This window comes from Salvia splendens, chromosome 17, assembly GCF_004379255.2.
Source record: "Salvia splendens isolate huo1 chromosome 17, SspV2, whole genome shotgun sequence".
NCBI lineage: Eukaryota > Viridiplantae > Streptophyta > Magnoliopsida > Lamiales > Lamiaceae > Salvia > Salvia splendens.
The window spans coordinates 15,101,208-15,173,296 of NC_056048.1; the positions used below are offsets into that span (position 1 = coordinate 15,101,208).

Genomic DNA, 72,089 nt, shown 5'->3' on the forward strand with positions numbered 1-72,089 from the left:
CATGGTACATCTTATTCGTATGCATTGCAGTTCACATATTGTGCATTATATAGTCAATTATATGCATTACTCGTGACCATGTGGTGCATTATTCGCAGATACCAAAATGTGGCAGTTACTTTTCCGTCAAATGTCAATAATAACCCTGTAATGCATACAACCACCTTCTATAATGCAACACGGAACCAGTTTTATAGAATCAATCTGATCCGTTGATGCCTTAGATCTAACGCGTAATATTAAGAAGGAAAAAGGATCTAAGATGTGAAAAGGAGAATAACGCTCCCCTATATATATATATATATATATATATATATATAAAGTAAAAGTATAAATTCTTACAAGACTTTTTCGGTTTGATATTGTCATGGTTGATTTGAAAGAAGGTGAAGCAATAGGTTGTGAAGAGGATGCGTCGTCGGTTTCTTAGCTAAATGAACCTATAAAGAAGTGGTTAAATCAAGGATTATTGATATTTTGATTGACAAAGTTGAATTTATTGTAATTACATACCCGGTTGTGTTGGATTTCCTTAGCACATCCCGTAGCATTATACATTTTCACAAAGAAATGATTAGGTGAAATCATATGGAAAGTCAAGAAGTCTCCAACTCTCAAGTTCCGATCCTTGTGGAATTGCTCCCAACCATCGTCCAAGCATATTCTTCCATCTGAAAGTGTTTAGACTTTTGTTTCCCAAATTTTTTGTAGGATTTGTCTTCAAGTGTGCAAATTGGTCCAAGCTTAACTGAATATTGTGTTTGGAAGCTTCTTGGAAAGACCTGTTTTATTATTTAACATAAATGTAATTATTTTTGTGCATCTAGGTGATACAAGGAATTTTATTTGAAATAAAAACTAAAAGTACTAAACAAATTTCAATACAATTGATAATCTTTCTCAAAAGATATTCTTCAGCATATGTTGACGATTAACAAATACATACCACCTTTGATTGTTCTTCAATGGGTAATACTGTGAAGAATTCTGGAGCATCATCCTCATCCATGTAAGAGTAGTATTCTGGAATCACATCCTCCTCCATGTATGAGTTGTCTGTTGATTTAGCCATTTGGTAACAGAGAGAATGTTTGGAAGATGGAATTGGTTTGAGATTTGAGAGAAGATTTGCACGAGTAATTGATTATGTGTAGGTGTAGTGGTTGTTGCCTTTATGGATTGGTAGGTGAAAAGGATTTGAATTCTGTGTAGTGTAGTTAAGAAAATAATTAATGAAGAGTTTAAAATTGTATTGATATAGTGGCTGAGGGAGAATGGATAAGGAAATACAACAGTATCTCCAAATTTTCACAATTATTACGCATAAGATTTTCTTTCATTTGCACTCCGGGTGTATAATTATATATTAAGATTATACGCAATAATGAAGTGCATCTCATATTCTCAATAGGGATAATTTAGATTTTCTATGGACGAAAAACCAAACATAATTATAGGGATACACACAGATATTTAGAGCATCTGCAGCGGTGAGTTTGGCTCGTCCGTCCGTCCGTCCGTGCCAGCCGCACGGCACCCGCTGTCCGCCGCTGTGCTCTCACCGCTGGCATAGCTCTACTCGATACATAGAGCACGTCCGTGCCGCTGAGCAGGGCGACGTGGCACGTTTCTATCGGCCGTTGGCATTTTCTTTTTCTTTTTTAAAAAATATTAAAAAAAAATCGAATTCCCAAAAATATACAGATTTTATTACCATTTTTTTGAAATTTTTTTTGAATTTTTTTAAAAAATATTATATAAATACACACATTCATCATTCATTTGGGTGAAATTCGGCCACAAGTAGTGGGTTTTTTCAATTTTATGAATTTAATTATGTAATTTTTAATTTTTAGGATTTAAATTATGTAATTTTTAATTTTTAAGACTTTAATTATGAAAATTTTAATTTTTAGGATTTTAATTATGTAATTTTTAATTTTTTTGTAATTTATAATATTATTCCGGTTATTTTTAATGTATTTTAATATTATGGAAATGTTTTTATTTAAATTGAATAATAAAATGGTGGGACCCTTGAGCATGTCCTTGCGGAAGAGCACGGATGTAGGCGTTGTGCTCTTGCCTAAGAGCAGGGAGTAAAAGTGGGTCCGGCCCACATCCGTGCTCGTTGGCAAGAGCACGGATGGGGATGCTCTTAAAATTATATTCAATATTTTTATGCATATGTATTCTCCATTGACAACTCAGTAATTAATTACAATTATAATTAGATGAATACGTAATTAACCATATCAATTATATGAAAAGTAATTAACTAATATTATAATTTGATGTATATTTACGAACATCAAAAAAAGAATATAATTACATTCGAAAATCCCTCATTCATTGTCCAAGTATTATTTTGCATTTGAAGTTGTTTGCATTCTCTGTCCTAATTAAGTTGGCACAGAACTTTTGATCACGTAGACACGGAGTATGTAAAATAATTTGCTTTATTCACATCTTGGACGAAGTATAGGATTTGCATGGGTGGAAGCATTGATGTTTGGTTTCTTGATTTTAATTTTATAAATTTCAATTCATGTTTTGTTTAATATTTTACACTAGAATTTTTTGTTGATATGAAAATTTGAATCATTATTAGCTATGCTTTAGTTATTTTCAAATTTTATTTGTTGTTTTTTATATTTATCTTATTTTTCATGTTTGTTAATTTTAATTTTCTCTATTTAACTCAGTAAATATTTATTCTTAAATATTATGCTCTTTGTTCCAACTAAGTTGATACATAAAATTTTTGGGTATGAAGACACGGAGTTTCTAAAATAATTTCCCTTATTCACACGAAGTATAGGATTTAGAGCATCCACTACGCGGCGCGCCGCATTGCAGCATCCGACCCGTCCCGCGTCCCGTGTCGACGAGACACGCGACGGGCCATCTCGCCACGCGCCTATGCGACGTGGCGCGACCCGGCGTCGTGCGTGACACCCACTCGCCGGCCCGCGAGTGGGCGTCGTCAAGTGCTGACGCAATAAATATTTTTAAAAAAAATTGAATTTTTTTTAAAAAATAAAATTTAAAAAATTTTCTAACGGTAATAATACCATTTTATTATTTTTTATTTTTAAATTAATTTTTATACACTATAAATACTCCTACACTCATCCTCATTTCACACACAACTACACATCTATTCTTCTATCATCTCAATTTCCTCTCATCACAAGATGTCCGGCGAAGGCAACTACGGCGGCTCCGGCTCCGGCGGGTGGGATCTCAACGCCTTCGGCGATTGGGAGACCATGATCAACACACTGGGCAGTTCCAGTGCGTCGACGCCAGGGACCCAGGGTTCGGCGACGCCGGAGAGGTACCAACCACCCAAATTTGACGTTGATGCATATGTCTGTCCCTCCGCCCCGCGGTATTCGCAGGGATGATCCCAGATCCGGGAGGATTTTCCCGTTGATCCAACGCCGGGAGTAGGTCGAGGCGGTGGAGGTGGGCGAGGCGGTGGAGGTGGACGAGGCGGTGTACAACCCCAGTCGGGCGAGGACGAGGAGGGGGATGAAGAAGAGGAAGAGGATCTAGGTCGGCATCCGTACAGCAACCACGAAACGCTGGCGGTGTACAACGCCTGAATCACCGTCTCGTACGATCCCATCGTCGGGAATCAACAACCCCGGAAGTGTTTCTGGGAAAAGGTCTGCGAGGTCTACCACCAGATAAAGCCGAAAGGCTCCCGCAAGCGCAAATATAAAATGCTCCGCTCTCACTTTGACCGAGTCGACCGACAGGTCAAAAAATTCTCCGGCCTCTACTCGGCCGAAGCGGCGAGCTACCAAAGCGGCGCCACGACAACTGACATTTTGACGTCCGCTTTGCGCGCCTACTACCAGGACACCCGTCAACAATTCAGATTTGTTGATGTTTGGCAGGCCGTGAGGGACGAGGAACGGTGGGCCGGCGGTTTCCGCTCCAGCTCTGGCTCAAACTCAAAGCGCACGAAGCATACGGCGAGTGGCCAATACTCGTCTGGTGGTGACACCGCTGAGGGCATCAGCCCACATGAGGCTGAATTGCAGGAGTTTGCGGGTACGGTCGGCGATACTGGAGGATCCAGCCGTGGGCGCCGTCGGCCGCAAGGGACGAAGGCGGCGAAAGCGGCTAGAGCGAGGAAGGGCCGAGGCGAATCAAGCCAGGCGGCCTCAGGATCGGGCTCGCGGGGAGGCTCAGACACACTTATGGTGGCGTACATGACCGCCACAATGGCGGACACTTCCCGCTTCTCGCACGCCCAATTCGTTGCCTGGTGGAACGGAATTGTGCATATGGCAGCACAACTTGGCCTTCCGACTCCCCCTCAACCTCGAACGCCTCCGGAGGATGATTAGCCGGCGAAGTAGTTTTTTATTTTCTTTAAATTTGTATTTTAAATTATGTTGTGTGTTTTTAATAAAGTGTGTTTGTTTTAATTGAATTGGGCTGGAAAAAAAAATAAAAAATTAAATTAAATAAATAGTAATTTAAGGGACGGAATAAGGGACGATTAAGGGACGGAGGGTTACAGGTTCCGTCCCTTAGTTAAGGGATGAAGGAATAAAGTACAGTGGAGCCCTCAAATAGTAGTTTAAGGAATAAAGTATGAGAGACCCACGAACCCTCCACCGTGAGGGTGTTAAAAAAATTGTTGTTGGTTGTTACTGTGCTGTTGGGCTATGTTTGTGGTTCCTATTGTGTGTGAAATAGCCACCCCTTGATATGGTTTGGAGGCTTTTCACAATGCCTATGATGACATTTTTCTAAGGTGCTTTCATGATGCTGAATTGTTGCTATAGTTGATGGATTATGTTGTTGGTTGTTGCATTCTCTGTTGGGATATGTTTGTGGTTCCTGCTGTGTGTGAAATAGCCACCCCTTGATATGGTTTGGAGGCTTTTGACACTGCCTTATGATGACATTTTTTTGCTGTGCTTTCATGACGGTGAAATGTTGATATATTTGCTGGAATTTGTTGTTGGCTGTTGCTGTGCTTATGGGGTATGTTTTGTGGTGCTTATTTTATGTGAACTAGCCAACCCCTTGATCTGGTTTGGAGGCTTTTGATGGTGTATTGTTGTTGGTTGTTGCTATGATGTATAAAAGCCACCCCTTGATCTGGTTTGGAGGCTTGAGCCAATGCCCTATGATGAAATTTTTCTGAGGGTCTCATATCATTATCCTGAATATGTGCATTACATTAGGTTTGCACTATGTATGTATACCAAAACACCAAAAACATCAGACCCTAACCCAAAAAATATAGGGGCTGACCAACACACCAAAAAAATCAGACTACCCTATTCCATAAACACTATGGCCTGACCAACATACCAAAAAGATCAGACCACACTATCACATACACATCACTTTGGATGACCTAGAAACCAAATGCATTTGACAGAGGGCTAATATCATACATTGACCCAACATTGTTCTCTGACATTTGTAAGTAGTGCAACACATCTCTCACAACATCCTCCTCCACTTCCAGCACATTGGGGAGTCCCCCATTTCTTTGTAGTCTGTCATTGTTGATGTGTGGGACTTTGTATCCATTTCCACCTCTGCACTGTAGGATTTCAGTGAGGCAAGCCTGCAAGCTTAGGAAAACTCCGTTGAGAGTTTGTGGTGACAACTCTGCAAATGAGCTACACACATTCCCCACAAGTTCATCCACGGTCTTGCATGGTTTCTCATGCTGCAGTGACTGAATTGCTCTAAAAAATCTCAGGTCTAAGATGTTAGTGTCAGGGGAATTAGGTGGTTGACAAATCAGTTGGATTTTAAATCCATCTGAATTGGCAACGGCCTGAAAATCTGCATCATGGCACTTATGCGTGGGGTTGCATTATCTTGCTGAATGTAAATGTCTTTACTTGCCCCAACAGGCCACTTGGCCTTAATTGCAGGTATAATCTGGCATAAAGAACAATAACATAGCTAGATGATGATCTTTTTTGTATTATTATGATCTGATAGAATGAAAAAAGTTGCATACCTTGTGGATAAGGCAGTCCCTCATCACTGCCTTTTGTGACTGAATTGATTGCTTTGGTTTCCATGGTGCCTCTTGCCATGTTCTTTGACTTCCTCTGTGCTGGCAGTACTTCAGTGAAGGGAAATATTCCCACCTTACCATCATAAGTTGCCTGCCCATCCATACCAAACTGTGGTCTACTGACAGCACACATAAACATCAATTTGGTGATGTATCTCTTGGATTTGCATGACCTATATGGCTCATCTTCATTCGGCAAGAGGTAGTACCTGTCTGACACCTTGGTCATATAGAACCAGTTTTCATCTATATGCACTACATTGTGCATGCTTTGAAACTGAACTCTACCTTGAGTAATCTGTGGTTGAAGTTGACTAAGACTCCATCTAGATCTTGCTATCTTATTCATATTGGTGAGGGCAGGTTTGATTGCATTTGTATATGGTCGTAGTTTACCTTGCTTCACCCACTGACCTAATGTGCTCTTGCTCACATTCAATTTTACTGTCATCTTTCTCAGGGAAGATCTTTCAAGAGTAGATAAGTTTCTATCCTTTTCTTGATCAAGTTCTAATATGTCAACATGATGGTAGCCTCTAACTTTTCCTTCCATCATTGCAGGTTCTCCCCTTTGCATCTGCTCCTTGGCTGCCTTCCATAGCCTATATACTGTGTTCCTACTGATGCTAAAAGTTTCTGCTGTCTCCATTACAGCCCCTCTTGCTAGTACTCCATCATGGTTGTGCTTGAGTAGAAACTGCACCGCATTATTCTTCATGCTGCTGCTCAAGTGCAGGGTTTGCCTCTCCCCATTATCCATCCCTATGATGAAATTTTTCTGAGGGAGATGAATTTACTTAATTGTGCAAGAGTTTTTTTGGTAGATTTTCAGATTTGGGGTTGTTGGAGATGGCTTAAATGAGTGTAGTTGATGCATTTATAGTAGCTGTGGAGTTGTACTTGTTGGATTTCAAATTTCCCTCAAACTCTTTGTAGAGGGAAATTTGAAACTTTCACTTCCCTCTTGTATTTTGAGGTGATTTCACCTGGTTTTGATCAATTATGTAATGGAAGGCAGTTTTTTATGTTGAGTGTTATTATGTCCATTTTCAAAATTGGAAGCCTGAAATTAAATTTGAGATTCCATGAACTGAAATGGAAACGTGCTGCATTGTTGTATGCAAACCAAAACCAAAAACAAAAAATTGGGCAGCTTGGTGTATGCACACTAAACAAAAAAGGTTTAAACAATTTAGGTGGATCCCAACTTCCACTATCACACACCATTTATTACACATTCTAAAACTTTCTTAAAACCCGTGCCTTGGAAAAATGAGACTACTATTGCTGGACGGAGGGATCAATTCCATTTAAAGAAATTTTTTTCTTTCTAAAAAGATAAAATCTCAATCTTCATTAAAAATACTTCAATCACTTTTTCTATCCATCTCCCTTACTTAAATAAATGCAGGCAACCCGTGTCATTTCAAAACTTGTCTAGTTTTTAAGGACGACGGAAATATAATACAAATATCGTAACATAGAATTCTCACATAAATATATGCATTTCCTACCGTCGCTAAAAATTAAAATGAGCATAAGTTGGTTAACTTCAAAAATCAAAATATCAAGATTCTAAGTACTGGCTTATTTATATAGTAGTGGAAGGTAAAATTAGAGCACGATAATACAAAAGAAATACGTGCTAGATAATTACACCAGCAAAACAATTCCCAATTAACTAAATAATTCATGTTGTTCCGCAACTTTTGCTTTGCTTTGCGTTGCGTTACGTTGCGTTGCGTAAAAAAGATCATCAAACGAAATGAAATCAATCTATTTATAAGGTTAGATTCTGTATAGTTCACTGAAACCCATTGCTCCATATTCCCAAATGACCATCTTGAGTAAGCAAATCGGGATGAAAATATGGCTTGCCACCAACCGCTCTAGCTAGGCATGTAACCTTAACTGACCATGAGCAGATACGCCGGTATGTATCACGGGCCGCCCATTGTATCAACTGGAGCGGAGATTTCAGCAGCTTCTTCACCGTATCCACTATACTAACGAACGAGGGGCGCTCGGCAGGGTCACTGCAATTATATATCAATAGTCAGTAACCGATACCAAATGTAAGAGATAAAAACAAAGGTAGGGAAGAAGTATTACTCGGCCCAGCAAGCCTCCATCAGAGACACCAAGACTGGGGAGGTGTTTGGTGGGATTGCAAGCCTTCGATTCTGAAAAGCAACTGCTCCAACCACCTGCGAGTTTGAAAAGAGTTGCACGGGTAATTTACCCTAGTTTGATTGACCATGCGTACATACGGTAGATTCTATTTCCGGCCCCAACTTAAACATATCCACCAAAAATAGTCATGTTTTTTCATTTTGGATTGTTCAACATAATTAGTCTCTAAGTTTCTCTACTTCAACAATATTTCTTTATTTCCTACTTAACCAATTTTACATTGAAACTCCTGTCGTCCACTATCAAAACTATTTTTTCGGATTTTTGTTTATGGACGGAGGTAGGACGTAGTAAGTAGTACTCCCTCCATCCTTCTGTAGTAGTGACATTTCTTTTCGGCACGGGATTTAAGAAATATTGTTTTAAATGAGTTAATTAAAAGGAGAATAAAGTAGAAAGGAAAAAGGTAAAAGATGAAGAGAGTGTAAAGTAAAAGACAGTAAAGTACTTTTAGCCAAAAAATGAAATGACTCAGCTACAAGATGAAGAGAGTGTAAAGTAAAAGACAGTAAAGTACTTTTAGCCAAAAAATGAAATGACTCAGCTACAAGATGAAGAGAGTGTAAAGTAAAAGACAGTAAAGTACTTTTAGCCAAAAAATGAAATGACTCAGCTACAGTGGGACAACCCAAAAAGGAATACGACTCACCTACAGAGGGACGGAGGGAGTACTATACAACATGTATTTTATTTCTATAGCTCAGTTTATATTATCGCCTGGGCAGGGCTAAGACCGCTCCAAGGCTGTTGCATTGTGACGAGCTCCCATAAAATTACTCCAAAACTGTAAACATCAGATTTCTCATTGGAGGGCTCTCCGCAAAGAAATTCAGGGGCCATCCATTCAGGCTGAAATGAGAAAAGGAGACCATTAGATGCTGATTGCACTCTACCTAGTTAGCAGCACCCATAGGACAGACAGGGAGATCCGACACGATTGTATGATAGAGAAATATTTACAAAGAGAGAGAGAGGGAGGGAGGGACTTAACAGTTCCAGCAACAGACTTTGATGAAATGAATGTATTTGCTTTGAATCTTGACAAGCCGAAATCACACACCTAAGTCGTGTTATAGATAAATCTTTTAGTTACAAACTATTTTAATAGAAGCTGGGAGAGACATAATAAGGCGTTACCTTAACAGTCCAATTCCGATCAACCAACAGATTTGGTGATTTCAGGTCCCAGTGGACGATAGGTGGGTTAAGACGATGAAGATAATTGATTCCCTTAGCCTACACACAGTTTGAAGTTCAAGAGATGAATAATTTAATGATTTCAACAAGAGATGAATCAGATGAACTATACAAGATTCAAAACGAACCACATCGAGAGCCATGAGTAGAGACTTCCAAGAGATGAATAATTTAATGATTTCAACAAGATATGAATCAGAAGAACTATACAAGATTCAAAACGAACCACATCGAGAGCCATGCGTAGACGCCTCCTCTGATCCAATATCTCCCCAGCAGTTGGTCTGTGTATCAGCCGGAATAGACTGCCTCTGAATCACAAAAAATGAATATTGTAGAGAATAAAAACTATACAGTCTTGCTTTGTACAAAGTTAAGATGGGTGCTACGATTCAGAACACACGACCTCGGCAAGTACTCTGTTACTATAGATAGATGCGGATGTCTTGTAACAGCTCCCATGAACAGCACAACATTAGGATGACGGACACGTTTCATGATGGCAACCTGCGAAAGAGACGAATAGAAAATTAGAGGTTAGGTGATATGGAAGGCACCAAGTGACACTCCCATTAGAATGGCAACCAGTAAATATAGATGCATCAGAAATTGAGACAATTTTATGGAGTACATCGGCACATACACTTGTAGCATGTTAACCTGACTATATCTAGTACTCCCTCCGTCCCACAATAAGAGTCACATTTTACCATTTCGATCCGTCTCACAATAAGAGTCACATTTCACTTTTACCATAAATGGTAAATAGGTCCACATTTCACTAACTCACTTCACTCACATTATATTTCTTAAAACACGTGCCCACACCAAAGGTGACTCCTAATGTAAGACGGAGGGAGTAATATTATTTCTGCCAAAGAGATAACAATCAAATATGCATAAGAAATAAAAATTATCCTGAAGCAAGTCAAATACAAGCGTAGCGATTTCTTATCTGATATACTCCTTCCGTCCCATTAAATATGCAACATTTGCTTTTCGGCACGGGATTTTATGTAGTATTGTTTTGTGAGTTAATGAAAAGAGAATAAAATAAAAGAGAAGAAAAAGTAAAGAGAGTATTGTTTCCATTTTTAGAAATGTTTCATTTTTAATGGGACAAACCATAAAAGAAAACGTTTCATTTTTAATGGGACATGGGAGTACTATAAAACATCCCAATATTATCATAACACAATCATAAACAATTTTAGAGGATAAACAAGTTTATGTAATGGTTTGAGCTAATAGGACATAAATTGAAGCATATATATGCTTATTTTATGAAAATTTGAAAATAGATCTTAGCAGTTTTTAGAATGTATTTTAAAGCATGGGTGTGTAATTTGTGATCTAGATCACAATGATAGTATTAGGTGGTCATGAAGTTGTGGTAAAATGGGATTTTATGAAAGTGTTAATTGACAATATAAAAATTAGATACGTACAATAACAAATATTCATAATTTACTTTTCTTTAAACCAAGGAAAAAGTTCACAAAATCAAAAGCTTCTAAACCTCCATCACTAAGATTCAAAGAGACATTGTAAAATATGCCTAAAGAAAATTGAAAAGTATCTATACCTCCCTTAGAAACTCCTTCAATTGATCATCATGAAAATCCTGGATGGTTAGAACCTTAACTGCTACATCCTGCAGGTATACTAAAATTTCAGCTACACCAAGTCCTAACTACCGAAAAATATCGAGAAGGGAAAACCACAACAAATCAAGGGGAAAAAGCATAGATATCAATAAAACTTAAGAAATCTGTTTCGCACAAAATTCTAACCGATCCATGCCATTCAGCCCGATGAACTGTGCCGAAAGATCCTACCAAGTGAAACAACCAGTGCATCAAAACAACAGTTTGTGAACTAGTTAGCGTCATTTAATACAAGAAACAATCCTACCAGCTCCAACACGTTCTTTGATATGTAACTCATCCCATGCGATCTCAAGCCAATCCATTGCAAGAGAAGGCTCAATGCTTAAATATCTAGGAATCAATGAACCATGATAGTTCAAATTATCATAACATTTGTTCTTAATCTGCTGCTCATCTTTGCTTTCACATAAGGATACTTTTGGTGGTTGTCGACCAGCTTGAGCTAAAACCGCATTTCCTGCTACAACAATCTCCTTTTTATAAGTTTGTTTTATGATAATTCTGTCAGTTCCTGGTTTAGAATGACCATCTTCGGACACTGCAACACCAATATCAAAAACATCCATGCTGCTCTTGTCATTTTCTACTCTTTCCGGACGGGTAACGCCCTTGAGTCCATCTGCGCGGACTGCAAGTAAGTCCTACAGGTAAGTGTGCTAAATTTTTATTTAATTTAATTAAGAATCAAATTGGTCTAATTTTTTATCTTCATTCATGTTTCTGAAAGCTAGTACCTGTGGAATCTGTTTAAACCCATGCCGCAATCTAAATGATCTAGATCTACATTTCTAGGCAGAATATTTAAAATTGTTGAAGATGAGAGTTGCAGATAACTAAAATAAAAATATACCAGGGAGAATATGTTTATAACAATAGTTGCAAACCATATCGAGTCATCAGAAAATGCCTAGCGGCATGTAAAGCCAACCTGAACGCGTAGGATTGTTACTTCCGCACGCGTACTTTGATTTCACCAATTGACAATCAAACTTATTCTTCAAATCTTGCTGAAATTCTTTTATGTGAGATATTTGAAATGGAGAGGGCACAGGGGCAGGCAAATTTCCATTGATTGATGAATCGGGATCATGAATGTGCCCCGGTTGCCCAACTAGATCAACAACATATTCCCTGCTAAAACACTATTCATTAGAATGGATTACTGTACAAAGGTACTTTGTAACTTTCTCATCCTGCGTTTTTTTTCGGAATGATAAAACTTTGGAGTATATTCAAAACAAATATTTTGACATGATATTTCGCATGACTATGCTTCGTAAGTGTTATGAAGGAGTAGCTTGATATGTTTCAAAACTAAATAATCAAATGTATCCTAGATTCGCATCAACCAAATCAAGCTCATAACAATATTATCGCTGAAAGCTATTGTTAATTGAAAAACAGTCATGATCTCATGGAGTTCTGTAGATCAATGAGTTCTGTAGCATATATATGCAAAACAAACAATCCGACACCAAGAACAAAGAGTCCACAAAATAAAGCACTCATAGAGGAAGTGATGACTGATATTAAGAAACACAAATGAAAACAAGATCTAACCTCAGAATCTTCCTTTCATCCTCAATTTTGATGAGGCATGACGATTGATAGTCAGAATCACAATATTTGCAACCTCGATCAATCCGACAAGGCAGACCTACATAAATCCGCTAGTTTCGGAAAAGAGAAGTTTTTTTCTCAAAAAACTAAATTAACGAAGATGATTAGCTATCTCACGAAAAAAAAAAAAAAAAAAAAAGTTTATACAGTACTCCACTTGCTGCCTGCAGAGCACCTCCTTCGTTTTGTATGAGTATTTTATTTACAGATGCTAATAATAAAAATAAGTTGGTTAACCTTCTTCAGCTCATACATTTTAGGATGGAATAACAAGATCGGTTATATGATACAAAAGATCCAACAAAACTAGGATTACATGAAGCCAACTTCACCTTCGACACTGGACTAAATCCAGGATTCATGTTCACTGAAAACATATTGAATAATCTAGCTAGACCACAAACTGTGTGGTAGAAGTAAATGCATTTTATGCCTTTTGAGTATGACAAAATTTTGACTTTTAACCAACTTAAAATCTTATAGTTCAACCAATAGACAAACTTCAAATTTCAGCAGCCATTAACTTGGGAAAATGGAGTTTTCTCTGTATAAAGCACTGATTGTTGAGTTAGTGAAATTTGATGATAAATTATGTACAAGTTAAAATAAGATTAACAGTGAACAGACATATTGACCTTGAAGAGAATAGCGCGGTGCCTACCGATTGGAAGGACGATGCATTTGTACAAATCCTTAAACCTTTGATCGACCAATTTCCATCCGCGGTGAAGGTCGTATATGTATATGAAGTTAATAAGTACCCCAAAGAGAGAGCAACAAGTTTTCCAAGTTCCTCAGCCAAAGTGAGGTTACTCTCAGCAGAGAAATAAATCTCCTGAGCTTTATCCTCAAGCTCCCTGAGCTGCGAGTCACCGCGACGATCCACCAAAATGACCTCCAACCAAGAATCATTGGGTTCGACACTTGACAGAGCAATCAACGACGGCATCCTTGTAGCTTCCTCGACCTCATTGCACATCACCCACATTCACCCCCAATATGTTGTAGAATCCATCCTTTATTTTGTCATTGTATGACAAGCAACCACTCACCTGAAAGTTGAGACCAAATCAATCAGATTCATACAATTTGATTACTATGAAATGAAGAAAGGCCCCGGGCCATACCCAAAGACGATAGGAGACGGTGTCCGCATCGGGGAGGGGAGAAGCAGAGGCTCTGTCACAAGGGCGGCCTGTTGAGTAAGGCGTTTCGCAAACATGAGCTGCAGATAGTACCCTTCTTTATACCTCCGCGCCACCCCATCCGCCTCCTCCTCCGCCTTCCAATTCCCGTCCAAAGAGGTACCGGAAAACAAGCTGCCGGCGTACCTAGTGCTCCCCTCACTCTGCAGGGGCTCAATCTCATTGCTTTGCAGTAGCCGCTCTTCCTCCTCGACAAATCGGGACGCCTTCTCCTTGTGTCTCTTGTCGGAGAGCCACTTAACGAAGGCGGCCAGCTGCTTCCCGTGAATCTTGTCGCCATCAACCACCACCTGCTGCTTATTCTCGTGATCACCCGCCGCCAACTTGCGGTCCGGAAATTGCCGCGGGAAAAAGTAAGTCGTTCGATGCGGCATCTTTTTCTGATGATCACGTGAAGATCAAATCCTCAACAACCTGAAGCTGCACCGAAAACGACAGCGTATCGTCATTCGCCGGCGAACGACATCCAAATCACATTTTCATACACACCAAAAATTATAACAATTCAATTGCAAGGCATCGCATCAATTCAACAACAATTCAACAATTGCAAACTGATAATCAGAGAACAATAAAGAAGATCGGAAACAAACTTGAATATTGGCGGAAAAGAGGAGGAGGAGGAGGAGGAGAAACACACATATCACGCACTAATCAATGAGGAGCATGAAGATAGTAGTATTATAATATTATGTACATGTAGAAGTAGTAGAAAGAGCATTATACATTATGTATTTGGTGGAGAGGTCTCAGACTGTTGGGTTTAAGCCGACTATTTTAAGCGCCAACTTGCGCAAACATGAATATTTTTATGGCCTCGGCTAAACTACGCCTGGGCACTGGATGCGCACCCTGCTTCGCCGTTTGCCACGTACACTTTCCAAAGGACACGTATCTCACTCACTCACTATAGCGTATGTTAGCTAAATCCAGGAGGTCGCAAGGGGGTCATAAACTAACTGGAAAAGCTACTGTTTCGTGGACTAATACGGCTGGATTTTTATCGCATTGGGAATACAAATTATCATCAATTTAATACTAGAACTGGTATCCTCAGCGCCGTTGCGCAGCTAACGACATTCGTAGTAAGGCATCTTCAATGGGGGACGTCCGGTCGGACATCCGCGACGGGCGACCGGGACGTCCGCCATTGTGGTGTGGCAAGTTGGATACGGACGTCCCGTAAGGACGTCGGATGTCCTCGGACGTGCGGGCGACGGGCGGGCGGACGTCCGCCATTGTGGCGTGGGTCGGACGCTCGGTATTTATTTATTTTTATTTTTTTTAAACTCTATATATACGACTCATTGAACTTCATTTCATTCGCACTACTTGTGTTAACAAATTTCTCTCTTCTTTTACTACAAATTTCATTTCTACTAAATGGAGAACGACAGAAACTCCCCCGCCACGAGCGAGTCGCAAACTCCGACGTTTCCCGCCGAACTGGAGGGAAACTCTAGCGGAAATGCGACAACGGTTCCGGCAATGTCGGGGATGGGTGGAATGGGTAGGATGGGTGGTATGGGTGGGATGAGTGGTATGATGTCCCCTTACTGCAATATGTACAATTGGATGGGTGGGATGGGTGGTATGGGTGGTATGATGCCCAGGGCAGCGGGGATGGGGGGCATGACCCCAAATATGATTTGGATGGGGATGGGGGCATGACCCCAAATATGATGGGGATGGGTGGGATGATGCCGGGGATGATGTCGGGGATAATGCCGGGGATGATGCCGGGGATGATGCAGACCATGCCTGAACCACTAGCGGACGATGTCTCTCGGCCGATTATCGATATGTTGTCTACTGATACCCCCTCCAGTTTTGTTCCGCAGACTCAGTTCACCTGCCTGGAAACTTTCTCTTTTGAGGAGTTGGGGCTATCTCCAGTCAGGGAGACTCCCGATGATGTGGGGACAGCGGCAAGGGGCAAGGCCAAGGGCCGTGGCAGGGGCAAGGGCAAGGGGAAAGGCACGGGCTCTTCCTCGCGAACGGTGGCTGAGGAGGGGGATGATGAGGAGACGGGAAAGAGGACGGTCTGGAGCGTGTGGGAAAGCGTCGCGCTTTCGAAGGCTTGGGTTTCAATAGTCGAGGATCCCTATGTCTGTGCTAACCATGTCACGATCGCCCATACTAGGGGTGTTGCAACCGAGGCGATCGTGACCAAGGGACAAACATTAAGAATAACATTTAAGGATAACAGTTCATAAGAAAGGCTCAATTAGCTTAAAAGGAATATATATATCAGAGTGCAAACTCGACTTTAGCTCCAAACAAATGGGAAAAGCTCGAATAAAATCAGAGTGTCTTTTCAACAATCAGCAACTCGAGATAAAATTATCCGAACAACACTTGGCGGAAGCATTCGAGAGTAGAATACTATTATGTATGAAGACATAATATATTCAGAAAGTTTTATTTACAATCTTCTTCACTTTCATGCTCAACACCCACCGCGCTCGTCACCGCTCAACCTGCACATAGAGAAAACATATGCAGGGCTGAGTACTTGGTGTACTCAGTGGACACGTGCCAAAATATATTTTATAAAAACAGATTTTGTCAAGCCACTCTCTGAGTGAACTCGGGATTTTAGGAAAAGTCCGAGAACACTAAACATTTTTCTTTTCCTTTTTCAAAAGCGATCTTTCGATCTATTTTCCTGGAACATATGCCGTATCTGACAAACCCGATTTCACTATCTCTTGTTCATTCATCAGTCCATTCATCGTTCCTTTCATCATTCATCATATCTTAACATTCAAGTGCCGGGGAAGTGGTTACCCCCCACGGTCTCCCATCAATCCATTCCATTCATCGTTGCAGTCAGATAGGCATAGTTCTAAAACAAAATATGGCTTGACATAATCTTTTCAACTTTATTTTCCTCAAAACGTTTTTGAAACATAAATCATTTTTTGTTCCGTCAAGATCGAGCATCATCTCATATCACATCAACAAGTCGAGCAAATCACAAATCACTACAAACACATATATCACATAACATCACTTTCACCTTAATTATTTCACTTTAAGCACATAATCACATCAACATCGAATAAAAATTAATAATACTCGCAATCTCAGTTAAAAGGAATTTCGTCACATAAAATGATGCTCGAATCAAAATATTAAAACTAAAGTTCTTGAAAACACTTTAGTTCGAAAGCCCACGTGAAATACTTTTCGTAAAAACTGTAACTTTAACAGAAAGCCCACGAAAAACATAGTTAGAAAGCCCTACCTCGTTCGTTTAAAGCCTTCACGCCGTGCTCCTCTCTTTCTCCTCTCGGTCGAAGGTAAGGTTGCACTTCCCTCGATCAAAACGCAGCGCCGCCACTGCTGCGGGTCCGCCTCAGCCACCGTCGCCGAGGATCTCCCCCAGCCGCCTACGCTGTTCCCGACAGGTAGGTGGTCGGAAATTCGTTCCTCCATCCCCTCTCTCTTCTCTCTCTCGGATTTCTCAATTCTTTGGTAGTAAAGTAAAGGATTTGAAGTGGAGGGAGGTTGTATTTATAGAAAAGAAAATTTTCATAAAAGACAAAAATTCACGTCTTTTCGTTTCGATGCGACGAGTAATTAATGCGGCCGTCGTTGGAAAACGTGCCTGATGCGACGTGGTTCTTATCCAACTTTTCGTCTTGATGTGATGCGGTTCTTATCCAACTTTTCGTCTTGATTTGTTGTTGAAAGTGTATTTGATACGTGGTTTATTCTTTCGTGTAGGTATCATTTTGGGCTCGTAACAATTGGGTTTCAAATTGGGCTACGAAAGAATAATTGTTTGGCCCCAAACGTGAAATACTTCTCTCGATAAAAGAAACAAGGTCGAAAAATTTTCAAGTGCACAAACGACGGTCCTTTCAAGAACACAATAAAAAGGTAGAAAAAGTCGGGGTGTTACAATCTACCCATCTTACAAAAAAATTTCGTCCCGAAATTTCTTACGTCCTTCGAATGGTTCGCACTTAGCTTGCTTCAAAGTTTCACACAATTCCAAGAAAAGGTTCATGGTCCATCGGCCTCCATTCGCACTCTTGATCTCCTTGCCTCGTCGTGACTTGACAAATTAGGGGTTCACCCCAAACTTTCAGATTCTCGTTCGTTTTCATCGCTCGGAAAAACGATAAATTATCTCAACTTAAAACTACGGTTCGCGCGTATTCAATCTAGCCTACAACATAAGCACTTTATGTTCACAACATACCTCATCATCATAGATCAGCAAATATCACATTTAAAGTCATTCATACTTCAAATAACAAGTATAATACACAACATTTACCTTCCCAAAACACAACCCTTTCACATTTCACATCTACTTTCAAAATAAATATTTTCTTCAAAACTCACACTTTTCTCAAAAATTTCACATAAAAAAATATATTACCTCTTTCTTGGTTGAGCGTGGCGAAGCGGGTTGTTGAGCCTTCCAAATTTAACCTTATTTTAGTCTAGCGAATCGAATCTAGACTAAGAATGAAAAAGACTCTCGGGTCCAGAGCGGAAAGAAAAATTGCTCTGATACCATTCTGTCACGACCGCCCATACTAGGGGTGTTACAAACGAGGCGATCGTGACCAAGGGACAAACATTAAGAATAGCATTTAAGGATAACAGTTCATAAGAAAGGCTCAATTAGCTTAAAAGGAATATATATATATCAGAGTGTATGATACACAGAGTGCAAACTCGACTTTAGCTCCAAACAAATGGGAAAAGCTCGAATAAAATCAGAGTGTCTTTTCAACAATCAGCAACTCGAGATAAAATTATCTGAACAACACTTGGCGGAAGCATTCGAGAGTAGAATACTATTATGTATGAAGACATAATATATTCAGAAAGTTTTATTTACAATCTTCTTCACTTTCAGGCTCAACACCAATCGCGCTCGTCACTGCTCAACCTGCACATAGAGAAAACATATGCAGGGCTGAGTACTTAGTGTACTCAGTGGACACGTGCCAAAATATATTTTATAAAAACAGATTTTGTCAAGCCACTCTTTGAGTGAACTCGGGATTTTAGGAAAAGTCCGAGAACACTAAACATTTTTCATTTCCTTTTTCAAAAGCGATCTTTCGATCTATTTTCCTGGAACATATGTCGTATCTGACAACCCGATTTCACTATCTCTTGCTCATTCATCAGTCCATTCATCATTCATCGTTCCTTTCATCATTCGATATCTGTCACGCCCGCCCACCCCAGGGGTGTTACAATCGAAGCGATCGTGACCAAGGGACAAACATTAAGAATAGCATTTAAGGATAACAGTTCATAAGAAAGGCTCAATTATCTTAAAAGAATAATATATCTCCAAACAAATGGGAAAAGCTCGGATAAAATCAGAGTGTCTTTTCAACAATCAGCAACTCGAGATAAAATTATCTCAACAATACTTGGCGGAAGCATTCGAGAGTAGAATACTATTATGTATGAAGACATAATATATTCAGAAAGTTTTATTTACAATCTTCTTCTCTTTCATGCTCAACACCCACCGCGCTCGTCACCGCTCAACCTGCACATAGAGAAAACATATGCAGGGCTGAGTACTTGGTGTACTCAGTGGACACGTGCCAAAATATATTTTATAAAAACAAATTTTTGTCAAGCGTTTCTTTGAGTGAACTCGGGATTTTAGGAAAAGTCCGAGAACACTAAACATTTTTTCTTTTCCTTTTTCAAAAGCGATCTTTCGATCTATTTTCCTGGAACATATGTTGTATCTGACAAACACGATTTCACTATCTCTTGTTCATTCATCAGTCCATTCATCATTCATCGTTCCTTTCATCATTCATCATATCTTAACATTCATGTGCCGGGGAAGTGGTTACCTCCCACGGTCTCCCATCAATCCATTCCATTCATCGTTGCAGTCAGATAGGCATAGTTCCAAAACAAAATATGGCTTGACATAATCTTTTCAACTTTATTTTCCTCAAAACGTTTTTGAAACATAAATCATTTTTTGTTCCGTCAAGATCGAGCATCATCTCATATCACATCAACAAGTCGAGCAAATCACAAATCACTCGATAAATCAACACATATATCACATAACATCACTTTCACCTTAATTATTTCACTTTAAGCACATAATCACATCAACATCTAATAAAAATTAATAATACTCGCAATCTCAGTTAAAAGGAATTTCGTCACATAAAATGATGCTCGAATCAAAAATATTAAAACTAAAGCTCTTGAAAACACTTTAGTTCGAAAGCCCACGTGAAATACTTTTCGTAAAAACTGTAACTTTAACAGAAAGCCTACGAAAAACTTAGTTAGAAAGCCCTACCTCGTTCGTTTAAAGCCTTCACGCCGTGCTCCTCTCTTTCTCCTCTCGGTCGAAGGTAAGGCTGCACTTCCCTCGATCAAAACGCAGCGCCGCCACCGCTGCGGGTCCGCCGTCGTCGCGGATCCGCCTCAGCCACCGTTGCCGAGGATCTCCCCCAGCCACCGACGCCGTTCTCGACAGGTAGGTGGTCGGAAATTCGTTCCTCTATCCCCTCCCTCTTCTCTCTCGGATTTCTCAATTCTTTGGTAGTGAAGTAAAGGATTTGAAATGGAGGGAGGTTGTATTTATAGAAAAAAAAATTCATAAAAGACAAAAATTCACGTCTTTTTGTTTCAATGCGACGAGTAATTAATGCGGCCGTCATTGGAAAACGTGCCTGATGCGACGTGGTTCTTATCCAACTTTTCGTCTTGATGTGACGCGGTTCTTATCCAACTTTTCATCTTGATTTGTTGTTGAAAGTGTATTTGATACGTGGTCTATTCTTTCGTGTAGGTATCATTTTGGGCTCGTAACAATTGGGTTTCAAATTGGGCTAGGAAAGAATAATTGTTTAGCCCCAAAAGAGAAATACTTCTCTGGATAAAAGAAACAAGGTCGAAAAATTTTCAAGTGCACAAACGACGGTCCTTTCAAGAACACAATAAAAAGGTAGAAAAAGTCGGGGTGTTACAAACCAGCATATTGACAGACTGTGGCATCGCGTCGCTGATGCCTACCTCACACACAAACCGGCTGGGGCGAAGTGTCGCGTTCCCGAACAATGCCGGAAACAGTGGGAGCGGTTGAGGCCTAAGCTTAGTCGATTTGCCGGCCTCTACCAAAACAATCTCCGCCAGGCAACCATCGGTATGTCCGAGGAGGATGTGAAGAACCGTGCCCTGGCGCAGTACCCCGACAGATCTTTGAACTTCAAAGATTTCAACCAGTGGGAGTCCTATCTCGTGGTGAAGGATTCCCAAAAGTTTTGTGGGGGTGTCGAATCGGGCTGGCAGAAGCGGACGAAGATCAACGCTTCCGGTGAATACAACAGCAGTGCTGGTTCGTACGAGCTCCCAGAAGTCGAGGAAGTGTCCCCGCTACCTCAATCAGACTCCCGCCGGCGTCGTCGCCCGATTGGGCAAAAGGCTGCGCAGCGGAAGGCTAGGGGAAGCAGCAGCGGGTTGTTCGAGGTCCAATCGGAGGCCCCTGCTCCCCCAGAAGAGTACGACTATCTCGCCCGCGCGCAGATAACGACTAGCTTGGTCCGGACCATGCATAGGTGGCATAGCACGACAGATCCTGTGTACAAAAGGATGTTGAAAGATGTCATTGATGGATGTCGGCGCGATTTGGGGATGCCACCCATTGGAGATGATGGCGCCGAGATTAGCGGCGGGGACGAAGGGGGCGGCACGGACGACGAGCAGTGAGCCGAGTCAAAAATTTTATTATGTAATTTTTTCTTTTTTATTATGTAATTTTTTTTCTTATTTTTATGTAATTTTTTTTAATTAAGCATTTGCAATTTTCCCGTATTCCGTGTCAAAATTACCGTACCGACCGTGTCATACCGCATACCGTACCGGAAATTACGGTATGACAAAATTCCATACCGATACCATACCGAATTTCCGGTATACCGGAATTCCGGTATACCAGAAATTCGGTATGATAATTTTTGATACCGTTACCATACCGTAATAACGGTATGCGGTATGGTAACGGTATACCGTAGATTAGAAAATTCTATTTTTTAAACTTTTTATATATATATATATATATATATATATATATATATATATTATAACATATTTATGAAAAATGAACTATATTTATGAAAAAACATTTAAAATAATTATAATGATTAGAAGTTTCAAAATATCTTTATATTTTTTCGTATTGTTATTTAGCAATTCGCATATTGCATGAAACAAAGCACTAAGTCAGATAAATGTAAAATGAATCCTATGTATTTTTGTTATATTTCAAGAGTAGATGTGAAGAAGTTTAAGGAAAAACTAATCAAAATTAAAAGTATTATAAGTTCCAAATTCAAATATAATAAATACTACTACATAATCTATTTGGAAATAGACATCTGTACAATATGTTTCATGTCCGTCATTTTTTCATTTGCTAATTCAAAACCCACCATAAACCCCACAGAGCTAATTAACATATTTAATATATATATAAATATATATTCAAAACCCACCATTAACATATTTAATATTAATATATATATAAATATATATATATATATATATATATATATATATGGTAGTGATCAATGTATAACTAATCTTAAGTGTATAACTAGAGAACAAATCTCAGCCACACATCTTAATGGAACAAATATTATTTATTTTAATTATAGAAAATATGCTGAGGGTAATTTTGGAAATTACAATATGAAATTTAAATCTGCGTACAATTACACTGTTTCCTTAATTTGAACTACAGGGAATTGCTTCAAAACCTATACAAAGTGAACGCGAACAATTAAACGAAGAGAAATCGAAGAAGCAGAACCTCAGATATGGTATTGACGTAGCTAACATCAGCAGCTACACCAGGCGTTCCGGCGATATCATAGTGTGAGAGGTGTAAAACCATCGGATTCAGCTTCATTAAAAGAGATGGCGTCAGTCCGATCCCTCCGGCGGCGCCCAAAATCGCTACCTTCCATTGTTGCCCCGGCGGCGAAGCGAAGGCACGAATCGACATGTACGACGCTGCCGCGCTCCTCCGGAGAGCCCATCTCAACAAGACGGTCGTCATTGTTAATTTTCGTTTATGTAAATATGAGCTTGAAAGTGTGTGCGTAGTGTTTGTATGATTATGAGAAGCGGTCAGTGTATGATTGCCTTTCTCGATACCACCTCGCCCCTCAACATGCTCCCTTTGATGTTTTCCTTGTCGCATTGCAGTCGCAGAGAGAGAGAGAGAGAGTCCTCCTTATCATCTCCTTTTAATAAACTTTTGCCATCAATATTCAATTAATCTCATATTGCATTCTAAAAAGAAAAGATGAAGAAGATAAAGATTGGAGATGATAATCCACAAATCCGAATCGGTGAAAAAAAAAGAAATATTAGCGTGATTTTACTTCACTCTTGTTCACAAAACACTTCACTCTTGTTCAGAAAACACTTCACTCTTGTTCACAAAACACATCACTCTTATTCTGATTTTACTTCACTCTTGTTCACAAAACACATCACTCTTATTCTGATTTTACTTCACTCTTGTTCACAAAACACATCACTCTTATTCTGATTTTACTTCACTCTTGTTCACAAAACACTTCACTCTTGTTCAGAAAACACTTCACTCTTGTTCACAAAACACATCACTCTTATTCTGATTTTACTTCACTCTTGTTCACAAAACACATCACTCTTATTCTGATTTTACTTCACTCTTGTTCACAAAACACATCACTCTTATTCTGATTTTACTTCACTCTTGTTCAGAAAACACTTCACTCTTGTTCACAAAACACATCACTCTTATTCTGATTTTACTTCACTCTTGTTCACAAAACACATCAATCTTATTCTGATTTTACTTCACTCTTGTTCACAAAACACATCACTCTTATTCTGATTTTACTTCACTCTTGTTCACAAAACACATCACTCTTATTCTGATTTTACTTCACTCTTGTTCACAAAACACATCACTCTTATTCTGATTTTACTTCACTCTTGTTCACAAAACACATCACTCTTATTCTGATTTTACTTCACTCTTGTTCACAAAACACATCACTCTTATTCTGATTTTACTTCACTCTTGTTCACAAAACACTTCACTCTTGTTCAGAAAGCACTTCACTCTTGTTTACAAAACACATCACTCTTATTCCGATTTTACTTCACTCTTGTTTACAAAACAAATCACTCTTTTACTTCACTCTTGTTTACAAAACACATCACTCTTATTGTTAATTTACTTCACTCTTGTTTACAAAACACGTCACTCTTATTGTGATTTTACTTCACTCTTGTTTACAAAACACATCACTCTTATTCTGATTTTACTTCACTCTTGTTTACAAATTACATCACTCTTATTTTTATTTTACTTCACTCTTGTTTACAAAACACAAAGAACAACACATAAATATGAAGTGATCTAATTCCAAACTCAAGCACCATCAAGATTCAACAAATCAAATTCTCATAATAGTAGTGATAAAAAATATATGCCAGTGCAGCAAACACAAAATTGAAGCAAATTAAGTGCATTATTTAGCAACAATTATCCAAAACTGAAACTCTAATCAACAAAAATTAATGATTTCTGTGAGCATGGAAGTAGAATATGACAGCAGGAGCAGTGGCAATGGCTGTGACCATCCACCTCTTTCCACCGCCGATCTCCCTAATCACCATCTCCTTCTCATCAAAGCACATCTGCATTTCCTACTCCGCCAAATCTTCCGATTCTACTTTCTCCACAATCCTTTCCAAAACCTGGATTCGCTCATCTCTAGCATCCAATTCCACCATCAGCGACGCCTTTTTCCTCCAATTCAGCGTTCGATTCCTGCAGAATGTGACGACGGCGACGCCAACATCGACGAGAAGGTTGAATCGCACAATGAGGTTGAATCTCCTGCCGCCGCTGCGACAACGGCAGGTACAAGGCGGTGATGAGGATGGACAAGAGAAGAAGAGGAGATGAATTCTAATTTGCCGACGTATCCTATTTTTGGATATGCAATGACCATTATACCCCTGCCTTGTTATTGTAGAGTAAATTTGTGATTGAGGGAACTAATTTCTCCTTAAATTCAAAAATTAATACTAGCCCTTGATTTTTTTGATCTTGTGGCTATGATTTGTTCTCTAGTTATATGGTTAAGAGGTGTTTGCCATAGATCATGACCCTATATATATATATATATATATATAAATATATCGGTATACCGCGGTATAGAAAAATTGATACCGTTACCGTACCGAAACACTGCGGTACGGTATCATACCGTACCGGAAACTGCGGTATACCGAAAAATCAGTATTTTCGGTATTTTTTCGGTACGGTAAGTCCGGTATTTCGGTATTTCGGTATAATTTCCCACCCCTAACAGCAGGCTGGTTCGCACGAGCTCCCAAAAGCCGAGGAAGTGTCCCCGCTACCTCAATCAGACTCCCGCCGGCGTCGTCGCCCGATTGGGCAAAAGGCTGCGCAGCGGAAGGCTAGGGGAAGCAGCAGCGGGTCGTTCGAGGTCCAATCGGAGGCCCCTGCTCCCCCAGAAGAGTACGACCGTCTCGCCCGCGCGCAGATAACGACTAGCTTGGTCCAGACCATGCATAGGTGGCATAGCACGACAGATCCTGTGTACAAAAGGATGTTGAAAGATGTCATTGATGGATGTCGGCGCGATTTGGGGATGTCACCCATTGGAGATGATGGAGCCGAGATTAGCGGCGGGGACGACGGGGGCGGCACGGACGACGAGGAGTGAGCCGAGTCAAAAATTTTATTATGTAATTTTTTCTTTTTTATTATGTAACTTTTTTTCTTATTTTTATGTAATTTTTTTTAATGAAGCATTTGCAATTTTCCCGTATTCCGTGTCAAAATTATAATTCCGTTACGTATATTTGTGAATTTGTGATTTTTTTTATTGCGGAAAGTTCTAGTGGGAAGGGCGATGGGAAGGGCGGATTGTGAAGAGGATGTCCTAGTGACGTGGCAGTGGGATGTGAAGTCCTAGTGACGTGGCAGGAGGTGTTTTTGGGAAGTCCTAGTGGATGTCCGAGTGGGACATCCGCCCACTGGAGATGCTCTAAGGCCATCCACTGCGCTGTTCCTCCACCGTCCCTTAAACTACTATTTGAGGGCCCCACTGTACTTTATTCCTTCATCCCTTAACTAAGGGACGGAAACTGTAACCCTCCGTCCCTTAATCGTCCCTTATTCCGTCCCTTAAATTACTATTCATTTAATTTAATTTTTTATTTTTTTTTCCAGCCCAATTCAATTAAAACAAACACACTTTATTAAAAAACACACCTTATTAAAAAACACACAACATAAAAAAACACACAACATAATTGAAAATACAAATTTAAAGAAAATAAAAAAACTACTCCGCCGGCTAATCATCCTCCGGAGGCGGTCGAGGTTGAGGGGGAGTCGGAAGGCCAAGTTGTGCTGCCATATGCACAATTCCGTTCCACCAGGCCGCGAATTGGGCGTGCGAGAAGCGGGAAGTGTCCGCCATTGTGGCGGTCATGTACGCCACCATAAGTGTGTCCGAGCCTCCCCGCGAGCTCGATCCCGAGGCCGCCTGGCTTGATTCGCTTCGGCCCTTCCTAGCTCTAGCCGCTTTCGCCGCCTTCGTCCCTTGCGGCCGACGGCGCCCACGGCTGGATCCTCCAACATCGCCGACCATACCCGCAAACTCCTGCGATTCAGCCTCATGTGGGCTGATGCCCTCAGCGGTGTCACCACCAGACGAGTTTGAGCTAGAGCTGGAGCGGAAACCGCCGGCCCACCGTTCCTCGTCCCTCACGGCCTGCCAAACATCAACAAATCTGAATTGTTGACGGGTGTCCTGGTAGTAGGCGCGCAAAGCGGACGTCAAAATGTCAGTTGTCGTGGCGCTGCTTTAGTAGCGCGCCGCTTCGGCCGAGTAGAGGCCGGAGAATTTTTTGACCTGTCGGTCGACTCGGTCAAAGTGAGAGCGGAGCATTTTATATTTGCGCTTGCGGGAGCCTTTCGGCTTTATCTGGTGGTAGACCTCGCAGACCTTTTCCCAGAAACACTTCCGGGGTTGTTGATTCCCGACGATGGGATCGTACGAGACGGTGATCCAGGCGCTGTACACCGCCAGCGTTTCGTGGTTGCTGTACGGATGCCGGCCTAGATCCTCTTTCACTTCTTCATCCTCCTCGTCCTCGTCCTCGCCCGACTGGGGTTGTACACCGCCTCGTCCACCTCCACCGCCTCGCCCATCTCCACCGCCTCGGCCTACTCCCGGCGTTGGATCAACGGGAAAATCCTCCCGGATCTGGGATAATCCCTGCGAATACCGCGGGGCGGAGGGACGGGCATATGCATCAAAGTCAAAGTTGGGTGGTTGGTACCCCCCGGCGTCGCCGAACCCTGGGTCCCCGGTGTCGACGCACTAGAACCGCCCAGTGTGTTGATCATGGTCTCCCAATCACCGAAGGCGTTGAGATCCCACCCGCCGGAGCCGGAGCCGCCGTAGTTGCCTTCGCCGGACATCTTGTGATGAGAGGAAATTGAGATGATAGAAGAATAGATGTGTAGTTGTGTATGAAATGAGGATGAGTGTAGGAGTATTTATAGAGTAAAAAAATTAATTTAAAAATAAAAAAATTAAAAAAATAAAAAACTGTATTATTACCATTAGATTTTTTTTTTAATTTTATTTTTTAATTTTTTTTAATTTTTTTTTAATTTTTTTTAAAATTCAAATTTTTTTTAAAAAAATATTTATTGCATCAGCACGTGACGACGCCCACTCGCGGGCCGGCGAGTGGGCGTCACGCACGATGTCGGGTCGCGCCACGTCGCATAGGCGCGTGGCGAGACGGCCCGCCGCGTGTCTCGTCAACACGGGACGCGGGACGGGACGGGACGGATGCTGCAACGCGGCGCGCGACAGACCCGTCTCACCGGGACGGGTCGCGGGACGCCGGCGCACCGCGTAGTGGATGCTCTAAATCCTATACTTCGTGTGAATAAGGGAAATTATTTTAGAAACTCCGTGTCTCCATACCCAAAAATTTTATGTATCAACTTAGTTGGAATAGAGAGCATAATATGTAAGAATAAATATTTACTGAGTTAAATAGAGAAAATTAAAATTAACAAACCCGAAAAATAAGATAAATATAAAAAACAACAAATAAAATTTGAGAATAACTAAAGCATAGCTAATAATTATTCAAATTTTCATATCAACAAAAAATTCTAGTATAAAATATAAAACAAAACATGAATTGAAATTTATAAAATTAAAATCAACAAACCAAACATCAATGCTTCCGCCCATGCAAATCCTATACTTCGTCCAAGATGTGAATAAAGCAAATTATTTTACATACTCCGTGTCTACGTGATCAAAAGTTCTGTACCAACTTAATTAGGACAGAGAATGCAAACAACTTCAAATGCAAAATAATACTTGGACAATGAATGAGGGATTTTTCGAACGTAATTATATTCTTTTTTGATGTTCGTACATATACATCAAATTATAATATTAGTTAATAACTTTTCATATAATTGATAATGGTTAATTACGTATTCATCTAATTATAATTGTAATTAATTACTGAGTTGTCAATGGAGAATACATATGCATAAAAATATGGATTATAATTTTAAGAGCACCCCATCCGTGCTCTTGCCAACGAGCATGGATGTGGGCCCGGACCCACTTTTACTCCCTGCTCTTAGGCAAGAGCACAACGCCCACATTCGTGCTCTTCAGCAAGGACATGCTCAATGGTCCCACCATTCTATTATTCAACTTAAATAAAAATATTTCCACAATATTAAAATACATTAAAAATAACCAGAATAATATTATAAATTATAAAAAAATTAAAAATTACATAATTAAAATCCTAAAAATTAAAATTTTCATAATTAAAGTCTTAAAAATTAAAAATTACATAATTTAAATCTTAAAAATTAAAAATTACATAATTAAATTCATAAAATTGAAAAAACCCACTACTCGTGGCCGAATTTCGCCCAAATAAATGATGAATGTGTGTATTTATAGATGATTTTGGGATTAAATTTTTTAAAAAAAAAATCAAAAAAAATTTCAAAAAAATGGTAATAAAATCTGTATATTTTTGGGACTTCGAATTTTTTTAAAATTTTTGGTATTATTTTTGATTTTTTTTTAAAAAAAGAAAAAGAATATGCCAATGGCCGATAGAAACGTGCCACGTCGCCCTGCTCAGCGGCACGGACGTGCTCTATGTATCGAGCAGAGCTGTGCCAGCGGCGAGAGCGCAGCGGCTGACAGCGGGTGCCGTGCGGCTGGCACAGACGGACGGACGAGCCAAACTCACCGCTGCGGATGCTCTAAATATCTGTGTGTATCCCTATAATTATGTTTGGTTTTTCGTCCATAGAAAATCTAAATTATCCCTATTGAGAATATGAGATGCACTTCATTATTGCGTATAATCTTAATATATAATTATACACCCGAAGTGCAAATGAAAGAAAATCTTATGCGTAATAATTGTGAAAATTTGGAGGTACTGTTGTATTTCCTTATCCATTCTCCCTCAGCCACTATATCAATACAATTTTAAACTCTTCATTAATTATTTTCTTAACTACACTACACAAAATTCAAATCCTTTTCACCTACCAATCCATAAAGGCAACATCCACTACACCTACACAAAATCAATTACTCGTGCAAATCTTCTCTCAAATCTCAAACCAATTCCATCTTTCAAACATTCTCTCTGTTAACAAATGGCTAAATCAACAGACAACTCATACATGGAGGAGGATGTGATTTCAGAATACTACTCTGGCGAAATCAACAGACAACTCATACATGGATGAGGATGTGATTCCAGAATACTACTCTTACATGGATGAGGATGATGCTCCAGAGTTCTTCGCAGTATTACCCATTGAAGAACAATCAAAGGTGGCATGTATTTGTTAATCGTCAACATATGCTGAAGAATATCTTTTGAGAAAGATTATCAATTGTATTGAAATTTGTTTAGTACTTTTAGTTTTTATTTCAAATAAAATTCCTTGTATCATCTGGATGCACAAAAATAATTACATTTATGTTAAATAATAAAACGAGCACGGATGTGGGCCGGACCCACTTTTACTCCCTGCTCTTAGGCAAGAGCACAACGCCCACATCCGTGCTCTTCCGCAAGGACATGCTCAAATGAATTAAAAATTACATAATTAAATTCATAAAATTAAAAATTAAAAATTACATAATTAAATTCATAAAATTGAAAAAACCCACTACTTGTGGCCGAATTTCACCCAAATGAATGATGAATGTGTGTATTTATATAATTTTTTAAAAAAAAATTCAAAAAAAATTTCAAAAAAATGATAATAAAATCTGTATATTTTTGGGAATTCGATTTTTTTTTAATATTTTTTAAAAAAGAAAAAGAAAATGCCAACGGCTGATAGAAACGTGCCACGTCGCCCTGCTCAGCGGCACGGACGTGCTCTATGTATCGAGTAGAGCTATGCCAGCGGTGAGAGCGCAGCGGCGGACAGCGGGTGCCGTGCTGCTGGCACGGACGAACGGACGAGCCAAACTCACCGCTGCGGATGCTCTAAATATCTGCTTGTATCCCTATAATTATGTTTGGTTTTTCGTCCATAGAAAATCTAAATTATCCCTATTGAGAATATGAGATGCACTTCATTATTGCGTATAATCTTAATATATAATTATACACCCGGAGTGCAAATGAAAGAAAATCTTATGCGTAATAATTGTGAAAATTTGGAGGTACTGTTGTATTTCCTTATCCATTCTCCCTCAGCCACTATATCAATACAATTTTAAACTCTTCATTAATTATTTTCTTAACTACACTACACAGAATTCAAATCCTTTTCACCTACCAATCCATAAAGGCAACAACCACTACACCTACACATAATCAATTACTCGTGCAAATCTTCTCTCAAATCTCAAACCAATTCCATCTTCCAAACATTCTCTCTGTTACCAAATGGCTAAATCAACAGACAACTCATACATGGAGGAGGATGTGATTCCAGAATACTACTCTTACATGGATGAGGATGATGCTCCAGAGTTCTTCACAGTATTACCCATTGAAGAACAATCAAAGGTGGTATGTATTTGTTAATCGTCAACATATGCTGAAGAATATCTTTTGAGAAAGATTATCAATTGTATTGAAATTTGTTTAGTACTTTTAGTTTTTATTTCAAATAAAATTCCTTGTATCACCTGGATGCACAAAAATAATTACATTTATGTTAAATAATAAAACAGGTCTTTCCAAGAAGCTTCCAAACACAATATTCAGTTAAGCTTGGACCAATTTGCACACTTGAAGACAAATCCTACAAAAAATTTGGGAAACAAAAGTCTAAACACTTTCAGATGGAAGAATATGCTTGGACGATGGTTGGGAGCAATTCCACAAGGATCGGAACTTGAGAGTTGGAGACTTCTTGACTTTCGATATGATTTCACCCAATCATTTCTTTGTGAAAATGTATGATGCTACGGATGTGCTAAGGAAATCCAACAACAACCGGGTATGTAATTACAATAAATTCAACTTTGTCAATCAAAATATTAATAATCCATGATTTAACCACTTCTTTATAGGTTCATTTGGCCAAGAAACCGACGACGCATCCTCTTCACAACCTATTGCTTCACCTTCTTTCAAATCAACCATGACAATATCAAACCAAAAAAGTCTTGTAAGAATTTATACTTTTACTTCATATATATATATATATATTTGATAATGATTGTGTTAATTTATTATAAAATTGATAAATTAATGTAATCAACATTACAACACATACCAATCCATTTTGGAGGACACATGTGATAGACAAAGTTATTGAAGTGGCAATTTTGGAATTCCAAGAGAAAACATGGCAAACAATGTTGAAGAAGGCTGAAGATTGGGTGACAATCTCCACAGGAAGCTCAGGTTTCTACAAAGAATGCTCTTTGTGTGAAGGAATGCAATTGAAGTTTGAGTTGATAAGCAACACCCCTACCATCAAATTCAAAGTTACTGTGACCGAGGTAAATCATAATTAATCCATAATTTATATTTTAACTCTATACACAATATTTATTTGATTGATAAATAAAAAAACAATCTTGCACTATATCTTATGCAGTAATGACAACTGACGACATGGAATGGTTTGAAAAATACCCTAACCAGGTAAGTTAATTTGAAAAATTCAATTTTGAGAAACAAACAATATATATTTAATCGACTGTTTTTTAGTACTCTATTAGTAGTAGGCAATATTTTGCATATACTCATGAATTAGTATCTATTTTGTCGTATATTATATTGAGACTTTGATACTATATTAAAAATTGCCAAGTATTATCAGTTAAGTAATACAGAATATGTCAAATATATTAATATAACATTATAACTTTATTAATGATAATATAATAACCATTTTGTATGTACTCAGATTTTACTATATTAATAATTAAAGCAAAAGAAATTAACAACTTTAAGAATCTTTGCAAGAGTCAAATAAAACGATATTATATATAATGCAATTATATTTATAGATAACATATTATTTATTAAAAATATAATGTCTAACATCAATATATCATGGAATCTGTTATAAATTTGTTATACAAATAAACATACTAAATGAATTACCAAGTCAAAACCTACTTAAAAAACAACAATAATTCAGCACATCTACAAAATCCAAAAGCATACAACTAAACATATAATCATAGTTATTAATTAGTTAAGCACTAATGCCCCCTGGGCACAAACATCTTATAATTATGACAAATAAAAAATTACACAAAAAAGTAAAATAGTGTATCATGGAAGTTTCAAAATCTCATGGTTCAATAGCAACGTTGAAAGTGATGTATGCATCTAGTAAGAGCATGAAAGTAAGAGCATAAAAAAAAAAAAAATAATTAAGTATGCTCCCAATTTCCAAACCATTTTCATCAAAGAAAATCCTCCACTCGGTATGCAAAATTATTGCATTAGACCATCCACAACGCGTCCCGCGCCGGGCTCGCGTCTCGTCTCGGAGAGATGGGTCCCCCGCGGGACGTATTGCAGCGTACATCCCGTCCCTAGCCCGCGCCCGTCTCGTCCCGTAGCCCGTCTCGGCGAGACACGGGACGAGATGTCCCGCCACGCGCCAGGGACACGTGGCTCGTCCCCATGCGTGCGTGACGCCCACTCGCTGGCCCGCGAGTGGACGTCGTCACGCTAACGCAATAATTCAATTTTTTTTTATAAAAATCGATTTTTTTAAAAAAATACTTTTTATTTATAAAAATTGTTTTTATATTTAAAAATAATTTTTACAAATAAATGAATACAAGAAATTCGTGATAGCCCATATATATTTGATGGGCTTGCGAATTTATGAAACTCATTCTTGGTTGTCTCTCTTTTATAGAGACATCCTTGAATGTTTTATGTTCCACTTTCGATGTGGGACAAACTCATTCTTGGTTGTCTCTCTTGTATAGAGACATCCTTGAATGTTTTATGTTCCACTTTCAATGTGGGACAAACTCATTTTGGTTGTCTCTCTTTTATAGAGACATCCTTGAATGTTTTATGTTCCACTTTCGATGTGGGACAAACTCATTCTTGGTTGTCTCTCTTTTATAAAGACATCCTTGAATGTTTTATGTTCCACTTTCGATGTGGGACAAATTCATTCTTGCTTGTCTCTCTTTTATAGAGACATCCTTGAATGTTTTATGTTCCACTTTCGATGTGGGACAAACTCATTCTTGGTTCTCTCTCTTTTATAGAGACATCCTTGAATGTTTTATGTTCCACTTTCGATGTGGGACAAACTCATTCTTGGTTGTCTCTCTTTTATAAAGACATCCTTGAATGTTTTATGTTCCACTTTCGATGTGGGACAAACTCATTCTTGGTTGTCTCTCTATTATAGAGACATCCTTGAATGTTTTATGTACCACTTTCGATGTGGGACAAACTCATTCTTGGTTGAAAGTGAGAGAAACTCATTCTTGGTTGTCTCTCTTTTATAGAGACATCCTTGAATGTTTTATGTTCCACTTTCGATGTGGGACAAACTCATTCTTGGTTGAAAGTGAGAGAAACTCATTCTTGGTTGTCTCTCTTTTATAGAGACATCCTTGAATGTTTTATGTTCCACTTTCGATGTGGGACAAACTCATTCTTGGTTGAAAGTGGGACAAACTCATTCTTGGTTTCTCTCTTTTATAGAGACATCCTTGAATGTTTATGTTCCACTTTCGATGTGGGACTAACTCATTTTTGGTTGTCTCTATAAAATTGTATTTTAAATTATGTCATTTTTATTTTTTTAGGATTTTAAGTTGTTTTTTTATGTTGTGATGTTATTTTATTTTTAATGAAGTTTGTTTTTTAATTGAATTTGTTGGAAAAAAAATAAAAAAATGAAATTGAATGAATAGTAATTAAGGGACGGTTAAGAGACGGAGCGTTGCAGGTTCTGTCCCTTAGTTAAGGGATTGAGGAAAAAAGGACAGTGGGACCCTCAAATAGTGCTCAAATAGTAGTTAAAAGACGGTTTAAGAGACGGTATAGAGACAGCGTTGTGGATGGCCTTATCACTTTGTGTTACCTTCATTGAATAATGTCGGCGATGACCCATAAGAACAACTTTCCGCATTTCCATAGCAGGTACGTGTTGTGTCCAACCTTCATTTGAAAAACATAATATCAATATCATTATCAAATTTAAAGTTTTAATCATACACAAAAACAATCAAAACATGTTAATCTAAAAATTTCAATTTAATAAAAAAATATTTTAGATAAACAAATATATAAAACAAAATATACAATTAATTAACTAATAGAAACATACGTTATTAATAAATACTATTATTACTAATAATAATTATTATTATTATAAATATAATCAAAGGCAAACATAAAGCATAAAGCATAAAGCATAAAGCATAAAGCATAAAGCATAAAGCATAAAGCATAACCTTTGTTGAGATATATACATACATCTTTATAGTTGTTAGAAATCTCTACATGCAGCATAACAAAATATGCATACCAAATATTGAAAAAAAAATGTAATAAATTAAAAATGTTGACAAGATGTTTATCTCTGAAAACTATCTCTGAAAACTACTACCATATCAACAACAATTAATTATTACATCTACAAAAGTAGACCGCTATTCCTTCTCTGTTACTCTCTCTACACTCCAGTAGCTCATAGTATAAGGGTGTCCACTATAAGGCGGACACGCCGAATAGCTCCGCCCAAGTTTTTGTTCATAGCCTCAATTTTGTTGTCCATAGCCCCAAAATTCTATTTCCGCCACTATAGTGGACAACTCCAATAGCCCCCAAATTTTATAATTAATTTTCATTTTTAAATATTTTTTAGTTTCAATCAAGTGTAATTTAAATAATCGCAGTATAAATAACTAGAATACGAGGTAATTAGGCCCGAATATTCGTTGTATTGCAAACCGGTAAAATTATACAACGAATAATTAAAATAAAATACAACTACAAAACTCCGGCACCGTCTACTCGGTGTCGGAGTCGGCTTCCTCGTCTTCCTCTTCTTCTTCTTCTTCTTCTTCTTCTTCTTCTTCTTCTTCTTCTTCTTCTTCTTCTTCTTCTTCTTCTTCTTCTTCTTCTTCTTCTTCTCCTCTCTCGCTGCTGCCGGCTGCGGTATCCCCAGGCGCATTATCAACCAACCCCAGACGACTCGATGGAGGAAGGGGTGGACTCGATGCCCACGGTGGTGGAGATTGAGTCCAACTCCAAGGCTGTGACGGAGCCGCATATCCGCCAAATCCCGACGGCTGAGAAGCATATCCGCCAATACCCGATGGCGGCGAATGATGGGCCGACGGCTGAGATGGATTGCTGTCATATCCCGATTCCTCAGTGTCGGGTGATTCGTCGTCTCCTCGGTGCATTTTGTAGAGAGTGTTTTTGTAGAAAGTGGGTGTATGGATTTTGTGAAAATGGGAGTGGGGGAGGAGAGGGAGTGGTATTTATAGATGAAAAAACGAAAAAAAAAAATTCAAAAAATGCGGCTATAGCCGCGGCGGATATCCGCCACTATAATAGCCGCGGCTATAGCCGCGCCTATACACCCACCGCCGCGTCCTCGCCCCACTCGCCGCGAAGCCTCGTCCGCCGCCCTCCCCCCACCAGCCGCGTCCACCCTCGCGGCGGACACCCCCTCCACTATAATAGCCGCGCCTACCGCCCCCTACCGCCCCCTTCGCGGCGTCCGCCGCGTCCATAGTGGACGCTCTAACCAAAACTGAAACAAAATCTACTTTTCCCAATATTATTACCAATAAAATATTTGTTCAACAAACGATGCTAATTCTACACAACCAAAACCTTCGAAAATACATCATCCAAAATACATCATCCATGCTAGGATTGGATTTAAGATGATACAACGTGAAAACTTCATTACTCTAACACCACAACTAAGCAAATTGAAACAAAACAAAACTAAACTCGAAAAACAAAAGAAAAAATTAAGATGAAGGCAATGTATGAAAATCAAGATGAGATACAAAAGAAATAACACTGTAAGTATTTCAATTGTTTAAACAATAAAATAATACTCCCTTAGCCAAGTGCAGTTTTGAATATCCCATCTAATTTCTAATTACCTGTCTCCCATTGAGATTGCCAACCCAGCAGGTCAGGGGCGGGCCGGCCATAGGTTCGAATCAGTGGCGGATCCAGGATTAAAAAACGGAGGGGGCGGAATAAAATAATAAAATAATAAAATATTAAATATAATGCTTCAATATGTTTTTTTAGCAAAATGAAAGTCTATTACAATTCAAGTAGCTCTAGCATTTGTTAACCGAGACAACTGATTTCTACGGGTATCCATATCTTGAAAATGTTTCAAGATTCTTTCATTAGAAACACTAGCAAAGATGGATCTTTCATTGTATACTACCAAACTGTCATTCAACCACTCATCTCCCATCCTATTCCGCAAGTCAGTCTTGACAAATTTCATTGCTGAAAATACTCTTTCAACAGATGCAGTCGCTACAGGTAAAACACGCTTACAAAATCCAACCTCCTTAAAAATACAACAATAATTGAGCACATGCACATATACAAAATCCAAAAGCATACAAATGAACATATAACAATAGTTACTATTTAGTTAAACACGCATACTATTTAATACAAACATCTTAGGGCACCCGCAACGCTGTGCCGCCCCCGTTCCTATGCCGTTCCGGCGGAACGGTTCCGCGGCGGCACGCGTTGCAGCGTGCGTTCCGTCGCCATTCCGTGCCGCCCCCGTTCCTATGTCGTGCCGCGTTCCGTTCCGGAGGAACGCGGAACAAAACGTTCCGCCACGCGCCTAGGCGACGTGGCGGCCTCCCATTCGACGCGTGAAGCCCACTCGCTGCCCCGCGAGTGGGCTTCGTCCCGGTAACGCAATAATTCAATTTTTTTTTTAAAAATACGAATTTAAAAAAAAAAATTTTTTGCAACGGTAATGTGACCGTTTTTTTATATCCGTTTTAAATTTTTTTTATTTTTTATTTATTTATTTACTCTATAAATACTCCTATTTCATACTCATTTCAATCACAAACACACATATATTCCTCTCTATTTCAACCCCAATTTTCATCTCAAATCAACTCTCGTTTCCTTCTCCCAAATTTAATCAAACTAATGGATCCTTTTGAACAAATGCGTCAAATATTGCAACAATCACTTGAAGAAGATCGACGACGGGAGGCCGAAGAAGCCACGCTGCCCCAACGACGCTCCCGTACGTACATCCATCGTAACCGGGAGGAAGCCGCTGCAAGGTTAGTACGCGACTATTTCTGCGATAACCCGGTTTGGGGAGATACGTACTTCCGTTGCCGTTTCCGCATGGGGAAACCTTTATTTCTCCACATCGCGAATACTTTGGCAGCCCGGGAAGAGTTCTTCTAGGAAGGGTACGACGCGGTCGGCCGTCCCAGCCACACGACGCTGCAGAAATGTACTGCAGCAATCCGCCAGCTTGCCACTGGACAAACGGCCGACATGTTCGACGAATACCTCCACATCGGAGACAGCACTGGGCGAATGTGCTTGCTCAAATTCTGCAAAGGCGTCCGGGCAGCCTTCACCGACGAATTTCTCCGGAGGCCAAGCACGACCGATTGTCAGTTCCTGCTCGACCTTCACGAAACAGTGCACGGATTCCCCGGGATGCTCGGCAGCGTCGATTGCATGCACTGGCAATGGAAGAATTGCCCGGTGGCGTGGAAGGGGTCCTACACGAGCGGCCACAAAGGCACCCACCCAACCGTTATACTTGAGGCCGTTGCCGACTACCGCCTTTGGATCTGGCACGCGTACTTCGGGGTCCCCGGGTCTAACAACGACGTAAACATGCTCCAACAGTCCGACCTCTTGACCGAAGTTTTGGATGGTAAAGCGCCGGCCATCAACTTCGTCGCCAACAACCGGCTTTATAAAATGGGGTACTATCTCGCCGATGGCATCTACCCGATGTGGCCTACCTTCGTGAAGACGTGCAGTGGGTCTGCGAACCCAAAGCAGGCTCTTTTTGCGCAGAAGCAGGAGGCTGCTCGCAAGGATGTGGAGAGGGCGTTCGGGGTTCTCCAAGCGCGCTTCAACATCATCAAAGCCCCGGCTCATACGTGGTTCATGGAAAACATGGTCGACATCATGTATACGTGCATAATCTTGCACAACATGATTGTCCAAGACGAAGGACCCGAGGCGGGAAATTGGTTCGACGACGAATCCCCCGGAAGCTCAACCGCAAGTAGTCCGCCTCGAAGTGGAGCGCATCCGTCTATACAAGAACGGTTATCTATTCGTGCAAGGACACGCGACTCTAGTGCCCACACCCAACTCCAACATGATCTAATTGAGCACATTTGGGCAAATTTTGGCGGATGAAATTATTAAAATTGTGTACTTTTATTTTTTTAGGATTTTAATTGTGTGCTTTTTATTTTTTAAGTTTAAGTTGTAATTTTTTTTAATGTTGTGTGTTTTTTAATAAAGTGTGTTTGTTTTTTAAAGTGTGTTTATTTAAATTGAATTGGGTTGGAAATAAAAAAAATGAAATTGAATGAATAGTAATTTAAGGAACGGAGGGTTGCAGGTTCCGTTCCTTAGTTAAGGAATGGAGTAAAAAAGTACAGTGGGGCCATCAAATAGTGGTTTAAGGAACGGTATAGGAACGGTATAGGAACAGCGTCGTGGATGGCCTTACAATTACAACAAATAAAAATTACACAAAAAATTTAAATAGTGTATCATGAAAGTTTCAAACATCATGGTTCAATCGCAACATTGAACCTGATGTATGCATCAGGTAAGAGCATAAAAGTAACTATGCTCCCAATTTCCAGACCATTTTCATCATAAAAAATTCTCCACCCAGTATGCAAAATTATCGAATCATCATCGCATTGTGTTACTTTCATTGTATAATGTCGGCGATGACATGTAAGAACGACATTCTGAATATACTTTTCAGATAGATGTTTTTCCAAAATGAAAATGGTAATTCCTTCATTTAAAAAACACAATATCAATATCATAATAAAATTAAAATATTTAAGCATACACAAATAATTGAAACATCAAAACATGTTAATCTGAAAGGTTCAATTTAATAAAAAACATGTTTAAGATAAAAAATTATAAAAAAAATAAACAATTATTAAATTATTAGAAACGTACTTTATTAATAAAATTATTATTACTAATAATAATAAAAATAAATTATAGTAATAATCAAATGCACATATCAATAATTACCAATTCATAGCGCTTTTCTTCTTGTATGATAATACTAAAAGAAGGTCTACCATGATAATTCATAAAAGTCCTGAATATTATAAAATACCTAAAATTTCAACAATAAGATTCAACTGTTAAATATAAATAAACATTATACGTATTTAAATTCAAATCAACTTATAATTAATTAAAACAATTACTTGGTAATCTCGGTGCATGCTTAATTAAGCCATAACTTGCGTAGATATCAGCTATAAACAACCCACCGCCTTTGTACTCCAACGTTATAGTGTCATTCACTTCAACATTATTCTCAATAATAAAATTCTTCCATCCATATTCCAGATAATAAGATCGCCGGTGATAATAAACTTCAACTTCTGTCACGATCCAACTTTGCTAATTATAGCAAGGTTCGATATACCATGACGGGGGTGCATATTAAGAATGTGGGTTGAGTACGAAAGAAGGATTTAATTGTTGAACTTTCTGTCTGTAGAATATAAACGGTGAATACATTAATAGAATGACTCGATCACAATGACTCGAGTAGGGGACCATACAATATACTGGCTAGTTATCAGAGTCTTTAGAGACATAAAGGATTTCTAAACATATCTAAACATATTGTGCCGTAGAGATTGTGTTCTCTTACGGTCAACTAAACATTCATGTGCCGGGAAAGTGGCCACTTTCCACGGGCACCGGACCGGCCAACCTTACCAATGACACACAGTCCACGTGTACACTAGTCCGAGTAGGGACTCTCCCCTTGCTGGGACCTGAATTTGATTTCTTACTTTATTTGGCATAGCACATTCGGTATAACCAAACAGATAGGCATCATTACATAAAATAACATCTTTTATGGCAAGACAACATCATTTGGATAAATAAATATTATCTCAAATATACTTCATATTTTTATCCACATTTGTATGTAGGATAGAAAAGTTCACTCGTGCGCCTCTGACTCCGTATGACAATATTAACTCCCTTTGGAGTTAATTCCGTGTGATGGACCTTGTCCAATAAAAGATAATAGTCTATTCAGCGTCGAGAAATAAATAAAAGTGGATGACATGCTCCTAGGATATCCATCATATTTTCTTCTCTCTTTCATAACTCATTCACTTTAATTAAATCCGGAGATTTAATTATTGACATTAATTAATCTCTCGATTAATTTAGTAAATCTGAGGATCAAATCATGCAAACTCAATTATTTAAATTAATTCAAGAGAATTTAATCTCAAGCAATTAATTTAATCCTAATATTACAATTAATTAATCCCAAATGAAGAATTAATTAATTTTAGTCCAAATAACTCTAAAAAATTTAACCCTTCAAGCACTAAAAATGTTACCCATAAAAATAAAGTCTATGGCCCAAACCAATTTTATACTTGAAATGGCCCAATGACAAAAGATCTACAAATATTAGTCTAAGTATAGGTTCGGATTTCTTCACGATCGGGGTCCAAACAATATCCGATCGTCCCGAAATTTTAACCGAATGTAGAAGACTCATAATATATCATTCTTACCGAATGAGATCAAATTTTAATGGTTAGATCTTCTAGTATTAATTTCGGAAGTGGCTGTCGTTTTCTAAAGTACCAGTGTTGGTTTTGTATAAGATCGGAGGTTCAAACATTGTCCGATCGTTCTGAAATTTTAAAGGAAGGTAAAAAACTCTCCTAACTTCACTTTGACCGAAGGAAATTACATTTGAACAGTTAGATTTTCTGTTATAAATTTCCGAAGGTGCTTATCTTCCAAAGATAAAACATTTTAGGAGTTTTTCCTACTTTTTTTTGTGATTCCAAGACTTTCCTACTTTGCATGCTTGGTTGTGATTCTAAGTTCTATATAAATTCATGCTAACATGACGTGTTTGATAAAAAAAACTTGAAAAGATTTAACTTGTGGTTTGAGAATCATTACCTCAAAAGGATGATAAGAGATTTCTATGATGTGACTTGAAACTCTCCTTCTTAAAGAAAGCTTTAAAACTTGGTATTAGAACGTTGGAAAGTTTTCCATCTACTTGCTTGAAAATAAAAGTTTGGAGGTGAAAGAAAATTTTTTGGGTAGGCGTTGATAGGAAGCTGATACCTTCTTTTATACACTAACTCCGTACACAAGTTATGGGTACGCATTTTTCTCGGTTAATATCCCAACATCATCATTCTTTTCTTTGATTTCATCACATTTTGCAGAGGTAGAATTAAGGGGAGTGTTTGTTGGCGGAGCTCCCGGCATGGTTCAGGATTTGGTAAGAAAAACAAAGTTGGTACCATTCCTCCTTTCCCCACTTCCTATTTTTTCCCATTAGGTAGGTATATATATTTTACTAATTACCGTGGTCATTTTCCCGTGTAGGAGGTTTTTCTGAAATGGAAGCGGGATTTTCTAATTGCTCGAGATGTCGGACTTTCTTTTATTGTTGTATACATTCAAATACTACTTGTTATTTTACGCATAAAGATGGTAAAAGTTATTTTTGTTACTGAATTATTATTGCACTGTCGTTCTGACTTGTCCCATCATTTGTAGGAAGTTGAGGTTTCCTGAAGAGAGAATACTAGCTTTGTGAAGAAGCTTTAGCTCGTTTTTGTAACATCCTAAATTAAATACAATTAGTACATTTCTCATTTGAAGAGAAATGACTATGTTTTGTAAATAAACATTTAATATCCATCTGATTTATAAATGCACATGGACAATTATTTTATCGCTTCATGTATCTTCTTGCACATCAAAGTTCTTTATCAAAGTTAGTTTCACATGGATGCTTAACTATCAATTAAAACCCATAAAGGATTTTAATACAACGAAACATGGGAGTTTAAAATACTACTTGCTTTAATACATTCATTTACCCTATAAACATTTAATGACGTTAATTTGAGCGGGGTATTACATTCTACCCCTCTTAAAAGAAATTTCATCCCAAAATTTGCACGATTTAATTATGAACAACTATGGACCTTGTACTTTCACAGTGCTTTCACTGTGTTATACGATTTCGTTCTTTAACCATTGCAACTCTCCCAAAGAGCTTCTGGTCAAAGATCATTACTCAAATTCAAATTTAATCATTTCTTCTTTATAAAACTTCAGGTTGTACACGCGGAAAGAATCGTGTTCATTTTTCATGGTTTGATATTAATATCAAACGATCACTCCTTCGGTAGCTCTTTTACTTTTCTATTTTAATGCCTTATCGATCTTAGTTATTCTTTCGAGGAAAAGAGATACTTATTGGATCTTAGTGTCCTTTAGTAAACGGTAACTTAGTGCGATGAGCATAAGGCATGTTTGTCATTAAAACCATTTGCTAGAGGAAAAATATTGGGAACTCTCGTTATTTGCGGAATTTCGCATTGAATCTCCATAGATCATGCCTCTAGATCCTTAACACATTTACTTCATGAGTTAAATCTAGTTCACATGTTTTGTTTTTTTATATATTTTTCGATAGGGCTAACTATACTTAAGAAACCTTGAATTTATTCGGGTATTGGTGGTCTTCAAAATGACACGACTCCCCATTTCGATGATCCATTGGGATTTCATCAGTGGCTAGCGGGTTCACTTTGTTTGAATCACGATTCGTACTAGTAAAGCTTAGCACATGGCCTTTTCGCACTTATTTGTCCAACGTTTTCCTTCTTAACATCCGGGTAGGTAGGTACGTCATCTATGAAGACGAAGATAAGCCTGTTGTATACGCATTTCCTAAGTTTCACATATACTGTCGGTATATGTTATTACCATTTATTCCTTATGATCATATAAATATTGAAAGGGCGCTCCAGAATACGTTATTTGGTTGTATTTATGGTTGGAAACAATCATATTTCAATTTCATCTATAAAATACGTCACCTCTCTTTAGTTGATCGAACCACTTTGTCTATGCACGTTATCAACGTTCTATCTTTTCCTTGGTAGCAAGTACAGATGATCTTCCGGGCAATACGTTAGGTTTGAGAAAACCTAAATTTAGGGTCCGCCGAATTATACATTGTGTGATTTTATTTTCCTTTGTCTGGTACGGTTTTCTAGAGGTCGAAGGTGAACTCTAATTGTCAACCTGATGGTAACTTGGGTAAAGTGTTGAGAAATAGGCCTGGACATTCACATGGTATTTAAATTTTCAATATTTCTTTCTTCTTTCGACTTATCAGTTTGGTTATACGAGGTAAAGAAAACATCACTAGCGTGGTGCTTGCATGCGTATTCATGGTAATCTCGTAGGATCTTATTTTCTATCATAAGGCTAGGAAAGCAATTTGTCATTCCTCGGATTGTGAAGTGATTTTCAGTCATCTAATCCATTCGTAACATGATGTCCATAATTCTATGTCATGAGTTAAGACTTTACGTTCTTTCCCTAACGTGATTCTTAAGATTTTGGCGGGTGTAAGAGGTTTTTACGATTCATCCTACTGATGGAGCTACTCTTATTTTCGACTCAAAGTATCCTATTGTGAGTCCTAAGTTATTTGCAAATCTTTCGAGTCTCTTTTCAGGCTGCCTTTGCCTTCGTGTGTACGTCCCTGTTTGTGACATGACTCTTTATCGATGTCATCAACCGGGGAGCTCCACTATAGTGGCGGAAATAGAATTTTGGGGCTGTGGACAACAAAACTGGGCTATGGACAAAAACTGGAGCGGGGCTATTGGGCGTGTCCGCCTTATAGTGGATACCCTTATCCCCAAATCAAACAAAACAAATTCTATTACTCTCTTCTTCTCCGGCGAAATCACCGTCAATAGGATCGCCGGGTTCCAGCGGCGTCCTCCTCCTCCCTCCGTCGTTCACTCCCTTCTCCGGGGAAGTCACGCCCGGTCTGGCTGGCGAAACCGGAGGGGTCTTCTGCAGGGGAGAACCGCCTTCTGTCGAACTTCAATTCGGCTGAGTTACGTTGTAGTTTTTATGCGTCTTCCGGTGAATCCACCGACAGGGAGAGGACCTCGACTCCTTTTCCTTCTTCCCTGGCGTCTCTCTTAGGCGGACAGCCGTCGCCTGCGGCCAGCGATACGCTCCTCCTCCTCCCCTGCTGCTGGCTATCTGTACCAGCTCTCTCTCCCTGCCGAGTTCTCTGGGAGGCAGCGACTCCTGCCGGCTCTCGATCTTCCCTCGACTGTGCCGACACCAGCCCCCGCCCCGCGCTGCTGCTCCAGCGGCGCCTTCGCTCCAGCCCGACCTCCGGAACCCCGTCGTTAGCCGGTCAACTCCGGGCAACCCTAATCTAAGTTAAGTTCTTTTTTTGTTTTTTTTTTCTATTACTTGGTTTAGGCAGCAGTGGGAGTTGGTAAAATCGTTTGATGTTGAGAGCATGGTTAACTAAATGTTGGCACTACTGATTTTCGATGTTTGTTTTTTCTTGAAAACTCCCTAAGTTCTTGTTCTATTATGGTGGTTGTACTACATGATGCAAAGGAGGGTATGGTTGTGTTTACCTGATGTAGTTGGGACTGAGATTTCTGATCCTTGGAACCACCGTAGCTCCTCTTGCTCGTTCTCACTCTCAACTCTAAACTTTGTTGATTTGAAGTGTGTAGGAGTGAAGTTTGATGTGTGTGAAGGGGTTTATTTAGGCAAAACTTGGTGTACTTTGGGGAATTAAATGGGGTTGATCATCATTTGTTTTCATACATAGCATATCCTCTTATTTGATCTCTTTGTAGTACCATTAGTTATGGAGTTTTGGTGGTATTTGTAGTACTAGGTACTTAGCTAATAACTCTCATTTGTTTGGATTTGTAGCACTAGGTAGTTGGCTAATAACTCTCATTTGTTTGGATTTGTCTTGCTCTCATTTGTTTGGATTTGTCTTGCTCTCTTTGGTGAGTCATTTGTCTCCTATGGTTAAAGGAGAGTTGTCATTTTTCCTCATATGGCTTTTAAAGGAGAGGGTGTTACCGTAACAAAAACAACTTTTACCACGTAAAATAACAAGTACTATTTGAATGTATACAACAATAAAAGAAAGTCCGACATCTCCAGCTATTAGTAAATCCCGCTTCCATTTCAGAAAAAGCTCCTACACGAGAAAATGACCACGGTTTAGTTAAATATATATATCTACCTAATGGGCAAAAGAATAGGAAGTGGGGAAGGGAGAAATAGTACCAACTTTGTTTTTCTTACCAAATCTTGCACCATCCCGGGATAGGCATGCACACGGTTCAGGAACTGCCGGTTCCGGTTCATGATTCCCATGAACCGGAACCGGCCCGCCAAGGGTCCCGGCGGTTCTGGTTTCGGTTCAAAAAACCCGCCGGTTTATGGGGCGGTTCAAAATCACCGGTTTTCGGCCTGAACCGCCGGTTCGGCGGTTCGCCCAAATTTTTTTTTTTCATTTTTCTTATTTTTTTATGTATGAAATGTGCGTAAATAAAATTCAAAAAAACACGATGAAATGTGTAATTTTATTGAGATTACATGTTACAATAGTTACAAATCACAAAAACCTTGAGGTCTTGAAGACTTAAACAAAAATTTAAATACAACGAGACTACTAGTCAACAACGAACCTAATTACAAATAACAAAAAAGACTTAGAAGTTCTTATAAAAAAAAACTTATAAGTATATATACTCTTAGTCGGCGAAGGAGATCTTTCTACATAACTAAATTGAGGACACCTTTAGCAATTCAACTTTAAATGTTGAGTTAGTCTAACAATCAACAATTATAATAGAATTGTCAAAATATTCCCGGATTTAGCCTTATAGAGAAATCTACTTCATCGACTAGTGTATATATACAAATACAATTATTTAATTGTACTTGCATATTTTTAAAGTAGGAACAAATGGAAAAAAAAGAAATAAAGGAAAAAGGACTTGAGCTCAACTTAAATTTAAAATTTAAGTTGAGGTGCCTACGTATCCCCAATGCTCATTTGCATTAGGGAATCAAAGCTCACGTAGTTCTCTTACCTTACTTACCTATTTGGCGTGGCCGGCGGCGGTTGACGGTTGGCCTACGATTCATCCCCAGTGAATTCATCTTGTGATCCCTCCTGACGATCATTCCAATCATTTTCTTGTTCTCTGACGTCGGCTTTGGCACAATCATCAAGTAACATCACGGCTTCCATATTTTTCGCGGAGAGCTTACTTCTTGATTCATCCAACACACGCGAGCCAACACTAAAAGCGGACTCGACGGCGACAGTGGAAGTCGGAATGGAAAAAATCTCCTAGGCCATTGACGCAAGTATGAGAAAATCTTTCTCGTGGGTTCCCCACCAATCGAGGACGCCGATTTGGGTGGGAGGAGTAGGACCTTCATCACCAAAGGAAAAGAGTGAATCGAAAAATAAATCTAATTCACTTACCATATCTGAGGACCTTCCGCCGGTGTTGTGGTTGTATAGGTTGGCTAATTGGGATTGCGTGTCGGGATCATCATAATCGGCTTGAAATGCGAAGCCATAGTTATGTTATGGAGGAGGGGGGGACTTCCTTGGTGGGTACTGTTATACTTGGTTTCATATTCGGTGTAGAGAGCACGCAAGTTAAACTCGAAGGTTTGTTGGATAATTGACCTGTCCGGGAGGGTTATTTGAAATGTTTCTGAGGGGTCTACTCCAAATTCGTCACTGGTATCCGATTGCACCGTTTGAAGTGGACCAAGATCAATAGAACTCAAATTGTTATAATAAAAATCTAAAATCCTGGAGGTACCGGCTATTTTCCATTTTGGATCCAAGACCGTTGTAATCAAAAACACCGTTGGAATCTCACTGAAATACTTAAGTCATTTTTCAATCATATAATTTCAAACACACATGAATTCAGGTGAAGAGGAAGCATTTTTCATTGCAGTTTTAAAACCAAATGATATATACATGCAATGCTTTAAAACACGAGCAGTGCAATAATAAACACCCGATAATTCAACAGTAGCATTTTTGAAATATTTGAACAATTTAAATAAAGCCACGCTATGATCCCAACAACTATACGAAAGATATAAATCATGAAAGGGGTAGGTTCTAAAAAAATCACATAAAGAATCTTTATGCGTCAAAGTAGAATTCAGACAATCATATGTCGAATTCCATCTATGAGACACATCCATAGTAAAATTCGTATATCTTACATTCTTTTGATGGCAATATTTCTTCCAAGCTTTGCCAATAGCTGGCTTTTGATGGATTAATCTAACTGCAGTTCTAATAGGACTAACATGCTTTTGCCATAATTCAAGCGCATCTTGTACACATAAATTTAAAATATGACATATGTATCTTTGATGAAAATACTTACCTCCAATTACCGGAGCACAAGCCGCAATCAAATCACTAATACTTGCGGTGTTAGCAGTTGCATTATCAAAACCAATAGAAAATATCTTATTGCATAATTGAAACTCATTCAAAACTTGAATAATTAAAGAAGCAATTTCGGGTGCAGTGTGTAGTATCTCAAATTCTCTAAAACCAATTAAACGCTTGCTCAAAGTCCAACTATTGTCCACAAAGTGAACCGTAATGCCCATGTATGAATGACGGTTAAAACAATCAGTCCATACATCTGAGCAAAATGTTCACTTTGTGGCCCAAGTTAACTAAATAACGTGATAATTCAACCTTTTTCTCTTAACATTGTCTAACGGTAGATCGTTGAACGGTCATTTGACCTATTCTTTTGATAGCTACGTTTAAACCACTTTGCATAGTAACCTCAAATTTTTTGTCATCATAAACATTAAAAGGAAAATGCTTCATTGCAGCCCATCTAGTCATAATGTCAGAAAAAAATTTTTGATCATATTTAAAAGAGGCGTACCTGACGAACCTGAGCCACCAGGTTGGAAGTTTAGTTGGGTTTGGGTAGAGGTAGTGCCACATTCTACCGGATGCTTTGTCACCAAATGACGACGGAGGGTGCCATATCCCCACCACTCGCAAATTTGTAGACTTTATCGCAAATGACGACGGAGGGTACCATATCCCCTAAACCCTAAACTTTATCACAATAGTTACAATATGCACGGAATACGAGAATGAGATCTATCATCATTGTTGTCCGAGTCCGACGATATAGACACGTCGTACTCGTCATTTTGTTGGGAACCATCGCTCCCGCCCCCACCTTGATGCATTTCAGCGAGTAGCATGGTCATCCTATAATATTTTTCTATCTATAAATATAATATAAGTTGAAGTTTAATTAGGAACACAAAAAAAATTAAAAAATCAATCTTATGAAATTATGAATTGTAAAAATAATTTTATTTTTTAGAACTTACTTGCAGGCGTTCAGCCGCCACTCGGGAAACCTCTTTCGTAACTTCTTAACGACTAGGTCGCCTTGATTTTGAGGGACGACTACTTTGATCTTGGGCAATTCCTTTGCCCCGATCACCACGTCCCGGTCCACCACGAGAAGAAGACATAGTGATAAATGAAAGTAGTATGGATGGAATATGGAGTATGGAATAAATGGTAAATTATGAACACAACAACAAATATAGTAGTAAGTAGTAACTAGTAAACAACTTCAGCAATTAAAAAGAATGAGGAGAGAATAGAGAAAGTGAGATTGAGAATAAAATCCTTGTTAACACAAGAATGGGGTGAGTAAAAATGAGAGGGGAAGTGGGGTATTTATAGGAGTAAAATAGGAAGAAATAAAAAAAATTGAAATTTCAAATTCGGTCGGTTTACCGCCTGAACCGGCGGTTCGGACCAAAACCGGTGGTTCAGTCCACGGTTTCTGACGGAAACCACCGGTTTCGGACCGGTTTTCAGGCCTATACTGTAACACCCCTTACCCGGTAGGTAAACCCACCGAATACGTGGTGTCACGTTTCAGTATGGACAACACGTACTGAAATTTTCCTATTTTATTTTTAGCTTAAAAAGAGCAATTAAAAACTATTACAATTAAAAACTTAACATTTATCCAGCGAAAGATCAAAGATTGAACTATTATACAACATGCCACGACTTTTAACCATGTTGATCACCAGTGACCCGCCAAAAATTGCAAAGCTGCCCAACCACACTGACATACTATCAACTCTAACCTGCAGGGGGGTAAAAGATGATAGGAGTGAGCTTTCCACAGCTCAGTAGATATATCCAAACTATAAAAATCAATTTTCTAATCTAAACTGTATTGAGACTTTTACATTATTTATCTTTTACTTATAACCATTCATTCTTAGCACTTCCCACTTTCATAATTTACTATATTAATCTTTTACCCGTCAACACATATTAATTTCCGTATCACCTTCCACATGTTGTCATTTCTTAAGACATCATATATCATGATTCTTTTCTTGTATTACCATATATCACTTTATTACAACATCTATACGTTCACCGTATTTTCCAGATAATATCTCATAACAATACTATCAAATTGCACCATAATTCTTCATATACTTACTTACAAAATACATGTTTCCATATAATTCCTTAATTTATTCAATTAGCTAATTATTATTTATTCACACTTATTCTTATCTTATAAGCATATTACTTCCCATAATCTGTCATACGTCCTATTTCCATATCCAAAGTCATTCAGTCATTTATAACTTTATGTCACATTCTTATCCACACACCAACGCAGACAAATCACAAATGTTAACCCATTTCAAACACATATAACGATCGCCAAGGTACTCATATACCGAAATACATATAATCAGAAATAATATACAACCTATATCATAAACAATTTCATATCCATATACATATACCTCTCTATTCCTTTTTATTATTCTGTGACGGATCAGGCCTGGTATCTGCCCGGGATTTCCAATATGATTGACCCGAAGGTCCCAATATGATTGACCCGTAGGTCCCAATATGATTTGACCCGAAGGTCCCACTGTGATTTGACCCGAAGGTCCCAATATGATTTGACCCGAAGGTCCCACTGTGATTTGACCCGAAGGTCCTACTGTGATGTGACCCGAAGGTCCCAATATGTCCACTGTGATTTCAGATCCAGGGCAAGACCGTCACAGATCCTCTTTAGTCGAATGATTCATATAATTCCAATATCATATGCAAAACATATCAATTTCATCAATCACATATCCATATCTTATCCTACCAAATAATTCGAATATAACATATAAAACATATCTGTTGCATCAATCACATATCCATATCGTATTCCACCATCAATATCAAATAGCGCATAACCATATTTAGTTCACACCATATAACGCAAATATTCACCACAATCAACATATAGCAATCAACCACATAATATATGTAAAATTAAAAGTGTGATTCATACACACTTCAACGCATATTATCACATTTCACACCATATTATTTCTATCATCATCATATAATTATATTTATACAATTTCTTTGTAGAACTTTCATATCATGTTTATAAATATCATAATAATTCCATTTGTGTCTTCTAATGACATATATATAATTATCACATAGAATAACATATTATTATACATTAGTTCACACAGTTCAAACCAGAGAAGTAAAATTCATAGTAAGAATATCCTACCTCTTAGGCTTATGAACATAAGCATATTTCACCTTGATACTTCTCTACCTTCTAGGTTCACTCCTTTGTCTCCAAAATGCACTATAGGTTCCTTCGCCTTTATGCGTAATATAAATAGCGTAACTATTAATAACTCATATTTACCCAAAGAAGTCAATTTATAATCCAACATGATTCACTCAAGGATTCCCAATAGTTTAAGAGATATTCTTGTTTTCCCACAGACTACCAAAATCAGACAATTTCTGGCAGCATTTTCTAAACAATTTTTGTAAATGGTATTTGTACTCTTTAATTAATCATAAAATTCAGAGAACAACTAAACACCTTATAGTTAATTTAGAAATTATGAAATCAAGTTTTCATCGACCTTACATTCCCTAAATATTTCGGATAACACATACCAAAATATGACAAAGTACCAGAATTTTGACAGTTCGTAGCTGTATTGTTATAACAATGTATACACATAGTAAACGAACTCCTAAATTCTCCATAAAATTCAGGGACTCTCTACACTCATCAGAGTTATTATAAAAATTGATAAACCAAACTTTTCACAGTCCTAAATATTCAAAACAATTCTGAATATGGGGCTGAAAAACAGAGGAGTAAATCTGACTCATACTTTTGTATCAAATTCTATTTCCATTTATGTTTAATCATCCCATTAACCATAAATCAACAACCATTTACTCTATATAATATCAAAACTATTTAGTTATACTTATAGCCAACTTTGTTTGATTATTTCACAATTTCTACCATAATTGGATTTCATTCTGATTATCGAATCAAACGACGTTTATTCACGACGTTAAACACTTTTCCCAACCAAATTCAAATCCACAACAGGCCAAACACCTCAATTATATCCTAGGGTTTCGATCATGATGGAAATTTGGGTTAGGGTTCGATACATTTAAATCCAAGGGTGTAACCCAACGTTATCGACGTCTACAAACTCGTATCTATCGAAAGAATTAAACAAAGACCACACCTCCACTCACAAATATGAAGCATGAAAATCACAGCCCACACACCCTCCAAATCATCACTCAAATAGCAACAAAAGTGGTATAGAAAAGAAGGTTTACCTCAAGTCATCGGGGAGTACGCGTCTAGAATTCGATTTCACCGAACGATTTGCAAAATAGAGGGAGATGAAAGCTTGAGGTCTACTTCTCCTATGGGGGCTGATATGCACGGTTTTTTTTGAAGAAAATGAGTGGAAGATGAAGTCTAGATTAATATATAATTGATTAGAATCTTCTAGATTTAGTTTATTATGTAAAATATTTTTAATTATTCTTTTAATCTTCCAATATTTTATTTTCCTACCATATGATATCACATTTAGGATTTCTTTATACCCTCATTTAGCATTTAGATTCTAGTTTAAGGTAAAATTATTCCCGTCTATATCTTCAAAAGTTTCGCCGATTGTTTTCGCTAAAACTGAAAAAATATGGATAGAATTTTTTTTATTACCTTCTAATGGCCCAAAATAATTCCTCACATTATTTACAATTATGCTAGGCCATAATTTTATAATTTATAAAATTATTAGCCCTTAGCTTCGATTTACGATTTTACGTGGGTAAAAGAAATTGCCGAAAATCGCATAATCGACATTTCGTATTAAATTTCTACCTTATAGTTTAACTTAACTACTATTCCTCATCACATATCCAAATGTTTCGTCAAGCCCTATAATTCGGGATGTTACATATACGCTGCACCCTACGCTCTGCCACCAGAAAAAGCACCGGAACCGTCAGAAACCGACAGTTCAAACCGGCGGCTTTTCTGCAACCCTCGCCTGCAACCCTACGCCCCTAGCCGGAATCTGCCCGTTGGGACCCTTGAACCGCCGGTTCACGGTTCATGATTTTCACGAACTTGAATCGGCCCGCTTGAACCGCGAAACCGCCGGTGCCGGTTCCGGTTCATGAACCGGCGGTTCGGAACCACCGGGCTGGTTCGGTTTGTGCATGCTTATCCTGGGAGCTCCGCCAACAAACACTCCCCTTAATTCTACCTCTGCAAAATGTGATGAAATCAAAGAAAAGAATGATGATGTTGGGATATTAACCGAGAAAAATGCGTAGCCATAACTTGTGTAGGGAGTTAATGTATAAAAGAAGGTATCAGCTTCTTATCAACGCCTACCTAAAAAATTTTCTTTCACCTCCAAACTTTTATTTTCAAGCAAGTAGACGGAAAACTTTCCAACCTTCCAATACCAAGTTTTCAAGCTTCTTTCTTTAAGAAGGAGAGTTTCAAGTCACATCATAGAAATCTCTTATCATCCTTTTGAGATAATAATTCTCAAACCACAAGTTAAATCTTTTCAAGTTTTTTTTATCAAACACGTCATGTTAGCATGAATTTATATTGAACTTAGAATCACAACCAAGCATGCTCCCAAAAAATCAATCTTTCAAATTCATTTATTTTATGTAGAGCCTAATTTACATACAACATATGCAAAGTCTTAGAATCACAAAAAAAATAGGAAAGGAAAAACTCCTAAAATGTTTTATCTTTGGAAGATAAGCGCCGTCGGAAATTTATAACAGAAAATCTAGCAGTTCAAAATTAATTTCCTTCGGCCAAAGTGATGTTAGGAGAGTTTTTTACCTTCCTTTAAAATTTCAGAACGATCGTACAATGTTTGAACCTCCGATCGTGTACAAAACCAACGCTGACACTGTAGAAAACGACAGCCACTTCCGAAATTAATACTGGAAAATCTAACCGTTAAAATTTGATCCCCTTCGGTACGAATGATACTTTATGAGTCATCTACCTTCGGTTAAAATTTCGGGACGATCGGATATTGTTTGGACTCCCGATCGTTAAGAAATCCGAGGCTATATCTTGTTTAACGAAAAAAAGAAAGAAAGAGAGGGACAAAGAGAGAGAGTTAGACAGAGATGTTGAGCAGATAGAGAGAAATGGATTTCACGTATAGAGTTTCTGAGGGTGGAGCCTATTTTGACTTATTTAAGTACTTGGACTAATATTTGTAGCTCCTTTGTCATTGGGCCATTTCAAGTATAAAATTGGTTTGGCCATATACTTTATTTTTATGGGTAACATTTTTAGTGCTTGATGGGTTAAATTTTTTAGAGTTATTTGGACTAAAACCAACTAATTCTTCATTTGAGATTAATTGATTTTAATATTAGGATTAAATTAATTGTTTGAGATTAAATTCTCTTGAATTAATTTAAATAATTGAGTTTGCATGATTTGATCCTCGGATTTACTAAATTAACCGAGAGATTAATTGATGTCAATAATTAAATCTCTGGGTTTAATTAAAGTGAATGAGTTATGAAAGAGAGAAGAAAATATGATGCATATCCTAGGAGCATGTCATCCACTTTTATTTATTTCTCGGCGTTCAATAGACTATTATCTTTTATTCGACAAGGTCCATCACACGGAATTAACTCCAAAGGGAGTTAATATTGTCATGCGGAGTCAGAAGAGTACGAGGTAAACTTTTGTATCCTACATACAAATATGGATAAAAATATGAAGTATATTTGAGATAATAAATACACATATATAAATATATATTTATATTATATTTATTTTTTTATTCAAGTTTTTTGGTTTTTTTCGGGTTTTTCGGTTTTGTTCGGGTTTTTCGGTTTTTTTCGGTTTTTTAAGTTCGGTTTTCGGTTTTTTGGTTTCGGTTTTTTGGTTTTTTCGGGTTCGGTTCGGTTTGGATTTTGAACTAAATTCGGTTTTTCGGTTTTGGTTCGGTTTTGGCAAAAAACCGAACCGAAACCCGAATGCACACCCCTATTCGGGTCCCAACAAGGGGAGAGTCCCTACTCGGACTAGTGTACACGTGGACTGTGTGTCATCGGTAAGGTTGACCGGTCCGGTGCCCGTGGAAAGTGGACACTTTCCCGGCACATTAATGTTAAGGTGACCGTAGGAGAACACCATCTCTACGGCACAAGATATTCAGATATGGCAAAGAACAGAAAGAACTTAGACTGTGCGGTCGAAACATGATTTTTAGTAAGCTCAGGTCTTTTTAATAAAACCGCTGAGTGTTATTGTGATAATGGTTTAGCAATCTTTTAAATGTATTATTGTATTTTTCAGCAATGTGTTCACTGAGTACCTTTGTACTCAGCCCTGCATGTATTTTTAAATGTGCAGGTTGAGCTGTGTTGGAGTGAACGGTGCTAATTAAACTAGACCTACTTATATTTCCATTCAATACTCTTGGAAGTTCGTGTCTTCATACATGGAACCGCGTTCAGTTCCTTCCACTGTGCATTGAAGCAAGTGAAATCCTTTATGTCTCTAAAGACTCTGATAACTAGTCAGTACATTGTATGGTCCCCGACTCGAGTCATTGTGATCGAGCCATTCTATTCATGTATTCACAGTTTATACTCTACAGACAGAAAGTTCAACCATTAAATCTATCTTTTCATACTCAACCCACATTCTTAATATCCACCCAAGTCACGGTTTATTAAACCTTGCTATAATTAGCAAAGTTGGGTCGTGAAAGAATGGTATTAGACCAGTTCTTTTCTGGTTTGAACTAGACCTGCCCACGGTTCATGAACCGGCGGTTTCGGTTCGGAACCGCCGGTTCCGGCTTTGGGAAATATGGACCCGGAACCGAACCATGAGGCTGTTTCACGGTTTCGGTTTCGGTTCAAAAACTGGCGGTTTCGGTTTCGGTTCTAAACCACCGGTTTTCGGACGGTTCGTAGCGGTTTAGGTTCGGTTTCGCGGTTTTTTTCCTTAAGTTTTTTTTGCCATGTAGTTTGCAATTAAAAAATAAATTGGAACAAGGAAATGATAGTTTAAATTGAATTAAGACGAGCAAGGTGAAAATGATATCAAATTTACTATTTACATATACAAATTAAAATGTGATAAAATTTATAAACAAGTTACAATGTGATATAATTTACAAACAAATTACAAAGTGATATAAATAGGGGAAATGGGATCCAATTTGAATTTAAAATTAGCATTTAAATATATAACTAAATAAATAAAAATAAAAGAAATTGTGTTTTGTGCAATCAATTTGAATAGTGCAGCCATCACCCACCGCCAACCAATCAATTTTGAAGACTCAACTAATCAATTTTGAGGACTACAAATTCATTAACCAATATTAATTAGAGTATTATGCTTTATTTAAAGTAATCAATTCTTCTAAGTTTTATTAAACAATGTTTAATAAATATTTATTAATAATGATCCATACTCCATAGACTCCATACGTAAAAAACTGTGTTAATTAATAAAATCAGAAATAGTATTATAAAGTTATTACCATAATCAATGGTCCATATTCCATAGACTCCATCTTGTAATCTAGTCTATTTTTTTATTATCTTTTCTCTTATGTTTGCCAAATTACCATCCAATTTTACCAAATAGTATTATAAAGTCATTTTTGCTACAAAATTTTGTCTCACATATAGTTTCCACAGATATTACCAAATCCAAAAATGAAAGTTACTTATAAAAATATAAAACTTAAAAACTGGATGATTCAACAATATTTTATTTAATGGAGTATAGTTTTAATATAAGGATTAACTATGTTTAAATTTATCATTGCATTGGCGGTTCGAAATCATGAAACCGCCGGTTAACCGGGTTTGGAACTGGCGGTTCGGTCGCGGTTTCAGTTCAAAAATTTGGAACTTTAACCGAACCACGTTTCTAAAATTTACGGTTTCGGTTTGGGATATTTCTCGCGGTTTCGGTTCGGAACCGTAACCGGTGGTAACGGTTTCGATTTTAACCGCCGGTTTGGTAAACCTTGGGCAGCTCTAGTTTGAACCCGAAAGTCTTCTTTCAGCCATAGTCTAGACTCGTTTTGCTAGACTAACCCAGTTGCCTAATAAGGTCTCAACACTCCTACTCATCACGCTCAACCAAGAAACAGTTAATTTCCTCTCCCAAGGTAAAGTTGATGATATTCGAACACGTGAGTAATAGAGATTTCTTGCTCTATTTGTGTGCATGATAGATGAATGAAGTAACTCGTACTCTTTAAAGTGAATCCTTGAATGAAGTAGTGTGTTTTTACTACATGGGCCATAATAGTGGCAACTACACCGTGCTGAAAAATTCTGTCTAGTAGTCTGGATTTTAAGTGGGACAGACGTAACCCCTCCAGTTCTTCCTGAGAATTTATTAGGAATGGAAATTCTATCCAGGGGATTGACGAATCAATGTGAGAAATTTCTGAATCGTTTCGTCACACTATTTAGAGATTTTATCTGCCATAGAAAGAATTCATTTCCGCATTCCTGAGCAGGAAACAAATGATGAATAAAGTAAGTGAACGGCGTTGCTAGACATGCTTTAAGTATTCCAGCCATGTGAGTACTTCAAATCGACTATCATCTAAATGCAAATATCACATATGAATCGCCATCGGAAGAGACCTCTGTGGGCAACATGAAGTGACCGAAGATGAAGCTAGACAAGAAGGATGCCTCCCCAAACCTTGCTGGTAGAAAGTCTAGACCATAGTCCCCTTGGACGGATCTCCTTGAACCAGAACCCAATGCACCCTCGAACTCCAAGTAGGAAACGAAGCATCTCGATGAGATTGCTTCTAATGAAAACATGGAGCCTCACCAGCATGAGTCAACAGAAGCCCAAATGGCACGTAGAAGGAGTAGTGCGACTATGACCAATGCCGATAAAAACTCCGAGAAGGAGAATTCCGAAGAAGATCCCAACGGCAATCCAGACATCAACCCCACCCAACCTGCACCAGAACATTGATATCTCAGAGTGTTTCCCAGTTGTGACCACGATATCTGTCCCCTTGTAACCAGTTGCTATGATAAGACCCCGTCCCCTTTGTGCTAGTTTCTTTTATATTTATTCGGTTATATTCTTTTCATTAATGTTTTTCTTTCTGGAAAGCTATATAAGGATATCATATCATAGTATCGAAAATACCATAAGTATCATCTACGATTTCATGTTAACGTTCAGTACGCTATCAATTACGTTTCGAACAAAATAAAACACCACCCAAAAGAGTCGAACGACCCAAAATCCATGAGTAAAGACATGGAAAGGAATAATAACTGAAGTAAGGTGAATGAAAGGAGAGACATGAGAATACAACAATTTGCCTTTACCGCCACTACTTGAACCGTTTCCAATAGTCGAATAAAAATGAACTAACTCTACGGAAAGACCTATCAATGTTCGATGAAATAGGAGACCCAGCTAAGACCAATACGTAGATTACACGAGCCAAAGTGTATATTCTACTTTCTATGTTACACAAACCAGAAATATTTAGGCCGCGTACGCTATCTTTCCAACCAACTAGATCAACGGAGTTATGGTGGGAAGTACGTAGAAGGATAATGACATCGAGCAACCAACAGACATGACTTGGGAGCAAGCCGCTGGAGGATTGCACGACAGGTACATTATTAAAATATATCGCAATAATAATAATAAATAAATAAAGATTGTTACAATCTGTAACGTAGAAGAATTTCAGTAACCAACTATGACCTGCACACCAAGATACGCCCACTCGAGTGGATACAGAAAAATGCGTGAGACGAGAATGACGTTAACCAGCTACGTAGGACTATCATACCCCGAGCCCTCTGTCAAGTTTAGGCATCGAGGCGCCCACACCCGAAGTAAAACCAACATTGATTACAATACTCATACCAGAACCTCGAAGCAAGAGGGGTGGAAGAAAATGTGACATCAATAACGAAGGGAATTGTGACCATGATAGAACAAAATGAAAGAATTAAGAAAGCCAACTGCTTCCAACCTGTAAGGGAGGATTATTAACCCAATGCTACCTGGTGTTCTAAATATAGCAGGAACCACTATAGAATCGGGACTTGCTTTATTAAGAATTATCACTTTTAATAAATCATCTAAACCTCCAAAAGTAGGGGCGAGAGCGAATCCGTGTCAACGGCTGGAACCATTCTAAGCTCAACTCTAGATAAACCAGCAATAACGACCTCGTTGATGACATCGATAAAGAGTCATGTCACAAACAGGGACGTACGCACGAAGGCAAAGGCAGCCTGAAAAGAGACTCGAAAGATTTGCAAATAACTTAGGACTCACAATAGGATACTTTGAGTCGAAAATAAGAGTAGCTCCATCAGTAGGATGAATCGTAAAAACCTCTTACACCCGCCAAAATCTTAAGAATCACGTTAGGGAAAGAACGTAAAGTCTTAACTCATGACATAGAATTATGGACATCATGTTACGAATGGATTAGATGACTGAAAATCACGTCACAATCCGAGGAATGACAAATTGCTTTCCTAGCCTTATGATAGAAAATAAGATCGTACGAGATTACCATGAATACGCATGCAAGCACCACGCTAGTGATGTTTTCTTTACCTCGTATAACCAAACTGATAAGTCGAAAGAAGAAAATATCGAAAATTTAAATACCATGTGAATGTCCAGGCCTATTTCTCAACACTTTACCCAAGTTACCATCAGGTTGAAAATTAGAGTTCACCTTCGACCTCTAGAAAACCGTACCAGACAAAGGAAAATAAAATCACACAATGTATAATTCGGCGGACCCTAAATTTAGGTTTTCTCAAACCTAACGTGTTGCCCGGAAGATCATCTGTACTTGCTACCAAGGAAAAGATAGAACGTTGATAACGTGCATAGACAAAGTGGTTCGATCAACTGAAGAGAGGTGACGTATTTTATAGATGAAATTGAAATATGATTGTTGCCAACCATAAATACAACCAAATAACGTATTCTGGAGCGCCCTTTCAATATTTATATGATCATAAGGAATAAATGGTAATAACATGTACCGACAGTATATGTGAAACTTAGGAAATGCGTATACAACAGGCTTATCTTCGTCTTCATAGATGACGTACCTACCTACCCGGATGATAAGAAGGAAAACGTTGGACAAATAAGTGCGAAAAGGCCATGTGCTAAGCTTTACTAGTACGAATCGTGATTCAAACAAAGTGAACCCGCTAGCCACTGATGAAATCCCAATGGATCATCGAAATGGGGAGTCGTGTCATTTTGAAGACCACCAATACCCGAATAAATTCAAGGTTTCTTAAGTATAGTTAGCCCTATCGAAAAATATATAAAAAAACAAAACATGTGAACTAGATTTAACTCATGAAGTAAATGTGTTAAGGATCTAGAGGCATGATCTATGGAGATTCAATGCGAAATTCCGCAAATAACGAGAGTTCCCAATATTTTTCCTCTAGCAAATGGTTTTAATGACAAACATGCCTTATGCTCATCGCACTAAGTTACCGTTTACTAAAGGACACTAAGATCGATAAGGCATTAAAATAACTAAGATCGATAAGGCATTAAAATAACTAAGATCGATAAGGCATTAATGACAAACATGCCTTATGCTCATCTCTTTTCCTCGAAAGAATAACTAAGATCGATAAGGCATTAAAATAGAAAAGTAAAAGAGCTACCGAAGGAGTGATCGTTTGATATTAATATCAAACCATGAAAAATGAACAAGATTCTTTCCGCGTGTACAACCTGAAGTTTTATAAAGAAGAAACGATTAAATTTGAATTTGAGTAATGATCTTTGACCAGAAGCTCTTTGGGAGAGTTGCAATGGTTAAATAACGAAATCGTATAACACAGTGAAAGCACTGTGAAAGTACAAGGTCCATAGTTGTTCATAATTAAATCGTGCAAATTTCGGGATGAAATTTCTTTTAAGAGGGGTAGAATGTAATACCCCGCTCAAATTAACGTCATTAAATGTTTATAGGGTAAATGAATATATTAAAGCAAGTAGTATTTTAAACTCCCATGTTTCGTTGTATTAAAATCCTTTATGGGTTTTAATTGATATTTAAGCATCCATGTGAAACTAACTTTGATAAAGAACTTTGATGTGCAAGAAAATTGTCACGACCGCAGTTAGCTAAGGATAGCATAACCCGGAAAACCGTGACTAAGGATGGATTATAAGAAGCGGGGATAGAGTTCAGGGGAAATTTAAGCCAAAGCAGAGCGAGACACACAAAAATGAAGTCAAGCAGGGAAAATACTTATAACAAAATACACTCGATTATACAGAATCGAGTGACTGTTCATACAACTCCTGTTTATCAGAGTCAAAAGTAAAATAGGCATTTCCTTTTAACTGGCATAGCGGAAACAAAAGAACGCGGTCCATGTGTGGAGACATGAACCTCCGAGAGTTTTATTCATAGTTAGCTACTAGTTTGCTCTCCACAGCACTTGTCCCCCCTTTCCACGACTCAACCTGCACATTTAGAAATATATGTAGAGCTGAGTACAAAAGTACTCAGTGAACACATTGCCGAAAATTACACATATACATTTGAAAATATTGTCAAGCCATCCTCACAGTAATACTCAGGGTTTTATTGAAAAGACCCGAGCTTACTAAAAATATTCACATTGGGCCCTCTTTCCTGTACTTAGCCGTATCTGATCACATTGTGCCGTCGAGATGGTGTTCTCGCATGGTCACCTTCTCTGCCGTTCACGGTCAGAGGTTCCAAGTAGGGACACCATCCTACCAGGACTCACAATCGAATCGATTCACATATGTCATTATTCATAATTCACTTGGCCTTAGCCAATCAGATAGGCATCATACACAAAACATTTATGGCAAGATAACATCTCTAAAGATCGTTCTCATAAATTGCGATTTGTATTTTAGTATAGAAAAGCTCACCTTGTTCGTTTAGCTCCTTTAACTTGAACTTTTCGTTCCAACGTTACTTGCGAACGTACCCTTTTGAAAATATCACATTAGGAAATACTAATTTAGTTTTAAACTAATATAATTAAATGAGAAAGAAAATTTCAAGGTTTAACCCTATTATATTATTATTATTATTATTATTATTATTATTATTATTATTATTATTATTATTATTATTATTATTATTATTATTATTATTATTCATGAAGAATTTTCTAAAACTTACACTATTCATTACTACTTCGTTTGCTAGTCTGGTTCCAACTAAATTGGTGTTCTATACTTTATTAATTATTCTTAAAATAAAAAGATTAGCAACTTGAGTCACAACTAATTTATTTAACCATGTTATTCTTAGGCCCAAAAATAACTAAATTCGAAATGGGCCTCAAAATACCCTATGCATTGAGATGCATTGAAGCCTCAAATTAAATTGAAGTAGTTGGGCCCTAATAAATTATATGGCCCATTTAATTTATTCATGAGCCCACAAAAGAAACCCACATACTAAATACCCTACCATTTGTCTTCTTCCCTCATTTACAAACACAATGAAAAACAGCAGCTTCTCCCTCCTCTCCTACTCGACGCCGCCACCCGCGACCGCCCTACCAGCGCCGCCGGAACGGCGCCCCTTCTTTCTCCATCTTCTCTCTCCCTCTCCTCTCTTCTCTCCCTCTTCTCTCTTCTCTTCACCGCACCGCCGCCGTTGTCACTGCGGATCCGCCACCGCCGCGGATCCTCCTCCACCGCCGTCATGCAGAGGCAGCGGCTTCGCCGCCCTCCTCCGGCAGTCCGGTCGTCTCCGGAAAATGGTAGATCGGTGCTCCCTTCCTCCTCATCTCTCTCTCTTCTCTCCCCTCTTCACCGTCGCGCCGCCATCCTCCTCCTCCGTCGGTCCAGGTTCGCCGCCGCCGCCGCCGCCGCGCATGCACGGGCTGCGGCTTCGTCGCCCTCCTCCCGGAGGTCCGCTGTCGGTATGCTCCGTCTTTCACTCTCTCGGTCAGCCTCTCTCTTTTCAAAATATATATATTTTTAAAGATTTTATTACTATTATTTTTGATAACTTTGTTATTTGCATTCAATTTTCCAGATTTTTAAAGATACGGAAACAGTGGCTGTCGGAGCAAGGGTCGTCGTTGGTTGGCGTCGGAGTGTCAAACTTACTGCCGGAATCCGGCAAGTTCATAAAGATAAGTATTCGTCCCTTTTCTAGTTGTAAAGGCAGTAGGATCCTAATTGTTTTTTTTTCTTTTTTTTTTATCTACAAATTTTGGTGATTTTGGTGAACTAAGAGTGTATGGTTGCTATGTGGATGAATAAGTAGTGAAGGTACAGTATGATTGAAATTTCTAGGGAGGGCAGATTTAAAAAAAATGCATATACCTGTATGTAAAAGTAAAGGAAAGAGGATGGTTTGAGATTCACCTTTTTTTTTTTTGTGCAAAGATGTTAGATTGTAATGAAGAAGTTGTGCAATCTCCTCCGTACTCTTTATCTTTTGTGTGGGTTATGTGTAGAGAAATAGGTTGTATATTTGAATATACAAAAAGTGGCAGCAACCTGACAAATCTAGAGATGTTATCTCAATTTTTTTTTATTATTAATATTTTATTTATTTTTTTTTGACAATGAATGATTATCCTTTTGAACTTTGGTAGTGATGTTGCAGCTTTAAGTGAGGTGTAGGAAAATAATTAAGCCCTTTTGGTTGCAGCATTAAATAATATGTCGGAAGTGACACATTAAGCCTTGGGACTTGCCTCTCCTTTTAATTATTAATATTACATATATATGTATATATATGTTTATCATTTATTTATTTACTTGTTTATTTGGTGTAGGTATAATCGGCTCAAGTTGGTGGCCGACCTCGTTGAAGTACCCGATTTTCTCAAATCGTAGGATGTATTAAATTTTTCTGAATGTATTAGATTAAAATTTTAAAATTTTGGAATCTTATTTATTTATTTAAATTTATTATATTTATGCATATGTAATATATCTACGTGTTCTATTCATTTACTTGACGTCAAACAAACGACGACGATTTATCGTAGCTCGGATTTAACCGCATAAAGGTCACTTATATATATAATCAAGCTAATAATATTGTTTCTAATAACTTCGGCTTAGCGGGTCGTTACATACTATCCCTCTTAAAAGAAATTTCGTCCCGAAATTTAGGAAGTACTTAAACAAAAAGTTCGGGGTACTTCTCCTTCATTTTCTCTTCTAGCTCCCATGTGGCTTCTTCCTGTCCGTGGTTTTTCCACAAAACCTTCACTGTAGTAATCGACTTATTCCGGAGCTGCTGCACCTTTCGATCTAGTATTTCTACCGGCTTTTCTTCGTAACTCAGATCAGGCTCTAGAGCGATTTCTTCATGACGGATCACATGTTTTGGGTCGAATACATACCTTCGGAGTTGGGAAACGTGGAATACGTTGTGTACGTTCCCAAAGTTGGGTGGTAAAGCCAAGCGATAAGCTACTGGGCCCACTTCCTCCAGAATTTCATAGGGTCCAATGTATCGTGGTTTTAGCTTACCCTTGAGTCCAAATCTGGTTATTCCTTTGGAAGGGGATACTTTCAAAAAGACTTTCTCTCCGATGTTAAATTGCAATTCTGTTCGACGCTCATCGGCGTAGGATTTTTGCCGGTCTTGCGCTTCCTTGATTCGACTCCGGATCTGTCTCACGATTTCGATCATCTCCGCCACGGATTCTGGGCCTAAAATTTTCCTCTCCCCCACTTCGTCCCAATAGAGTGGAGACCGACATTTTCTTCCATATAGCGCCTCGTAAGGTGCCATGTCGATGGTGGCTTGATAGCTATTATTATAGGCAAACTCTACCAGGTGCAAGATGGATTCCCAGTTTTCTCCTTTGTCAAGTACGACGGCTCTCAACATATCTTCTAGGGTTTGAATTGTCCTTTCGGATTGTCCGTCGGTCTGGGGGTGGAATGCGGTGCTGAAATTTAATCTCGTGCCCAATTCCCTTTGCATGCTTTACCAGAATCTGGACGTAAACTTCGAGTCTCGGTCTGACGTGATGGATACAGGCACTCCATGCAGGCGCACGATTTCCCGTACGTATAACTGTGCTAGTTTCTCGGATCCATACGTGATAGGGATTGGGATAAAATGAGCACTTTTCGTGAGTCGATCAACGATTACCCAAATAGCAGTATTACCACGCTTGGACATGGGCAGGCCTGTCACGAAATCCATGGAAATGTGTTCCCATTTCCACTCGGGAATTTCCAAGGGTTGTAACTTCCCGTAAGGTCGTTGGTGTAATGCCTTGACTCGTTGGCAAGTTAGACATCTCTCGACAAACGTTGCGATGCTTCTTTTCATGCCGTCCCACCAAATTTTTCGTTTTAGATCCTGGTACATTTTTGTGCTTCCAGGGTGAGCGGTATATGGGGTATCGTGTGCCTCGATCAATATTTCGTTCCTTAGGTCTGGGTCGGCTGGTATACACAATCTTCCTTCAAAAGTGAGGGCATTGTCCGCCTCTTCTCTATAATTGCTTTGCTCACCGGTTCGCACTTTCATTCGTATTTTCTCCAGAGCTTCGTCGTGTCTTTGGGCATTAATTATTCGTTTTCTCAGGTCGGGCTGCAGCATCAAGGTTGCGATTTTAACTTCCATCGTTTCCGGCGCTTGTACTATTTCTATCCTCATCTTGGCGAAGTCATGTATCAGTCCTTCCTCCCGGGTAACCAGACCAGCCAGTTGTTGAGACTTTCGACTCAGTGCATCAGCTACCACATTTGCCTTGCCGGGGTGATAGTTTATGCTGCAATCGTAATCCTTCACCAGTTCGAGCCACCTCCTCTGCCGCATGTTCAGGTCCTTTTGTTCGAAGAAGTACTTTAGACTCTTGTGATCCGTGAAAATCTCACATTTAACCCCATAGAGGTGGTGCCTCCAAATTTTCAATGCATGCACTACAGCTGCTAATTCCAGATCGTGGGTGGGGTAGTTCAATTCATGGGGTCGGAGTTGTCTCGACGCGTAAGCTATCACCTTCCCGTTCTGCATTAGGACGCACCCTAGTCCATTTTTCGAAGCATCTGTGTAGACCACGTAATCTGTTCCTGGTTCTGGCACGGCTAACACGGGGGCGGTAGTTAGTTTCTCTTTTAGCAGTTGGAAGCTAGCTTCGCATTCAGGGGTCCACACAAACTTGATGCCCTTTTTGAGTTGTTGCGTCATTGGCCTGGCGATCTTTGAGAACCCTTCGATGAATCTTCTGTAGTAGCCAGCTAGTCCTAGAAAACTCCGAATTTCGTTCGGGCTGGTTGGTGACTTCCAGTTTTGTACGGCCTCTACCTTAGCTGGATATACCCGAATTCCCTCTGCCGTTACTATGTGTCCAAGAAAATTAATCTCATTGAGCCAGAATTCGCACTTGCTGAATTTAGCGTAGAGTTTCTCGGTTCTCAATGTTTCGAGGATAGTTCTTAGATGCTCAGCGTGTTCCAGTCTATTCTTCGAGTAGATGAGGACGTCGTCTATGAAGACTAGGACGAAATTGTCGAGATATGGGTGAAATATGCGATTCATTAAATCCATGAACACCGCAGGGGCATTGGTTAATCCAAAAGGCATTACTACAAACTCGTAGTGACCGTATCTGGTGCGAAAAGCTGTCTTGGGTACATCTTCAGACCGGACCTTCAGTTGGTGGTACCCGGATCTTATGTCGATCTTAGAAAATACACTGGCCCCCTTAAGCTGGTCAAACAAATCATCTATCCTTGGCAATGGGTATTTATTCTTAAGTGTCACCTTGTTCAATTCTCGGTAGTCTATGCACATCCTCAATGTCCCATCCTTCTTCTTGACGAAAAGTACAGGAGCTCCCCATGGCGACACACTGGGTCGGATAAAACCCACGTCTAAAAGTTCTTGCAGTTGTAATTTGAGCTCTCCCAGTTCCTTTGGGGCCATTCGGTACGGTGCTTTTGAGATTGGCGCGGCTCCTGGTTCTAAATCAATGGTGAATTCCAGTTGTCTGTCTGGGGGTAACCCGGGCAGCGAATCAGGAAACACGTCTGGAAATTCACGTACGATTTTCACAGCTTCAATTTTCTTTTCTTCCTTCTGTTCTTCACTTAAGTAGACGAGGTAGGCGGAACACCCTTTTCTTACAAGCGCGGCTGCTTGTAGGACCGAAATTATGGATTTGCGCTTATTCATAATGGTTCCATGGAATTCAGTTTGCCCTTCTCCTGGAGTTTGGAAGGAAATCTGTCTTTCACTGCACTTGATTGTGGCGTGGTTCTTGGCCAACCATTCCATCCCTAGTATAATATCGACATCCTCCATTTTTATGACCCCCAAGTTATTAACAATAACCTTACGTTCCCCGAGTATGATTTCTAGGTTCGAGCATTTTTGTGTGATTTCTATAGTTCCCCCTACTGGTGAGGACACCGTTACTCTAGGTTCGGCTGGTTCTGGTGTGAGTTCCAAAGTGCTTACACACGAAGTTGATATAAAGGAGTGCGAAGCACCAGTATCAAACAATAGGACAATAGGTACGTTTAATAGGGTGCCCATACCTGCTAGGTTCCCATGGTTATTGCTCTGCTGGTTTCGTCCCAATGCATATGCCCTGGCTTGTGTTGAGAGGCTCGGGCGTTGTGGATGCGAGGCCTGGTGGTCCTGAGTGCCTGACTATAGAGCTCGCAGTTGTTGCCGTTGTACTGGCTGATTGGTTGGTGCACTTCTTCCCTGAGGTCCATTTCGACAGTTCCTGGCGATGTGGCCATACTTTCCACAAGTATAACAAGTTATCTCTCTGGCCATGCAGATTCCGCTGTGGGGCTTGTTACATTTGGGACAAAGATTAGGCCTTGGTTGAGTAATTCCTGTCGGTTTAAAGGTAGGCTGCCGTGTAAGGTTTTGTGGGCGGGGTGGTCCCTGCCATGGCTTCTTTTGTCCCCACTGGTTCTGGTTCCCTTCCCATTTTCTTTTGTCCCTTGGGGCTTGGGACGAGGTCTGAAATGACATATTTGTAGGGTTGGGTATCAGTCTTTCTTTTGGCAATGCAGCTTCGATATCTAGGGCCAGTTTTAGAGCTTCGGAATACGGTAGTCCGCCACGGCTAGCCAATGCTACTCTTATTTCGTGCCTCAAGCCAGCACAAAATTTCTCGGACATCTTTTCATCCGTGTCCACTTGATCAGCTCCATACCTGGACAGGTCAAAGAAGGCGCGATCATATTCCATCACTGACATTCGTCCCTGTTTCAAGTTGTAGAACTCTGTTTCTTTTTGCTTCTTATAGCTCTTGGGGATGTACTTGTCATAGATTCCTGTCTTGAATTGTTCCCAAGTTAGGCCCTCTAGCTGATGCAGGGTCATTGTCTTTTTGCGGGCCTCCCACCAATAATCTGCTGACCCTGTTAGTTGGAGTGAGGCACAAATCAAGCGCTCATCATCTGTGCACTGCAGTAAGTCAAACAGGCGCTCTAGCGCACGTATCCACGATTCTGCTTCAGCGGGGTCGCCTTTTCCGTCAAATGTTGGTGGTTTCTTTTTCAGAAAGGTATTAACGACAGTTCTATCCACTGTCGGAGCAGGTGGAGGCGAAGGTGATCGAGGTGGGGATGGTGGCGGAGGGCTTACACGTTGTCCCTCGGGCTCGCGGTGCGGCCCTCTACCACGTCCTCTTCCTCTTCCTCTTCCTCGCGGTCGTCCAGCTATCCTTGGCTCCATTTTCTATTGATAAAACATTTTCTTATAAGTATAAGTTACTATTATTGGAAATAAATTTAACAATTAGGAAAATAGAGAACTTTAATTTATTTAAACAAGTATTATCATATTCTGCTAGAGACAGAAAGTAAAACATGTATATATTCATATAAAAGTTTATGTACAGGGAAAAATTGCCTCCACCGAGGACTTTCGTACAACCAGATGTAGCAAAATATCAGATCTGTTACTAAACAGATCTTAGTCAAAATATGTCAAGCCACGGAACACTCGCACGAATGTTTCCGTGATGTCAAAATACTATAGCTAGTCAAAACATAATCCAGAACGGTCTCATAACGGATCCGTTTCTGGGATACACACATATATACAAAGCTCACATCCCTATCTAGTCAACGATCAGGCTGATGTCTATGTGGTACTCGCACCGGTCCCCGGGTCCCCCTCATCTTCCTCAGGCTCCTCTTCGTCCGAACTCTCATCTAGGAGAATAGCTGACTCAATAGTGCTACCCGGAGGATGTGGTCCACGGGTCACAGCTCCCCAATGGCGTACAACCCGTGCGACGGGTCCACGCTCTAGTGATATAAACTCGTGACGACTAGGAATGGTAGGAATCGTCGCTCCTGGCAGTGCGTCGGAAGTTGTCTCAGAAGGAATAGGCAGTGGTTGTAGGCGACTGGTGCCTACTATGATCTTCTGCTCAACTGACTCGTCCTCATCTGAAGGAGTGGCGGGGGCCTTGCCCCTCCTACGCCTCTCGGCTGCTGCAGCTCGTAACTCTCTCGCCTCGGTGTTAGCCAACCCTATTTCCTCTAGGCCCGGTGCGGGGTCGGGGCTGGCTGAGTAGTGGTCCTCCTCCTCTCCCACAGGGTGACGAGATGGTCCCGCCTCAAACTCTCCACGAGCTCGACGCCTCGGCGTAGAGGGCCGAGATGGGAGGATCAGGTCGGGTTGAGGATCTGCTGGGTGCGGAATAACCAGCTCGGGCTGAAGGTCTGCTAGCTGCAGGACGATCAGCTCGGGCTGAAAGTCCTCTGGCTGCGGGACTCCTGGGTCTCCTACCGGGACTAAATCGCCTGGTCGCATGTATGGTCCCCTCGGTGCCTGGCCATGTAGGATAAAACACGAGTGAATTTCCCCGATGAACTCGGGAAAATCACCATAAGAGTCGAAGAAAGGGGCTACAGAAAATATATAATCACGGGATCGGTCGATGGCAAAGCCTACCCAATCCGAGGGTAGAAGCTTGATAAGTCGCTGGATACCGTCATAGTGAGTCACTCCTACTGGGGTGCGCTCTTTCCCAGAGCCACCTAAACCGTGCTAGAAATATCCCAAAATCCTCTCCTTCGAGCATCACAAATGTGAGGTACTCAAGGAGAATGTCCTCGACTGTAGGATAAACCATCTATAAGAAGGCATGTCGATCAGATCCTCGTATCCTCATACATAAATACGCGTATAAAATAACACATAAAGAAGTAAACGTGATGTGATGCAAATGCTCGGTCATTCTTACTAGTCGTATTTAACTATGTTACACTTCGATACTAGGAGCAGTTCCTAAAAATCACTTCTACGTCACATCATACATGTTCACTATCGTTCGGAACTACTTGTTATAACGTTTTTAGTATTGTTGCCTAGCTTAGAAAAGTGTTGGCAAAATTACGATTGATGTTCTATCAAGTCTGTGTATAAAAATTCAATACACACTTCAGTAAACATAAAATACACACTTGCATTCAAATTAGAATCACTTATCGTTGCTTTGGCTGAACGTGTTGGGGGTAGGTGCTGGGAGTCTCTTTTGTTAGACGAAAAGTCTAGCGGAACAATGCTAAACCCACGATTTTCAAAGAAGACTCTCGGGTTCAGAGCGAGAAAGAATGCTCTGATACCACTCTGTCACGACCGCAGTTAGCTAAGGATAGCATAACCCGGAAAACCGTGACTAAGGATGGATTATAAGAAGCGGGGATAGAGTTCAGGGGAAATTTAAGCCAAAGCAGAGCGAGACACACAAAAATGAAGTCAAGCAGGGAAAATACTTATAACAAAATACACTCGATTATACAGAATCGAGTGACTGTTCATACAACTCCTGTTTATCAGAGTCAAAAGTAAAATAGGCATTTCCTTTTAACTGGCATAGCGGAAACAAAAGAACGCGGTCCATGTGTGGAGACATGAACCTCCGAGAGTTTTATTCATAGTTAGCTACTAGTTTGCTCTCCACAGCACTTGTCCCCCCCCCCCTTTCCACGACTCAACCTGCACATTTAGAAATATATGCAGAGCTGAGTACAAAAGTACTCAGTGAACACATTGCCGAAAATTACACATATACATTTGAAAATATTGTCAAGCCATCCTCACAGTAATACTCAGGGTTTTATTGAAAAGACCCGAGCTTACTAAAAATATTCACATTGGGCCCTCTTTCCTGTACTTAGCCGTATCTGATCACATTGTGCCGTCGAGATGGTGTTCTCGCACGGTCACCTTCTCTGCCGTTCACGGTCAGAGGTTCCAAGTAGGGACACCATCCTACCAGGACTCACAATCGAATCGATTCACATATGTCATTATTCATAATTCACTTGGCCTTAGCCAATCAGATAGGCATCATACACAAAACATTTATGGCAAGACAACATCTCTAAAGATCACGAACATGTGTTCGTGTTCTCATAAATTGCGATTTGTATTTTAGTATAGGAAAGCTCACCTTGTTCGTTTAGCTCCTTTAACTTGAACTTTTCGTTCCAACGTTACTTGCGAACGTACCCTTTTGAAAATATCACATTAGGAAATACTAATTTAGTTTTAAACTAATATAATTAAATGAGAAAGAAAATTTCAAGGTTTAACCCTATTATATTATTATTATTATTATTATTATTATTATTATTATTCATGAAGAATTTTCTAAAACTTACACTATTTATTACTACTTCGTTTGCTAGTCCGGTTCCAACTAAATTGGTGTTCTATACTTTATTAATTATTCTTAAAAATAAAAAGATTAGCAACTTGAGTCACAACTAATTTATTTAACCATGTTATTCTTAGGCCCAAAAATAACTAAATTCGAAATGGGCCTCAAAATACCCTATGCATTGAGATGCATTGAAGCCTCAAATTAAATTGAAGTAGTTGGGCCCTAATAAATTATATGGCCCATTTAAT

The 72,089-nt window shown here is 39.1% G+C and overlaps 2 protein-coding genes, 2 long non-coding RNA genes and 1 pseudogene across 6 annotated transcripts; 1 reads left to right on the forward strand and 4 right to left on the reverse strand.

The window, feature by feature from the left end:
• Positions 1-5,389: 5,389 nt before the first annotated feature.
• Positions 5,390-6,830, reverse strand: LOC121774357. The gene is made up of 2 exons (XM_042171248.1): positions 6,011-6,830; positions 5,390-5,829 (listed from the first exon to the last, which is right to left on the reverse strand). Exons 1-2 carry the CDS (start codon positions 6,828-6,830, stop codon positions 5,390-5,392), a joined length of 1,260 nt encoding a protein of 419 aa, XP_042027182.1.
• A 1,927-nt stretch (positions 6,831-8,757) lies between these two features.
• LOC121774758 lies at positions 8,758-14,687 on the reverse strand (annotated as a pseudogene).
• Positions 14,688-30,880: 16,193 nt separating this feature from the next.
• Positions 30,881-33,204, forward strand: LOC121774777. 3 transcript variants are annotated; one of them, XR_006045010.1, is made up of 5 exons: positions 30,881-31,130; positions 31,295-31,563; positions 31,637-31,734; positions 31,965-32,071; positions 32,170-33,204. It is a non-coding gene; the product is annotated as an uncharacterized LOC121774777 (long non-coding RNA). The 3 variants fall into 3 exon arrangements; XR_006045008.1 differs by having other exon boundaries at positions 31,637-32,071; XR_006045009.1 differs by having other exon boundaries at positions 30,881-31,127; positions 31,637-32,071.
• A 16,519-nt stretch (positions 33,205-49,723) lies between these two features.
• On the reverse strand, positions 49,724-52,770 carry LOC121774776. Its single transcript, XR_006045007.1, has 3 exons — positions 52,456-52,770; positions 51,359-51,455; positions 49,724-49,892 (listed from the first exon to the last, which is right to left on the reverse strand). It is a non-coding gene; the product is annotated as an uncharacterized LOC121774776 (long non-coding RNA).
• Positions 52,771-67,850: 15,080 nt separating this feature from the next.
• On the reverse strand, positions 67,851-68,894 carry LOC121774358. Its single transcript, XM_042171249.1, has one exon. The coding sequence runs from the start codon at positions 68,892-68,894 to the stop codon at positions 67,851-67,853; it is 1,044 nt and encodes a 347-aa protein (XP_042027183.1).
• Between the last annotated feature and the right edge of the window lie 3,195 nt (positions 68,895-72,089).

Coding starts and splice junctions, on each gene's coding strand:
- LOC121774357 (XM_042171248.1), bottom strand. CDS start 6,830: ATGGATAATGGGGAGAGGCAAACCCTGCACTTGAGCAGCAGCATGAAG. Junction 5,830..6,010: donor GGGACTGCCTTATCCACAAG/GTATGCAACTTT, acceptor GCCATGATGCAG/ATTTTCAGGCCGTTGCCAAT.
- LOC121774358 (XM_042171249.1), bottom strand. CDS start 68,894: ATGGAGCCAAGGATAGCTGGACGACCGCGAGGAAGAGGAAGAGGAAGA.